At 40.0% G+C, this 72,089-nt stretch overlaps 1 protein-coding gene across 1 annotated transcript; it reads left to right on the top strand.

Moving 5' to 3' along the window:
- Positions 1 to 5,857: 5,857 nt before the first annotated feature.
- On the top strand, positions 5,858 to 37,858 carry LOC122624942 (serine/threonine-protein kinase haspin homolog). Its single transcript, XM_043804727.1, has 4 exons — positions 5,858 to 5,916; positions 36,862 to 37,065; positions 37,122 to 37,417; positions 37,470 to 37,858. The coding sequence occupies exons 2-4, from the start codon at positions 37,012 to 37,014 to the stop codon at positions 37,690 to 37,692; spliced, it is 573 nt and encodes a 190-aa protein (XP_043660662.1). The 5' UTR covers positions 5,858 to 5,916; positions 36,862 to 37,011; the 3' UTR covers positions 37,693 to 37,858.
- Positions 37,859 to 72,089: the final 34,231 nt, after the last annotated feature.

The raw sequence follows: 72,089 nt of genomic DNA on the forward strand, positions 1-72,089 counted from the left end.
AAAACCTTATTTATTTCTCTAGTCCGTCCGATCCTCGAGTATGGATCACCTGTTTGGAGTCCACAATATGAAGTTTACTCGGACCGCATTGAATCGGTTCAAAAGAACTTCTTACTTTTTGCCTTACGGCGCCTTAATTGGGATGCAAACCGTAGATTACCTCCTTATTCGAGTAGATTAATGTTAATTAACTTACCCTCCTTAGCTAACCGTAGAACGATGCTTGGGACAGTCTTTATTTTTAACCTTATTCGTGGTGAAGTGGATAGTCCCGACTTGGTTAGTCGGCTAAACTTCACTGTTCCAAGCAGATTTACTAGAAAACTATGAGTTGCATGATCCCTACAGAGTATTATGTTCTGACTATAATAGATTCTATCCTATTATCTCAAATTCTGACTCTCTGCCGTTTTTAAAGCGATCAATACTAACGCACTTAACGAATTCTTAGATATTACTACTAGCATACATATATTTCCTCGTCCTTTACTGTCTTCTATATCGCGTCTATCTTCCCGCGATTCGAGCCGTACGATACACGGCAGCTCCCCTCGGTCGGTTGGGCGGGAGGTGTGGCCGTGGGACTCGCACGTTAAATTAAACAATATGCATTCAGGATGCCGTGAACCAGGACCAAACCAAGCCAGGTTCGTAGTTTAGGAATTACCTATATTTTTTAAAACTACATATGTTCATTGGATAGTCAAGAATTAAAGACTACCGACATTTAATATTAACAAAAATAATTACTGACAATTTACACCAAATATGACATGTCAACTAATTGCCGAAAATATGCATAGTCAAAATTTGTTAAGTTGAACACTGAATTTACGGCCCATTTTCAATATAGAACGTTAACTACCAACGTACAACTAAAATACGTTAGGAGTAGTATTAATTTATTCTTGATGTGATGCATTAAATATATGTTTTTCGTTGGCCACGTAATCGTTAATGATTGTTGTAACGTATATACATGATGCTTTCAAATACTTCCCAACTTGTACTGATTTACTTTTCATTACATGTACTCTCTACCAGCCCGTAAACTAGTGGATGCAATTGCCTCTATGCACGTTGGTGCAGGCGTACAATCTTCATTCAGGTTGCCGTGAACCAGGACTAAATCAAGCCAGGTTCGTAGTTTAAGGAACTAAATATACTTTTTTAAAACTACATATGTTCATTGAATAATCAAGAATTAAACTCCAACGACATTTAATATTAAAAGAAGAGAGAACGGTATAGTCAAGTTCCCCGACTATCTGTTACCCGTTACTCAGCTATTGGAAATGCGAAGAAGAGATTTTAACACTGACAGTTTTTGGCGGTTGGTGGGCGTTAGAGTGGGCGTGGCAATAAGCATGCGCTGCGTCTATGGCTCTAGAGTCTGTATGCTGAATCTCAACTTTCTAGCTTTTATAGTTTCTGAGATCTCGACGTTCATACGGACAGACAGACGGACGGACAGACGGACATGACCAAATCGACCCGGCTATTGATCCTGATCAAGAATATATATACTATATATGGTCGGAAGCGCTTCCTTCCGCCTGTTACATGCTTTTCAACAAATCTAGTATAACCTCTCACTCTACGAGTGATGGGTATAAAAATCAATTTGAACAAGAGAGAACGCTATAGTCGAGTTCCCCGACTATCTGATACCCGTTACTCAGCTATTCGAAGTGCAAAGGAGAGTCTTCAGCGTATACAGTTTTTGGCGGTTTTGTGGGCGTTAGAGTGGGCGTGGCAAAAAGTTTTTTGGCAAATCGATAGAAATTTACAAGACTAATACAAAAATGAAAAAATATCAAAACATTTTTAAAAAGTGTGGGCGTGGCAGCTTTGGGCGGTTTGTGGGCGTTAGAGTGGGCGTGGCAAAAAGTTTTTTGGCAAATCGATAGAAATTTACAAGACTAATACAAAAATGAAAAAATATCAAAACATTTTTCAAAAGTGTGGGCGTGGCAGCTTTGGGCGGTTTGTGGGCGTTAGAGGGGGCGTGGCAAAAAGTTTTTTGGCAAATCGTTAGAAATTTACAAGACTAATGCAAAAATTAAAAATTTCGAAACATTTTTCAAAAGTGTGGACGTGGCAGTTTTAGGCGGTTTGTGGGCGTTAGAGTGGGCGTGGCAACATGAATCGACAAACTTGCGCTGCGTCTATGTCCCTGGAGTCTGTATGCTTAATCTCAACTTTCTAGCTTTTGTAGTTCCTGAGATCTCGACGTTCATACGGACAGACGGACGGACAGACGGACGGACAGACGGACAGACAGACGGACGGACAGACGGACATGGCCAGATCGACTCGGCTACTGATCCTGATCAAGAATATATATACTTTATATGGTCGGAAACACTTCCTTCTGCCTGTTACATACTTTTCAACGAATCTAGTATACCCTTTTACTCTACGAGTAACGGGTATAAAAATCGTATGGCTTCGACTTAATAACCCCGAAAGTGTGCAGTTATACACATCTGCTTGCTCTTCAACGCAGTTACTTACATTTGATACTTCCCTAAAAATTTTAAGAAATCGGTCATAGGAATGATTCTTAGGGGAAGGAGAAAACACAGTCATCATATAGGCAAAAAGCATATTTATATGTCTTTCCTATCGCACCAATTTGGCTATCGGGCAGACATAAAGCTATTAAGAGGGAACTACCTTAAGACAATTAAAAAAAATTAAATTTTTTATTGTTTAAATCAATTGGTATATTGCCTCAGAATATCGTGTCAAAGTTTCAAAAGCTAATTCTCGAATTTGTAAAGGAAGTTACAGGCGCCGAGCAAGTCTTTCCATTATCGCAAACTTTACACGTCATCATGTTTTTCACAATTGTGTGAGTGAAAACAAAAAAGTACTAAGCCTATTTTTATCATCTGGGGTTCATTATAAAGAGCATACAAATTTTGTATGTATGTATATAGACAAAAGATTTTAGAAACAAAACATTATTAAACCCTTTTTGACAGGATTAATATCTGAATTTCCAAAAGAAATTAGTTCATCGACGACAAAAAACCCTCCTGAGTAAGAATATGTTTGGTTTGTTGAGTTCATACTAAATATGTGCATAGCATCTCTTACCCAATCTACGATGTCAGCGGCGAAATGTCTATACAATATCCTTAAATAAATGTGTAAAAAGACCAAATTTTTAAATTCGAAAAAAGGCTCTAGTAGTTCTCTCTCCTTAAGCAGCTGCCCGAATTGAGCGCAACTGAAATTCTCACTGATTTTGAACATTTTTTCTTAGACGTTGCTCAAGCAACTATCGAATGAGTATGACTGTGTGGACTTCTGTTTACAGAACGCTATATACGACGGATATCCTAACAGACTGCCAGCTAACAATATCCACATTCACTGACGAAACGCCAATACTGAAACGATCCAGATGCCCAGGAAAAGCTATATGCAACTAATCCTTTATTTCACATGAGTAGAGCTATGGCTTGCCAATTGATAAATGAAACAGGTTACGCTCTTCCTGAGCTTCCAGCTCTGGGTTGAGACCAGAGACAAAAAGCAAGGGATCTGCTCCGGCTTAAAAACGTTCGCTCCTAAGCCTGGATAACTCCGTTCCTAAAACCCATATGGACCTATGTGGCAATGCATCGAGTAGCAACATCGGCAAAGTAGAGCGAGCACAGCTGGGATTCTGACAAATTATTTGTAGGGCTCCATTGTATCTTCGAAACACATAGATTTCTGCAAATAAAACTTGTCCAGAAAATATCATAATATATATTAATAAAATCTAACTGAACTTTATATGAAAACGTGATATTGGGTTTGAGAATAAATAGATAATTTTCTAAGAATGTCCAATAGAGCTATAGCTGAGTATGGTCATTTGCGCTGCTTGGTTAGGATACGATAGCACAAATAATGATGCACAAATAAGAAGCAGGGAGCACAAAATTAAATGCCGTAAGATTAAATAAGTAAAATCTAGTATTATGCTTAAAATTTAGTAATGCTCGCTTAAAGAGCGGCAGATAATGGTCTAAAGTTTATTATAGTATCAACAAAATATTATGTGATCCCTATAAGCAACTCATAGTTAGAAATTAAGTAATTGAAAAATAACCAAACGCAATTTTAGCTAATCTATTTGTAACAAAAAAGTTAAGACAACTAACCAAGTAGGGGACTATTAATAAGATACGAATAAGACTACCAACAAAGATGGATCCAAGCAAGCAGTAAAAACTTTTTTGTAGCGAATATGGAAATTAATAAGGTTTTAGAGCACCTATGAGACGCGTGTATTGTGTTAACACGACAAAAAGTCAGTACTAAAAGAATACCTAAATGACCCTTTGCGTCCTGCCAAAACTATTGAGGTTAGAATTTCATTTACATTAATTATCAAATACTTTTTCTGACAGTTCCTATGGCAGCTATATAATAAAATATATTATTTTCGATTTTCAATAAAATAAAACAGAAATTAGATTGTGTCTAGAGTATAAAGTAGTGTAGTGTATATACATAACTAAAAACAAGGAATCTATGGTTTATTTTCTATTATTATAACCGCTACTTGAAGAGTAACTAGAATCGTAGAAAAGTATGTAACAGGTAGAAGGAAGCGATTAGAAAATTTTAGTTTCAATGTTTAACATAATTACATTTTTCAATTCGGTATACCGATTTAAGAACCAGTTGGCTCAGGACGCAAAGCAGTTTTATAATTTAGTTGTGCCTTTTAGAAAAAGAAATCGTTAATCTTTTTATTTCCTTTATTGTTATTTTTCTTCGGGACTAGCAAATTATTATCGCCATTTCATAAAGGACTTCGCCTCTATAGCTAGACCCTTAAATTATATTCTCAAAGGGGAAAAAAGAAATGTCACTAGACCAGTCACTAGACAAAATTTTTAATTTGATGATAAACAACGTTCTGTTTTTGAAAAACTTAAGAATCTTCTCGTGTCCGCAAAAGTAATGTTTCTCTATCCTAATTACAACAAGAGAGAACGGTATAGTCGAGTTCCCCGACTATCTGATACCCGTTACTCAGCTGTCAACACTGACAGTTGTTGCCGGCTTGTGGGCGTTAGAGTGGGCGTGGCAAAATTTATTTTTGACAAATCAATAAAAATTTTGAAGATTAATTCAAAAAGTTTTTTGGGAAATCGATACAAATTTACAAGACTAATACAAAAATGAAAAAATATCAAAACATTTTTAAAAAATGTGGGCGTGGCAGTTTTGGGCGGTTTGTGGGCGTCGCAACATGAATCGACAAACTTACGCTGCTTCTATGTCTCTGGAGTCTGTATGCTTAATCTGCCCTCTTTAGCTTTTGAAGTTCCTGAGATCTCGACGTTCATACGGACGGACAGACGGACGGACGGACAGACGGACATGGTCAGATCGTCTCGGCTATTGATCCTGATCAAGAATATATATACTTTTCATGGTCGGAAACGCTTCCTTCTGCCTGTTACATACTTTTCAACGAATCTAGTATACCCTTTTCTGAAAAATGTTGTGAAATTTTTTCACATTTTTGTTCGTCTTGTAAATTTAACTCTATATACCAAAAATCTTTTTGCCACGCCCACTCTAACGCCCACAAACCGCCAGTGTTGTAATTTCTCTTCGCACTTTCACCAGCTGAGTAACGGGTATCAGATAGTCGGGGAACCCGTCTATAGCGTTCTATCTTGTTTAAATTGTTTTCTTTAGTTATCAGGTTCCAAGTCAATGGCATAAATAATGTAGATGGAAAAAAAACCCGAAAAACTGTGGGTCAACCCTATAATCTAAGAATAACGTTATCGATCACAGGTGTTATCGAAGCATCATATATCTATCGTAATGCTTCCAAAATTTAAAATCTGTAGTAAATCAGCAAAACAAAAATGGAATATTCTTCAGAGAAAGGTAAATGGAGTGATCCGTTTGATGAACTTTTGGACTCCAGAACGTAAGAGTAAGCCCATGTAATGCATTACAATTGAAATAATAGGTTGCCTTCTAGGAAACTACGTAAAATGAATATTGTAACACAATCTGTTAGATTATCATATAACATTGACTCCAGTGTTGAAAATAGCAGCTACATAGAAATAAAAGAACCCGATCACGAAGTCAAACCTTTGACTTGTGAAGATTGCTTCATTAAAGTGCATTGCCCCAGTGATTCTATGTCAACTCCTTGCGACAAACGATTAGGCGCAGTATTATTTAATTGCGGCCTCTCTCCAATTACTCGCTTGAAACTTGAAGGTTTGGAAGACAGTAGCGACACTGATACTAAAGACGCCAATTTAAATGTAAATGTTAAAAGTCCATTTCTAAACATAAATGGCAGCCCAAATAAATGTTCTAATTTCGGGAAAAGACAGTTGAGTAACTCATTTAAGATGGTTACTTTTGTGCACCCTTCTTCGATTGTATTAAAACCGGGAAAGTGGCGAAAATCGCTAAACAATTTTATCCGAACTAAATTAACTGAAATAAATTTCAACAAAAATGTAGAACGAAGCTCAATATGTCAGGATCGAAAGTCATTAATTTTAAATGGCGAACACAAATTTAAAAACAAATGTGAAGAAAAAGTACTGAAATATTGCGATCAGTCTATACCTCTTCCGTTTAATGCTGCATATGAACAACATAAATTGTTGAATACTATTAAAATAGGTGAAGGGGCTTATGGAGAAGTATTTCGTTGTTCAAGAAATCAAAACGGATTGAAAAAACACATCTCTAATATAGTATTAAAGATTATACCTTTGGAGGGTTCTACTGAAATTAATGGAGAAAAGCAAAAAACATTCAGTCAAATTTTACCAGAAATAATTATTACTACAAAAATGAGCAGCCTTCAAACAAACAAAACTAATTCTACGGATGGATTTGTAAGCATTCACAAGGTAATTTTTTAGTGTTTTATGCTTACTTTCGTAAAAATATGTTTAACTAGAAAAATCACTTTGTTTTTATAAAAACTATATTTATTTGTACACTGCAATGGCTTTGGGTTGCATTCTAACATTGTTACCGATGTATTTCGGTATTCATATATTGAATATAGATTTTATAGGTATTCAACACCTATATCTCTTTAAATTATTATATTTTTATAATTATGGGATTTTTGAGCAACTATAGGAAATTTGTGATCGCAGGTTATAAAAGATTATGCATTCGTTTGCATTGTGTTTAATAGATGTATCTGTGTTATTGCAAATTTGGCATTGGTTCGATGGTGCTTGACGGAATTTGTTTGGTAGGGTCAATCTTATGAGATTTGTTTGTTAGATTTGCAAGAGAGAACGCTATATTCGAGTTTCTTTACTATCAGATACCCGTTACTCACCTAGTGAGAGAGCGAGCGAGAGCGCTCAACAATCTTTTTGGCATACTCATAATAAGAAGAAGTTCTAGGGGCACTTGCATAAATCATGGTTCGGTCCTTTTGTAATACCAGGTGCGTGTCTAAACTCCTGATTTTTTAAAACGAAGGCTGTCCACAGACTTCTTCTTGGGATTATAGTCAGTTAAGATCCGAGTTCCTAATGTTTTCCAAATGGCAAAGCCCTTACATACCATCAATTTGGCGTTTTTTGTTTTTACCGCTGAAAACAGCCAAAATATAGTGTTAGTTGACTCGTTTGTTCGGTTGTCCCAGAGAGCTTTCCCGTGCGTTAATGCCTTGTTAAGTAAATTACTAAGTAAAAAACTAGCTCAAGGATTTTAACCCCAAAGGAACTGCTTTCAAATGTATTACGGATATGGGTTGCAGTGTCCACTCAACTGGAGAACCCAGGTACTGACACTGCCAGAATTCCTGATCTCTTGGAATTTGCCGTAAGCAAGCGCAGGAAGCATGTGCAGTGCACCAATTACCAAGAATATGGCCACACCAAAGCGTACTGCGCCCGGCGTTTTGAGGCACAGCCTAAAATTTTACGGAGTTTTTAGCCGATAGAAACCTTGATAGATTGACACTCGCAGAGACTCCTTACTGATAAGTATAATTTCCATATACCAGGATATACATAGCTTTTTTATATTTTTTATATAATCTACGAGCCGTATAGGCTTACAAGCAATAGGACCAACTGGGACAGTTCGAATTATATATGTTTATTCCCATACTGATTTTTTTGGTCCCTTGAAAAACGAGCAAGACATTGATCGGTTTGCTGGAGTTCTAGAATCAACTCTAGCTGCAGCTGCAGCACTTACGTTTGAAAGAATAAAAGGACAGGCCAAGATAGTCCCCTGCTTGCGCATAAAAAACGACGCTATTGATCCTGATCAAGAATATATATATTTTATATGGTCGGAAACGCTTCATTCTGCCTGTTACATACTTTTCAACGAATCTAGTATACCCTTTTACTCTACGAGAAACGGGTATAAAAATAGCTAAAGTGTGGGCGTGGCAGTTTTGGCCGGTTTGTGGGCGTTAGAGTGGGCGTGGCAAAATGTTTTTTGGCAAATCGATAGAAATTTACAAAATACAAAAATTAAAAAATATCAAAACATTTTTCAAAAGTGTGGGCGTGGCAGTTTTATGCGGTTTGTGGGCGTTAGAGTGGGCGTGGCAACATGAATCAATAAACTGCAGCGCAAGTTTATGTCTCTGGAGTCTGTATGTTTAATCAGCTTTTTCTAGCTTTTGTAGTTCCTGAGATCTCGACGTTCATACGGACAGACGGACAGACGGACATGGCCAGATCGACTCGGCTACTGATCCTGATCAAGAATATATATATTTTATATGGTCGGAAACGCTTCATTCTGCCTGTTACATACTTTTCAACGAATCTAGTATACCCTTTTACTCTACGAGAAACGGGTATAACTATAAGTGAAATAATTAGGAATTACTTCTATATAGATGACCTGATTCGGTAGAAGATTGATTTTACTGAATCAAAACATACAAATAAGCGCGTTGTTATCAACGCTATCAAAAATGTATGAACCGTTAGGATGGTTAGCACCAGTTACTATTTTAGGAAAACTTTATTCAAAACGTTTGGATAAATATGTATAAGTAAATGGGATCATGACTTATCCATAGAAGATACAAATTATAGGGAAAAATATAACGAAAACGTATTATTGTTACAGAAATTCGGATCCCAAGATGGATTAATTTAAACAGTTCTTCAGTAATACACATTCACGGCTTTGCTGACGCCTCCAGAGTAGAATCAATCCTATACAACAATTCTCAAACTGGGGCTGTGTGCAGATCATTTGCTTAGTAAATTAAGCATCTAGGGCAGTGTATTTTAAACAGTACTGATCTTTAGTAAAAAAGTCCGAAACGGCAAGCTGACCCAAAAGAACGTTGGCCTCGGCAGCAGTCTTTAGTAGAACCTGTCTTAATAAATTAGTTACCTAATGACAAAACAAAGGATCCGATTTACAAATTAATAAAAATGTATACGAATAGTAGAATACATAAATACATTCGTGCAGATAAAAACAAAAAATTGAAGCGTATCCATCTATTCTTCCTGTATAAAAAAAAAAAAATCTGAAAGAGTTCTTATTAAAAAACAACAACAATATCAATTCAGGCAAAGGATAAAGTGCCGAAAAAATCAGCAAAGCAATTAAGACAAATAATAAAATATTGTCATTGAATCGATTTTTGGACCAGTAGGGGATTCTGAGAGTAGGCGGAGAACTGCAGTACTTAAATGCAGAATTTGAAGTTAAGCAACCGATTATTTTTGAAAAATGTTACCTAACAAACCTATCAATTAAAAAACACTCATAGTAAAACATTCCATGGAGCGATAAACTTAATGCAAACATACATCCAAAGAAAATATTGGATTTCGGTTTAAAAAATTCAATGAAAAAATATTTGTGTATGTGTGACGTGTGCCAGGTACAGGCAAAATACTGCTCAGCAAAAAATTGGAAATTACTAAAATATAGGGCTAACTATTTGATTACGCAGGTCCTTATGTTCTTTAGTGTTAAATAAATCGCGAACAAAAAACATTTAAAGGATACGTTGCCGTATTTGTTTGTATGGCCACCAAAGCTATACATTTAAAAATGGAAAGCGATCTAACTTTTGTTACATTTTTAGCTGCCCTCAGAAGATTCATTGCTAGACTTGAAAAATGTGGCAATATATATTCAGATAACGGAAAAAAGTTTGTAGGAGCTATCAGAAAATTAGATCAAGAATTACGTTATGCCATTTAAGAAAATTTTGCGAGTGCAGCGTCGCTGGTGGAGGATTGGATTGATTGGCATATGAAGAAATGTCAACTCTTTTATGTCAAATAGAAGCATGTTTAAACTCAAGACCATTATACCCTGTAGTAAATGAGATGGACCAACAAGAATTGTTAATACCAGGTCATTTTTATAGCCGTTACTCGTAGAGTAAAAGGGTATACTAGATTCGTTGAAAAGTATGTAACAGGCAGAAGGAAGCGTTTCCGACCATATAAAGTATATATATTCTTGATAAGGATCAATAGCCGAGACGATCTGGCCATGTCCGTCTGTCCATCCGTTTGAACGTCGAGATCTCAGGAACTACAAAAGCTAGAAAGTTGAGATTCAGCATAAAGACTCCAGAGACATAGAAGCAGCGCAAGTTTACTCAGCTAGTGGAAGTGCGAAGGAGAGTCTTCAACACTGACAGTTATTGGCGGTTTGTGGGCGGTAGAGTGGGCGTGGCAAAAAGTTTTTTTGACAAATCGATAGAAATTTACAAGACTAATACAAAAATTAAAAAATATTAAAACATTTTTCAAAAGTGTGGGCGTGGCAGTTTTATGCGGTTTGTGGGCGTTAGAGTGGGCGTGGCAACACGAATCAATAAACTGCAGCGCAAGTTTATGTCTCTGGAGTCTGTATGTTTAATCAGCTTTTTCTAGCTTTTGTAGTTCCTGAGATCTCGACGTTCATACGGACAGACGGACAGACGGACATGGCCAGATCGACTCGGCTACTGATCCTGATCAAGAATATATATACTTTATATGGTCGGAAACGCTTCCTTCTGCCTGTTCAATACTTTTCAACGAATCTAGTATACCCTTTTACTCTACGAGTAACGGGTATAAGTTGTTGAAGTTGAAGTTGTTCTCCTTTAGTGCATCAATAATTTTAAATGGGGACTCTGATGATTCTGTCGGGGTGTTTTGGTTACTGTTTCACTACGCAAAAGTGCAGACCGCTGTCTGTATAAAGCATAGGATTGATGTTGTTGTTGCTATAGGTGCAGTTGCACTAGATATTGTATTAACTATACTGGAAGCTACCGCCAAGCTTACCGCTCGAAACCTTTCGTTCGAAAGCGGATCTAAAATGGTTTGATGTCTCTCTTCATTTTTTAATAGTTGCCTGAGTGCTATCAAATATCAATTTGTCATATGATGCCGAGGAATTCATGTTTAATGTTAGATGATCTCTAATGTTTGGCAAATGTTAGTTGGATTTTGCCAAGTTTTACCACCACTGTTCCCTCGATTTCACTACTTTTTTTTTTTTTTTTAACGCGCGAGTCCCACGGCCACACCTCCCGCCCAACCGACCGAGGGGCGCTGCCGTGTATCGTACGGCTCGAATCGCGGAAAGATAGACGCGATATAGAAGACAGTAAAGGACGAGGAAATATATGTATGCTAGTAGTAATATCTAAGAATTCGTTAAGTACGTTAGTATTGATCGCTTTAAAAACGGCAGAGAGTCAGAATTAGAGATAATAGGATTGAATCTATTATATTCAGAACATAATACTCTGTAGGGATCATGCAACTCATAGTTAGATCTACAATGATTAAAAATTAGAGGTACGTAATTTCTAGTAAATCTGCTTGGAACAGTGAAGTTTAGCCGACTAACCAAGTCGGGACTATCCACTTCACCACGAATAAGGTTAAAAATAAAGACTGTTCCAAGCATCGTTCTACGGTTAGCTAAGGAGGGTAAGTTAATTAACATTAATCTACTCGAATAAGGAGGTAATCTACGGTTTGCATCCCAATTAAGGCGCCGTAAGGCAAAAAGTAAGAAGTTCTTTTGAACCGATTCAATGCGGTCCGAGTAAACTTCATATTGTGGACTCCAAACAGGTGATCCATACTCGAGGATCGGACGGACTAGAGAAATAAATAAGGTTTTGGTCATGTAAGGATCATCAAATTCCTTTGACCACCGTTTTATAAAACCAAGCACACCCCTGGCCTTATTGACAATAGACGAAATATGGTCTGAAAATTTAAGTTTAGGGTCCAGTAGAACACCAAGATCATCAACATGTGTTATTCTGTCCAAAGAGCACCCACTTAAAGTGTAAGTTGCGTGCATTGAGTTGGCACGACAAAAGGTCAAACCTTTACTCTTAGAGCCATTTAAGTTTAATACGTTATCACGGCATCATGTTTGAAAGCAATCTAGATCGGATTGTAAGTCCAAATGGCGAGAAATGTCCTTATATTGCAAGCATAATTTTACATCATCAGCGTACATTAGTACACGCGAATGATTTATTATTAAGGGAAGGTCGTTAATAAATAAGGTAAAAAGGAGCGGACCTAGGTGGCTCCCTTGTGGGACGCCGGATGTGACTCGGAGAATACAAGAAAGAGAATTTTTAAAGAGGACCCGTTGCGTCCTGCCATTCAGATAACTTAGAATCCAATTTAGGAGATCAACAGGGAAACCTAATAAATCAAGTTTTTTTATCAAAAGTGAATGATTAACAGAGTCGAATGCTTTACTAAAATCCGTATAAATGACATCTGTTTGAAGATTATTTTTGAAACCCGGTACTACGTAGGAGGTTAGCTCCAGAAGGTTAGTAGTTGTTGATCTGCATTTCATGAAACCATGCTGACATGGTGAAATAATTGACCTACAAAGGTGCTGCAAATGAGGAGTGATAACGTGTTCAAAAAGCTTAGGGATAGCAGACAATTTGGAGATTCCTCTGTAATTGCTTGCATCCGATTTGCTACCTTTTTTATGGAGAGGGATCACAAAGGACTCCTTCCATATTTGGGGGAACTGTGTAGATTCTAGAGATAAGTTAAACAGTTTTAGTAGAGGTTTGCACAAGGCTTCCGCACAGAATCTAAGCACACAGCCAGGAATTCCGTCGGGACCTGGCGAATAGATAGGCTTAACTCGCTGAAGATCATAAAGCAGTGAGCTTTCGTTTAAAGTGGGACAGAATATTAAATTTGACTTTGATACCGCGTAAGAGTAAGGTCGTTCGGAATGAGGTAACGTAGAATATGTGGTTTGAAAAAACTTGGCAAATAGATCGGCTATTGCCTGATCCGATGTTACCGAAGTATTTTCAAAAAATAGCGAGGAAGGGTAACTAGTTGTTTTGCGCTTAGTGTTAACGAAATTATAAAACTGTTAGGGATCCTGTGCGAACTGGAACTTACAACGGTTTAAATAATTCTTATAACACTGAGCATTAAGCACGGTAAAATTTAACCGAGCACTTACATATTTAGAAAATATAGATTGAGAACCGGTATTTTTAAATTTTATATAAAGTCTGGACTTAACATTTCTTAGATGTGTCAACTCTTTATTAAACCAAGGAGGTTTGTTAGAAGTAGACGGATAGTTCATCGGAACACAAGAGTTGAAAAATGATTTAATTGCAGTATAAAAAATATCTATGGCATCGGCCATTATGTTGCAAGAATATAGATCGGACCAATTAAAGCCAGATATAAAAAGATTTAACCTCTGAAAGTTTGCCTTACGAAAATAATGAATTCGTTTGGTTGACTTTTCTGGCCTCTCTTTTATTACGGTACCTGTGTCGATTGTCACCTCGAAAGTTGGATGGTTGACTAAGAGGTGCTACTCTAGTCAGAAACACACTTTCAGGACTTGTAAGAAAGCATAGATCCAATAAACGACCAAGAGAATTTCGAATATAATTAACTTGCGACAACGATATGTCAAGCAAGCCGTCAATAAAGTCATGCTGTGCTATAGGCAGGAGAATATTTGACTGTTCCTCTGTGGACCACTTAGTGCCTGGTATATTAAAGTCACCTAGGACAACTAGTTGGTCCTTATCGGACAGTCTGTTTGTAACGGATTGGATAGAGGACAAATGGTTAATATATTCAGGAAATTCAGAAGACGGCGGAATGTACGAGCACGTAATATAAACATAGCTATCAGAAAATGACAGCTTTACGCATAAGAATTCTATGTTACGGAACTCGTCAAAAAGTACCTCCTCTGACGTGAGGGTAGACCTAACAGCAATTAGGACTCCACCTCCCCGCCTGGAGGGACGATCATGCCTGTATACTGTGTACATACCTGGGAGAACTTCGGAGTTAAGTATCTCCGGTTTTAACCAAGTCTCTGTAAACACAATAATATGGGATGCAAAGGAAAGGCTATTAGAATACAAATTAGTTAGCTTACTACACAAGCCTCTTACATTTTGATAACAGATAGTGAGATTAGATTTTAGTTTTTTGAAGATAAAGAAGTAGAAGTAGTAGAGGAGGATGGGGCAGTGATCTGGCCACTTGTGGGAAGTTTAATTCCCACGGGCCTTTTTATCCTATTTTTAATCTTAGCTTCAAACTCTTTCACAATCATACTTTCCGGCCAAAAATCACCAGAACATATGGTTGAGAATAGCTCATTTGGGACAGTTATCTTGAAAGATTGCAGATGTCCCTAGCATAAGAAAAGTTAAATTTTTCCACTTTTATGTTGTCGGCTTTTGTTTTGTCTTTTATATAAGACAGTACATCAGATGATGTTTGATCAGGGGAAAGCCGAGAAACAAAAATTTGTTTCTTTAGTGGAACCACCGAGAGGGGTTTTGGCACTGCAGGTTGTATTTCTGAAGTGCCAACTTGTGCCGGTAGTCCGGACTCAATATTCCTTTGTGGTGGTAAACAATTCGGGACGGGTGGAATCACCGGTTGAGAAACCAGTGCGGACAAAACGGAATCTGTAGCAATCCCAGGCTGGACTCCCTCCACAACCGATTGATCGGATTGCACCGAATCTTTTTTAGCTGCCGATCTAAGCAACATTTGAGGGTTTGCTGCGATCGTCAACTGATCATCTGTGGAGTTCTGTTGATCACTTGCCGAAGGTTGCGGGGCATTCCCCTCAGGCAGCCTACCACCAGCGGCTTTCTTGCGCTTTGGAGATTCTTCTAATAGTTTGAGGCTATTAAATTGTGAATCAAGCGCAGAAAGAAGATCATCAGCTCGACGAAAACTATCTCTAGCCACGACAAAACTGCTGATCAGTCCTTTCAAGCCACCTTTAGTTAGGCGCATAAAGAGTTGCATTTCATTCGCAACTCCTAGGCAAGTATCACAACAGTATTTTAGATTAGGGCCTTTAGCTAGGGTATCACTTGTTCGGCCGTTAAAACCAGCGCACTTAGTGTGCACCATTCTATCACATAGCCAACAGGTCATTTTTGACTGATCAGGCTTTATTACCTGACGGCATTTGTTATGGAAGCAGACAACATTGGTTTCCATGTTTAATTGGGTTTTGACCACTGTACCAAAAGACAAAATCAAAAAATGTACCGCAAGAGCGCAGTGTGCACTTTAAGATTTTGTGTGGGAGAGCGAGAGAGCGGGTGCACCGTGCAGTTAAGTACAAAAACAACACCAAACAGCACTACGGACAACGCACGAAAAAGAGAGTAAACAAAACGCAAAGACAGAAGGAGAACAGATTGAATTAATTAAATCACAAAAGATTCACTCGCGAAGCGAACGGTACTTTAACTAGTACGGATTAAATAATTTGTTAAATTCCACCGCTGGATTTAGCAAAACAAAAATAAATTCGGAGCGCAGAAAAAAAAACACGACCGTTCGCTTTGAAGCTAGAAGCTAGTTGACAAACACTGACAAACAATTTTTCAGCGTGTTCATCACCCGTTCCAACTCTCCATTTATACGGCTCGCTCCCGTAGCAATCAAGCTAATTTGTAACTTTTGTGACATACAGAACTCTGAAAACTTGCAGCTTGTGAAGCACCTGCCCTAATCGGAAGATTCAATAGCATTTTTACATCATTCAGCACCTACAAAGTTTTCATAATTTGGGAAAAACTTGGGGCCTCGTAGTGTAGTGGATAGCAAACACGAGGTCGTGTGTTCAAACCCCACCCATGACGAGAGCATGGCCACACAAACTTTCCTCTTAAAAATACTTTTCTAGTTTTTAGAAAGTATTATTCCATCCAAAATGCCTAATGCAACAATCTTCGGCAACTTCTTATTGCCCCACCGCCTCACCTCCTCTCCACGCTATATGGAGTAAAACGGGGTCCCCCACATAGTTACCAAGTGCACCCTGTGCACGCGCCTGTGTAACGCGCCTGACGCGTTACCAGATTGTTAGCTTTTCTACGACTAGCAGCATCACCGTAGACGCCACTCCCCTATGACGTTAGGTGGCAGCCCCACTACTGGGATAAACCGCATCTGGCCAATCACCAGATCGGTCGAAAAACTTAATCGATTACCGAAACAAATACGAGAGAATTGAACATAAACGGCCCCCCAAATTCGATGACGACCATAGGCATATCAAAACGGACACGAACTGGAGAATGGAACGTTAGAACTCTGAGAGAACCATCTAGATTAGCACAGTTCGAGGCGGAGATGGAGAGACTCCATATTGCAATAGCTGTAATCAGCGAGATGAGGTGGTCTGGCAATGGGGAAACAACAACATCATCGGCGGCACAATATTCCCACACAAAGATGTCCACAAATACTCCTGGACATCTTCGAGTGGTAACACGCGCAACCAGATCAACCACATTTGCATTAGCAGGAAATGGAGACACTCACTTTTGGACGTACGGAACAAAAGGGGAGCATCTATAGACAGTGATCATTGGAGAACTTGAAGTAAAGTTGAACCGCAACTACTCAAGGAATACTGATAACAGCCAACACCAACGAGCGCCCCCCTGAACCTGCACCTCCTTAGCGACTCCACTCTGAAGACAAGAATCACGTCCACATTGCGGGAACAGCTGATCCCCCTAGAAGACCACCCATGGGAGCACACCTGCAGACAGCTAAGGACCACAGCTGATCAAATAATTGGGCTGGAACAACGCGGAAGAGCAGACTGGATATCTGAAGGGACCTGGAAACTGATGAAGCCTCTGGCAGACCAGCTCACACAGAACCGTGATGAATATCGCGAACTGTGCAGAGCTGTCAAAAGAGAGGCCAGAAAGGACAAACAAGCGCTACTGGATAGACTTGCGACAGACGCAGAACGAGCAGCCGGCGAGAACAACATGCGCTCGTTATACCAGCAAATTGCACGGATTGCCGGAACCCACCACAGACGGAACCAGCAATTCAGCGACCTAGAAGGCAACCTCTTATCCAATGATGATGCACAGATCCGGAGGTGGCGCCATCACTTCATGGGAATTAGCCACACCACATCACCAAACGTGGCTACGGAGTACAGAAGCATTGCGCCACCAAGTGGGAATACCAGGATACCCTCTGCACTCCCAAATATAAGAGAGATTGTGAATGCAATAAAGAAGCTGAAGCACAACAGGGAAGCCGGCGAGGACAACATACCAGCCGATCTGCTTCAAGTTGGCCCTCAGCTGATGGCTGATACGCTGCACATACATTTGGCACGCATATGGGAAGGCGAGACTGTGCCTGACTCCTGGAAAAGCGGAATCATCGTGAAGCTCCCCAAGAAAGGCGACCTTAGCGACTGCAACAACTGGAGAGGGATAACACTGCTCAACACTAGCTATATAATCCTAGCTACACTACTGAATGAACGCCTCCAGGAAAAAATAGAGCCAACAATCCGAGAAGAACAGGCCGGCTTCTTCAGACCACACAGGAGTTGCGTAGACCAGGCAAACACACTACGCATAATTACCGAGCAAGCTGTAGAATGGAGAGCCCCGCTTTACCTCCTGTTCATCGACTTCAAGAAGGCGTTCGACTCAGTTGAATGGGCAGCAATATGGCGATCACTTGCAAGGAAAGGAGTACCTGCTAATCTTACAACGGAAATACAAGTGCACCTTTCCAGACGAACACCGATATTCGGCAAGGATGCCCGCTATCACCTCTACTCTTCAACATCGTGGTCGACGAGTTAATGAGCGAAGTATGCTCGTCCAAGCTCGGAATTACGTGGAGCCTCACCAGACACCTTAAGGACTTGGACTATGCAGACGACCTCTGTCTTATCTCTCACAGGCTCGGCGACATACAGAGGAAAAGTGACAACCTCGTCAGGATAGCCAGCAGCGTAGGACTCGAGATAAACGTAGCCAAAACAAATGCTATGCGTTTCAACCACTCCAACCAAGGAAACATCAACATACATGAGAACCCAATCGAGTTCGTCACCATCTTCCCATACCTTGGCACCATCATATACAACAAAGGAGGAGTGGATGATGATGTCTCGAGTCGTCTTGGCAAAGCCCGCTCAGCATTTGGGAGACTATACCGCACATGGAGAGACAGACAAATTAGCCGACGAACAAAGCTCCGGATCTACAATGCGTGTGTGAAATCCATACTGCTATACGGAAGTAAGAAATGGCTCGCAACGAAGAAAATAATGCAGAAGCTGCAGGCTTTTCAGCAACAAATGCCTGAGAATCATATGTGGGGTATTCTGGCCAACCAGAATAGCCAACGCAGAGCTGTGGCGCGTTACGGGCGAGCCCCCGATAAACACCCAAATAAGGAAGAAGAAATGGATGTGGATAGGATACGCTCTCAGGAGAAACCCTAGTTGCCAAGAGCAACATGGAGAAGAACCGCTCAACAAGAACTTGCCCAAATAACCTCACATGGGAAATGCTAAACAGACAGCACAAAACAGAGTTAGATTGAAGGCTCTCGTTGAAACCCTTAAGTTCCCGAGAGGAATAGCAAAGAATTAACAAAAAAAAAAAAAAAAAAAAAAAAAAGCTTATCAATTTTCTAAGGCCAGTGACAGTTTGGAAGGAGGCAAGCTATATTTCGCGCATTTGGACTATACTAAACCATTGTTTTAGGATTGCGCACTTTTAAGGCCAAAGGGCATTGTCAGAAATTCGATTTGACCATCGATTGCGGTATACCGCCTGCCATATCGACACATGTAAAATAATTTGCTCCGTTAACTCTAGCTTTTTGGTCCTGGATATTATTTATTTCGCCTGTATTTACTCGAATATGAGGTATACCATTGGTAAATTAAACTGAATGCTTTTCAATTGATTAATTGAGCTTTCTAATTATTGACCAATGCGATATCAGCGTATAAACAAATTGTTAACAATAATTAATATAACAATTTATTAACAATAACTAATATCATAATTAAAATTTCCCGTAACGTGCCCCAAGTCGTTTGCTCTACCGGTGAATGCTTTGGAAACTAAACAATATTATATTTCGCCGCAACCATATTAATTATTTACTTTCAACACGGACTTCCAAATTTCGCACAAATTGGTAACAGCTGAAGTCGCATAAAGGCAACGGTCCTATTCGCTTCATTCTTTCGCAATCTTTTCGCTCGTGTGTCTGTGGTCTTGCGTGTTATTAATAGTCGTTCTACTTCCGCTGCTGACGCCGACGTCAATTGGGCAGTAAGCTTTGCTTTATAAAACCAAGCACACTCCGTGGCCTTATTAACAATAGACGAAATATGGTCTGAAAATTTAAGTTTAGGGTCCAAAAGAACACCAATATCATCAACATGTGTTATTCTGTCCAAAGAGCACCCACGTAAAGTGTAAGTGGCGTGCATTGAGTTGGCACGACAATAGGTCATAACTTTACACTTAAAGCCATTTAAGTTTAACACGTTATCACGGCACCAGGTTTGAAAGCAATCTAGATCGGATTGTAAGTCCAAATGGCGAGAAATGTCCTTATATTGCAAGCATCATTTTACATCACCAGCGTACATTAGTACACGCGAATGATTTATTATTAAGGGAAGGTCGTTAATAAATAAGGTAAAAAGGAGCGGACCTAGGTGGCTCCCTTGTGGGACGCCGGATGTGAATTGGAGAATACAAGAAAGAGAATTTTTAAAGAGGACCCGTTGCGTCCTGCTATTCAGATAACTTAGAATCCAATTTAGGAGATCAACAGGGAAACCTAATAAATCAAGTTTTTTTAATAAAAGTGAATGATTAACAGAGTCGAATGCTTTACTAAAATCCGTATAGATGACATCTGTTTGAAGATTATTTTTGAAGCCCTGTACTACGACCCCTTATTACTTCATTCTTGGATCTTATGAACCGTGAAAACATACTAGTAAATATGTTTAAACGTGGAGGACATAAGAGCCTATTCAGTTTGTTGAGAAAATTATCTACTGGCATGGGATATACTAATATTTATAATATATCTTGGTAAGTTAAGCCGGTACTTATATTCGTGGATGCAGACAGCCGGCTCATCTAATACCCACCACTTACGGAGCTTAATTGACAACGCATATGTCCTTTTCAGTTCGTTATCATCTCGCTGGCGATGCTCATGTACTTTATATTAAGAAAGTGTGATCAAAAAAACAAAAGCAAGTGAAATGAGTCACTGGACTACGCTACCCTTCCATCCTGGAACGTGAAGATGCTTGAACATCATTGCCAATTTTCTTTGTCGAGTGATCCTGTTCAAACGCAAAGATCAGAGCAATTGCGATCGAATCGTAACTTTAACAGAGCACATCATTCCTCGTCCGCACTTACCAACAATACTTTGCTCACCGACGTCACCCAAGCTTTAGAACGTTTTTATTTGGTAAAATCGCATCGACTCTGTTTAAATGGCCTGTGCGGCGGCCATCACCTGGCAAGCTGCCCATCGAGGAATCGTTGTCGCACATGCAACAGGCCACATCCTACAGCTACACACACACATTCAAGTCTTGGGGATAAATCACAGGTCCTACTGGCAACCGCAATGGTTCTCGTATAGGATGCATCAGGAACCTACATGATCGAAAGGGCGCCATGTAAACAGCGCAAAGGCTTCGCTTGCCGCAACATCCAAATCCGAAGCATTGGTCAGTCACAAACAGATGTCAGATGCATCAGTTATATCTAGCATGTCATCCTTTGAATTGTCTGCTATTCTCTGCGTTACGTCGCACTTCGTCTACCGGCCTGTCATTAATATCAACACCACCGCTTAGAATATTCCAGATAAAACTCCGCTAGCGGACGATACATTTTACCAATCGTGCTATATTGACATGCTATTGGGAACCGAAGCATTTTTGATTCACAGTTGATCTGACAACCAAAACTGGGTTCCCTTGGCCCAATGCTACAGTAAACAGTTGTGACTGGCAGATCTCAGCCCAGCTGCACCACCATGTTATCATACTGCTTGGCTCCTAGCACCATCGCAATTGATCGCAGTCTTCAACGACTCTGGGAACACGAGGCTGTTAAGGCGCAATCAAAAAATAGGAGGCCAGATCATATTCTGTGCGAGGAGCAGTATAAGAAAACTAAATACTTATATAGCACGACCCGAATAGTCGTGAAACTGGCGTTCAAGGATATCCCTCGTCGCCGGTTCTTGAGTATCGAACGTCGTTTATCGCAATCTGCACTGCTTCGGACACAATATTGCGAAGAGTATTAGAAACTGGGGCACATGTCTCTAGTGACTTGTCCTAAGTTGCACGAAACACAATACTACATCCCCCATTATTGTGTCACTAAACCTAGCAGCTAGTCGACCAAGCTCAGGGTGGTTTTCGACACGTCTTGTCGCACGACAAATCAAACTTCGCTCAATGATTCAGGAAGATGTATATTTACTGGTTCTGAAATTTAGGCTTTATCGCTTTAGGACCTCACCGCAGACATGACCAAAATGTACTGGCAAGTAAATATTGTCATCAATGATCGCAAATACCAGTACATTCTTTGGAGAGCATTTCCAGACCACATTCTCCGCACGTACTGAACACGGTGAATTACGGTACCGCTTCGGCCCCGTTCTGGGCAATACGCAGCCTGCACCATCTCGCTGATCCTGCCCCACTCGGATCTTCAGTCATTAAGTCGTCATTTTACGTGGATGGCTTGCTCACCGGCGCAGACGATCTCTTTCCAAACTAGAATTATGTGGACCGTAATACGCAGCATGTTTCTAGACGGATTCGCAAATCGTACTTCACTGGCTAAAGCAACACTGTGACACTTTCAGCATTCGTTGGAAACCGAATCTCTGAAATTCAGGACCTAACAAGGGATATCAATTTGATATTTGTGCCTAGCGCAGCGAATCCGGCTGATATTGTAGCACAAGACGCAAGTACATCAGAACTTGAAGCGTCTATGTGGTTCTTAGTGGAATCATGTGCAATTTGGAACAACGAAAAAACACGTTCAGTGCAACAGTGGTCAAAAACCATGTTCTTAAACAATTGACCAAAATCAGCTCGTACATTCGTTGCTTACGAACAATCGCATACGTCTTTCGTTTCGCGCAACTTACGAAGGAAGCCAAAGAACTAGTTACCCTGATCCGCCTGGAATACTGGATCGTAAATGATAGAGATTTAGCTCGTTGAATCGTACGTTCCTGCATTTCTTGCGTTTACTACAAGCCCAAACTGTAGGGAACCACTGACTTTGCAACATTTCATTTTATTTCTCCTAGAGCTGCACACTTTAAAGAGCTCTGGGAAGCGGGCGTGAAGAGCGCAAAGGGCCAGCTGAATTAGAAGCCATTCTTAATTTATGCCCTTTGTCTCCGCAGTCTCCAGATCCCAGTAATCTCGGAGCACTTACCACACACCGTGTCCTGGTAGGAAAATCTCTTCGTGCTCTTCCAGAACGCGCCATCCAAACGTCAATTATTACAAATCTGGAACAGTTTGACGCCGTGACTGCTGCTAAGCAACAGTTTTGGCGAATATGGTCAGCCGACTACATAAACGAGCTTCAAGGACAAACAAAGTGGACGCCATCATTATCGAACTTGACGATAATTTTCCACCCCTACAATGGAAAATCGGACGCATCAAAGGGGTCGTACCTGGCAAGATGAATTCATTCACTTCAACTTGCGCTGCGTCTATGTCTCTGGAGTCTGTATGCTTAGTCTCAACTTTCTAACTTAGTAGTTCCTGAGATCTCAGCGTTCATACCGACGGACATGGCCAGATCGACTCGGCTATTGATTCTGATCAAGAATATATATACTTTATATGGTCGGAAACGCTTCCTTCTGCCTGTTACATACTTTTTAACGAATCTAGTATACCCTTTTACTCTACGAGTAACGGGTATAAAAATAGCTAAAGTGTGGGCGTGGCAGTTTTGGCCGGTTTGTGGGCGTTAGAGTGGGCGTGGCAAAATGTTTTTTGGCAAATCGATAGAAATTTACAAAATACAAAAATTAAAAAATATCAAAACATTTTTCAAAAGTGTGGGCGTGGCAGTTTTATGCGGTTTGTGGGCGTTAGAGTGGGCGTGGCAACATGAATCAACAAACTTGCGCTGCATCTATGTCTCTGGAGTCTGTATGCTTAATCTAGCTTTTGTAGTTCCTGAGATCTCGACGTTCATTCGGACAGACCGACATGGCCAGATCGACTCGGCTATTGATCCTGATCAAGAATATATATATTTTATATGGTCGGAAACGCTTCATTCTGCCTGTTACATACTTTTCAACGAATCTAGTATACCCTTTTACTCTACGAGTAACGGGTATAACTATAAGTGAAATAATTAGGAATTACTTCTATATAGATGACCTGATTCGGTAGAAGATTGATTTTACTGAATCAAAACATACAAATAAGCGCGTTGTGTTATCAACGCTATCAAAAATGTATGAACCGTTAGGATGGTTAGCACCAGTTACTATTTTAGGAAAACTTTATTCAAAACGTTTGGATAAATATGTATAAGTAAATGGGATCATGAATTATCCATAGAAGATACAAATTATAGGGAAAAATATAACGAAAACGTATTATTGTTACAGAAATTCGGATCCCAAGATGGATTAATTTAAACAGTTCTTCAGTAATACACATTCACGGCTTTGCTGACGCCTCCAGAGTAGAATCAATCCTATACAACAATTCTCAAACTGGGGCTGTGTGCAGATCATTTGCTTAGTAAATTAAGCATCTAGGGCAGTGTATTTTAAACAGTACTGATCTTTAGTAAAAAAGTCCGAAACGGCAAGCTGACCCAAAAGAACGTTGGCCTCGGCAGCAGTCTTTAGTAGAACCTGTCTTAATAAATTAGTTACCTAATGACAAAACAAAGGATCCGATTTACAAATTAATAAAAATGTATACGAATAGTAGAATACATAAATACATTCGTGCAGATAAAAACAAAAAATTGAAGCGTATCCATCTATTCTTCCTGTATAAAAAAAAAAAATCTGAAAGAGTTGTTATTAAAAAACAACAACAATATCAATTCAGGCAAAGGATAAAGTGCCGAAAAAATCAGCAAAGCAATTAAGACAAATAATAAAATATTGTCATTGAATCGATTTTTGGACCAGTAGGGGATTCTGAGAGTAGGCGGAGAACTGCAGTACTTAAATGCAGAATTTGAAGTTAAGCAACCGATTATTTTTGAAAAATGTTACCTAACAAACCTATCAATTAAAAAACACTCATAGTAAAACATTCCATGGAGCGATAAACTTAATGCAAACATACATCCAAAGAAAATATTGGATTTCGGTTTAAAAAATTCAATGAAAAAATATTTAAGAGTATGTGTGACGTGTGCCAGGTACAGGCAAAATACTGCTCAGCAAAAAATTGGAAATTACTAAAATATAGGGCTAACTATTTGATTACGCAGGTCCTTATGTTCTTTAGTGTTAAATAAATCGCGAACAAAAAACATTTAAAGGATACGTTGCCGTATTTGTTTGTATGGCCACCAAACCTATACATTTAAAAATGGAAAGCGATCTAACTTTTGTTACATTTTTAGCTGCCCTCAGAAGATTCATTGCTAGACTTGAAAAATGTGGCAATATATATAATATATATATACAATATATATAAGATAACGGAAAAAAGTTTGTAGGAGCTATCAGAAAATTAGATCAAGAATTACGTTATGCCATTTAAGAAAATTTTGCGAGTGCAGCGTCGCTGGTGGAGGATTGGATTGATTGGCATATGAAGAAATGTCAACTCTTTTATGTCAAATAGAAGCATGTTTAAACTCAAGACCATTATACCCTGTAGTAAATGAGATGGACCAACAAGAATTGTTAATACCAGGTCATTTTTATAGCCGTTACTCGTAGAGTAAAAGGGTATACTAGATTCGTTGAAAAGTATGTAACAGGCGAAAAGGAAGCGTTTCCGACCATATAAAGTATATATATTCTTGATAAGGATCAATAGCCGAGACGATCTGGCCATGTCCGTCTGTCCATCCGTTTGAACGTCGAGATCTCAGGAACTACAAAAGCTAGAAAGTTGAGATTCAGCATAAAGACTCCAGAGACATAGAAGCAGCGCAAGTTTGTCGATTCATGTTGCCACGCCCACAAACCGCCCAAAACTGCACCGCCCACATTTTTTAAAAAGGTTTTGATATTTTTTCTTTTTTGTATTAGTTTTGTAAATTTCTATCGACTTGCCAAAAAACTTCTTGCGACACACACTCTAACGCCCACAAACCGCCCAAAGTTGCCACGCCCACACTTTTAATAAATGTTTTGATATTTTTTCATTTTTGTATTAGTCTTGTAAATTTCTATCGATTTGCCAAAAAACTTTTTGCCACGCCCACTCTAACGCCCACAAACCGCCCAAAGCTGCCACGCCCACACTTTTGAAAAATGTTTTGATATTTTTTCATTTTTGAATTAGTCTTGAAAATTTCTATTGATTTGTCAAAAAACTTTTTGCCACGCCCAGTCTAACGCCCACAAACTTGCGCTGCGTCTATGTCTCTGGAGTCTGTATGTTTAATCTAATTTTTCTAGTTTTTATAGTTCCTGAGATCTCGACGTTCATACAGACGGACAGACAGACGGACAGACAGACGGACGGACAGACGGACATGGCCAGATCGACTCGGCTATTGATCCTGATCAAGAATATATATACTTTATATGGTCGGAAACGCTTCCTTCTGCCTGTTACATAGTTTTCAACGAATCTAATATACCCTTTTACTCTACGAGTAACGGGTATAATTAGAATATGCATTTAGCCTTGCAGCCGCTAGTAAGGAGCAAGGTCGCTACGTTCGGGACGAGGAAAGTCTCCGAACTGAGACACAAGTAGCTGTGGTCCTTTAAGACAAGGAACGTTGGCCCGGCGAATCCGAAAGCATTTAAACAGGCGGGTCCAATCCTAGCAAGGAGTACGACGTGGGATTGTGGTGAAGACCCGGTCGACTGTGTCGGAGATTCCGTACGTAAGACAGGCGATTGCCTGGAGCGTCAGTAAGAACCAAGCAAGCGTGGTACCGGCGCCACCAGTCAGAGCAGACGTGGGGTTGACGTGTTGTTGTTTCACCCGGCGACCTCTAGGCACGCAACCGTTAGATGCGACTATCAAGGTGTTCGCTTTGAGAGCCCATTTCACTCTGGAAACAGTGACGCTTCCCCAGCCCACCTCCTCGCCACCAAACCCGCGGGCCCGCGCTAGTACCGGGCTCGCTAATATTTCCACGTCTGATGAGAACCCCAACAACGGGATATCGAATTAAAGTGTCTAAGCGAGTCAAATTAAGATCAAAGAAAACGAGAACTGGGCAAATAGACCGGCTATTGCTTTGTCCGATATTATCGTAGTATTTTCAAAAAAAGCGAGAAGGGTAAGAAATTGTTTTGCGCTTAGTGTTTCCGAAATTATAAAACTGTTTCGGATCCTGCGCGAACTCCAACTTATAACGGTTTAAATAGTTAATCCAACACTTAGCATTAAGCACGGTGCAGTTTAACAGAGAATTTAAATATTTAGAAAGGATAGACTGAGAACCGTTGTTTTATGGGGGACCACATAGTGGCAGGTATATATTTGAATCACCTAGAACTACCAATTGGTCCCTATCATATAGTCTTTTCGATACGGATTGCATAGCGAACAAATGATTTAAATATTCTGGGAATTCAGAAGACGGCGGAATGTAAGAAGACGTAATGTAATGAATGTAAGAACATCAGAAAATGGCAGCTTTACGCACATGAATTCTACGTTACGGGAGTCATCAAAAAGTACGGAACCGCAATTAGGACTCCACCTCCCAGTCTGGAGGGACGATCATGATTGTATAACTTCAGAGTTATGTATCTCCGGCTTTAACCCATTCTCTTTAAACACAATGATGCAAAAGAAAGGATATCAGAGTACAATTTAGTTGTCAAGAGATAGTACGACTATCAATTTTTTTAAAGAAAAAGTAATGGAAGAGGTGGGTGTTGCACTGGTCTGGCAATTTTTCTTATTTTTATACCCGTTACTTGTGGGGCCTCGTGGTGCAGTGGATAGTGTAACTACCTGCTAACCACGGGGTCGTGGGTTCAAACCCCACCCATGACGAGAGCATGGCCATACAAAAACTTCCTCTCTGAAATGCTTTTCTAATTTGTAGAAAGTATTCTTCCACATAACTGCTTATTACAACAATCTTCGGCAACTTCCACTTGCCACACCATCCCACCCCCCTCCTCATTACATGGGAGAAAAACGGGGGCACCCACATAGTACCAAGCGCACCCTGTGTTTTTCTGCGAACAGCAACAACACCCAGCAGGGCGATCGCGTTACCAGACTGCTCGCTTTTCTACGAATAACAACACAACCATTCCCCGATGGCGACAGGTGGCAGCCCCACCACTGGGATAAGCCGCATCTGGCCAATCACCAGATCGGTCGAAAAACTTACAACGATTACTGAAACTAATACGAGAAATTTAAACATAAACGGAACCCCAAATTCGATGACGACCATAGGCATTTCAAAACGGACACGAATTGGACAATGGAACGTTAGAACTCTAAGAGAACCATCTAGGTTAGCACAGTTCGAGGCGGAGATGGAGAAACTCCACATTGCAATAGCTGGAATCAGCGAGATGAGGTGGACTGGCAGTGGGGAAACAACAACATCAGATAGCAATCTAGTCCTACACAGTGGCAACAGTGACGGCAGCAGATATGGAGTGGGAATTTTTGTGTCCAAGCGCATAAAGAAGGCACTGGTTTCCTGGGAACCCATTTCTGATAGAATCATGACCGCCAGGTTCAGATGTAGAGCTAGATATATAAACATCACTCAATGCTATGCCCCGACGGAAGACGCAAACGACGACACCAAGGACGACTTCTATACTGCCCTTACAGCAACCCTCAACAAGTTACGGCAAGGTGACATTAACATCCTCATGGGTGACTTCAATGCAAAAATGGCCCCAACAACACCGGACTAAGATCTGTCATGGGCCAGCATGGAACTGGGACTCGCAACGATAACGGAGAGAGATTAGTGGAACTCTGCCAGCTATTCCAACTGGTCATCGGTGGCACATTATTCCCACACAAAGATGTCCACAAATACTCCTGGACATCTCCAAGTGGTAATACGCGCAACCAGATCGACCACATATGCATTAGCAGGAAATGGAGACACTCGCTACTGGACGTACGGAACAAAAGGGGAGCAGCCATAGACAGTGATCATGAGTTGGTCATTGGAGAACTTTCAATAAAGCTCAACCGCAACCACTCAAGAAACACTGGCAACAGTCAACACCGGCGTGCGCCCCCCCTGAACCTGCACCTCCTTAGCGACTCTACTCTGAAGACGAGAATGACGTCCACGCTGCGAGAACAGCTGATCCCCCTAGAAGACCACCCATGGGAGTACACCTGCAGGCAACTAAGGACCACGGCGGAGGAAATACTTGGCCTGCAACAACGCGGAAGAACGGACTGGATACCTGAAGGGACCTGGGACCTAATCAGAAGGAGGAACCACCTGAAGCCTCTGGCGGACCAGCTCACGCAGTACCGTGAGGAGTATCGCGGACTATGCAGAGCGGTGAAAAAGTCGGCCAGAAAGGACAAAAGAGCACAGCTGGATAGACTTGCGGCAGACGCAGAACGAGCAGCCGGCGAGAAAAACATGCGCTCGCTATACCAGCAGATCTCACGGATCACAGGAACCCATCACAGACAGAACAAACCAGTCAGAGATCTAGAAGGTAACCTCTTATCCAATGATGACGCACAAATCCGAAGATGGCGCCAACACTTCATGGGAATTAGCCACACCACATCACCAAACGTGGCCATAGACTACAGGAGTGTTGTGCCGCCAAGTGGGAGTAGCAGGATACCCTCTGCACCCCCGAATGTAAGAGAAATCGTGAATGCAATAAAGAAGCTGAAGCACAACAGGGCAGCTGGCGAAGACAACATTCCAGCCGAATTGCTTCAAGTTGACACCCAACTAATGGCTGAAACATTGCATCCACACTTCTCACGCATATGGGAAGGCGAGACGGTGCCAGACTCCTGGAAAAACGGAATCATTGTGAAGCTTCCCAAAAAAGGCGACCTTAGTGACTGCAACAACTGGAGAGGGATAACACTGCTCAACACCAGCTACAAGATCTTAGCTACACTTCTGAACGAACGCCTCCAGGAAAAAATTGAGCCAACAATTCGAGACGAACAGGCAGGCTTCAGACCACACAGGAGTTGCGTAGACCAGGCAAATACACTACGCATAATAACCGAGCAAGCTGTGGAATGGAGAGCCCCGCTTTACCTCCTGTTTATCGACTTCAAGAAGGCATTCGACTCAGTTGAAAGAGCAGCAATATGGCGAGCACTTGCAAGAAAAGGAGTACCTGCAAACCTCATCGCCATCATCAAATCGATGTATGACGATGCCAACCTGGCGGTACTGCACAATGGAAAAACTAGTGCACCTTTCCAGACGAACACCGGAATTCGGCAAGGATGCCCGCTGTCACCACTCCTCTTCAACATCGTAGTCGACGAGTTAATGAGCGAAGTATGCTCTTCCAAGCGCGGAATTCCGTGGAACCTCACCAGACACCTTGAGGACTTGGACTACGCAGACGACATTTGTCTCATATCGCACAGACTCGGCGACATACAGAGGAAAAGTGACGACCTCGTCAGGATAGCCAGCAGCGTAGGGCTCGAGATAAACATAGCGAAAACAAAAGCTATGCGCTTCAACCACTCCAACCAAGGAAACATCAACATAAATGGGAACCCAATCGAGTTCATTACGAGTTTCCCATACCTTGGCACCATCATATCCAACAATGGTGGAGTGGATGATGATGTCTCCAGTCGTCTTGGCAAAGCCCGCTCAGCATTTGGGAGACTATACCGCATATGGAGAGACCGAAAAATCAGCCGACGAACAAAGCTCAGGATCTACAATGCGTGTGTGAAATCCATACTGCTATACGGAAGTGAGACATGGCTCGCCACGAAGAAAATGACGCAGAAGCTACAGGCTTTCAGCAACAAATGCCTGAGAGTCATATGTGGGGTATTCTGGCCAAACAGAATAACCAACAAAGAACTGTGGCGCGTTACAGACGAGTCCCCGATTCATATACAAATAAGGAAGAAAAAATGGATGTGGATTGGGCACGCTCTCAGAAGAAATCCGAGTAGCATTGTGAGGATGGCACTAGATTGGAACCCCCAAGGAAGCAGGCGAGTAGGAAGGCCAAGAGCAACCTGGAGAAGAACCGCTCACCAAGAACTAGCCCAAATAAACACTACATGGGAAAGTGCAAAACAGACAGCTCAAAATAGAGTTAGATGGAAAGCTCTCGTAGAAGCCCTAAGTTCCCGAGTGGAATAGAAGGAATTAAAAAAAAAAAAACTCGTAGAGTAAAAGGGTATACTAGATTCGTTGAAAAGTATGTAACAGACAGAAGGAAACGTTTCCGACCATATAAAGTATATATATTCTTGATCAGGATCAATAGCCGAGTCGATCTGGCCATGACCGTCTGTCCGTATGAACGTCGAGATCTCAAAAACTTCAAAAGCTAGAAACTTCAGATTACCACTGTAACGCCCACAAAACGCCCAAAGCTGCCACGCCCACATTTTTAAAAAATGTTTTGATATTTTTTCATTTTTGTATTAGTCTTCTAAGTTTCTTCACTTTGCCAAAAAAGTTTATGCCACGTGTTGCAATTATCACTCTGTTATTTTAATAAACACACAAGAGAAGGTTTTAGTTTTATGTTTTATATTTTAGTTATTATTTTCCGCAACACCAGCACCACACACTTAGCAAGCACAAGAAGGAAGAGAACAACAGTAGTGTGACCGAAGGCCACGTATTCATAAAATACCATGAAGTGGTTAATACTTTAAAATGGTATTTCTGTAATAGGGATGGGACATTCCAACACGCCCCCTCAGAAATAGCATCTTTTAAATTATAAACTTAACATTATACATTCATTTGTAATTATTATTAATTTAGTGTGGGTGATGTGCATTCTGGGAACTTATGTGATCCAGCATTTGCTGAAAGGATACGGGGAAAACCCCGAAAAACCCGATCAGATCACTTATATGAGTATACATACTATGTTTACAAAGAATTAATTTTTAAATTTACAAAAAACGAACAAGTCTTTCAATGAGATTAATTAAATAAAAATAAAAACCAGCATCAGCAGCAGTGGATTAATCATCTTGCAGTAATCCCAATTCACGACGTATTTCCAAAAACTTCGCTGGCGGCAATGGCTTTGTAAAGATGTCAGCAAGTTGGTTCTCTGTCGAAATATACTCAAGACAAATAGTGTTATTTTCAATTTGCTCTCTGGCAAAATGATATTTTATATCAATATGTTTGGCTCGTTTATGACATGAGGGGTTATTTGCTATATTACTACAGCCTTGGTTATCTTCATAAATTTTAATTGGATTTTCAAGGTTGATATTAACACTACTCAGAAGAGATTTAAGCCACAATGCATCTCTCACAGCTTCGAATAAAGCCATGTACTCAGCTTCAGTTGATGATGCTGCTACTGAGTTCTGCCTCTTTGTGTTTCAACAAATTAGATTTAAATTAAACATTTTAAATAAATACCCTGTGGTACTTTTTCTATCAATTTCGTTTCCTCCCCAATCAGAATCTACAAAACCAATTAGTGTATTTTTAAATTCTGCATTTCTCTTAAAAATAAGTTTCATTTCAATAGTTCCCTTTAAATACCTAAGAACTCTTTTTAAGCACTGCTATAACTCGGAATTATTCTTGCTACTATATCTACTTAAGATATTTACTGCAGTGGTTAAGTCTGGACGTGTACACAGCATTATGTACATTAAACATCCTATGAGATTACGACATGGAGCATTGCAGTTTTCATCTGAGTTAAGTAATTTACTTTGCTTGGTAAGGGAGTACTAACTGCTTTGCAATGACTCATGTTAAATTTATCTAAGATTCTTTTAACATATGCTCAAGTAAATTTTATCCTCATACATTTATATTCTAATACCAATAAAGTGTTTTATTTCTTTAAGATCTATCATCCTAAACTTTTCCATTAAATAGCTTTTGAATTTATTCATTGTTATCATATTCCCTGTAGCTATGACCACATCATCAACATATAACAGCACATAAATATTTTCCTTAATATCACCTTTATCAAGGAGATATATGCAGCGATCTACCGAAGAGTTTACAAACTCACAGTCTTTCAATGCTTGCTCAAACACTTCAAACCAGCATCTAGCCGCTTGTTTGAGTTCGTAGATTGCTTTATTTAATGTACACACCTTTGCAATGTATCCCTTGAGGAAGTCTCATATATATTTCCTCTTTTAATGTGCCATTTAAGAATGCAGTTTTTACCTCCATTTGATGGACGTTAAAGTTATATTGTACTGCCAACGATAATATAAATCGAAAACTGGATATTCTAGCTACAGGAGCAAAAGTCTCCTCATAGTCGACTTGGTATTGCTGCGTAAATCCTCGTGCAACCAATCTAGCTTTATATCTAGTAGGACTTCCCAGTTCGTTATATTTAATAGAAAATACCCATTTACTATATACTATATTTTTATCCTTAGGACTTTCCGTGATTGTCCAGGTATTATTCAATTCATGAGCACTTAACTCTGCTTTTATGGCTTCCTCCCAAAGCAATATGTCATTTCTATACTGAATTTCATCGTATGTATTTGGAACATCGTTAAAGACAGTGTGAGCATTTAAAACAAATTTATTTAAATTATTATCATCCTCATTATATGATATCTGGGGCTTTGTTTTTAATCTCTCACTTCTTCTATTCGTTATTTCAATACCATCAGTTCCAATTGAATTCTTATCAGATATAGTTTGATCTAAATATTCAGCTGTTTCATTTTCCCTACTCTCATTCGGGTTGTTTAATCCCTTACATTCATTCAGGAGATCATCTCGCTTTCTTTTCTTACTCTCATTCAGAAAATATTCACTCGTTTCCTTACTATCATTCAGGATGTGTGTGTTGTCGCATTCCTTACTTTCATTCGGGAATTTTATTTCCTTAATTTCCTTACTATCATTCGGGAATTTTGTTTCCTCAATTTCCTTACTATCATTCGGGAATTTTGTTTCCTCAATTTCCTTACTATCGTTCGGGAAATTGTTATTTGAACTCTCCTTACTATCTTTCAGGAATGCTGTTTCAAATTTAACAGCTCTAGAATTAACCATATTGGTTTCATCGACAACCACATCTCTTGCAACGAGAAATTTTTTTATTTACAGCATCCCAGAGTTTAAAACCATTTGCTTCGTAGCCGACTAAAATAGCTTTATATGATTTGTCCTCAAACTTTCCCTTTTTTATTTTTTTTGTGCACATATACAGTTGCACCAAACACTCTCAAATGTTTTAAATCAGGCTTTTTATTATGCCACATCTCATAAGGGGTCATGCTATTAATAATTGCTCTACTTGGAATTCTGTTAATTAAGTAAGTTGCACAATAGTGGGTAAACTGATCAACAAAGATCACGAAGTAATTTTTGTCATTTAAAGTAACTGGAGAAATTGGTCCACAAACATCTGAGTGCACAACAAATAGGGGTCTTTTAATATGGGTCTTGTCTTTAAATTGTTTAAAAGGTAACCTGGCTTGTTTTCCATTTCTATATCTATATCTATGCTATATCTATATTATATGCTTGAAATTCAACAATGGGAATGTTGTTAAACATACCTGAATTCTTGAACACGGTCAACCCATTCTTAGAAATGGTTATACCGTTCTTGTCAAATTTAATCGACATTCCAGCCTCTTGTAGGCGTTTCACTGACATAAAGTTTCCAGCAGCCTGCTTGGAATACAGCACATCCTCCAGCGTTATGTCATGGTTATTGCGCAAACGCACAATGCCACGCTTAGATGCGAATATATATTCGCCTTGCTTGGCCACAGCGATCTTCAGCGGCGGCACCAATTCCACAGAATCAACGTAAAGCGAATCATCATTTATGAGATGATCACTTGCACCGGAATCGAGAATAAATCCACATTTATCTACCGCGCGGTTCTCTTTTACTTTAACCATGAATGCAATGCCTTGTGATGTTGCGGTTTTAGCTTGTTTATTGTAGTTTGTATTATTGTTATTTCTTTCATTTAGTATACGTTTATAGTGGTAACAATCCTTTTTAATGTGTCCCTCTTTGTCACAATGGTGACATCTAACCCTATTCTTAGAATTTCCCTTAAATGTTTTCTTTTGTTTATTAACGCGATTTTTAAATGAATTGTTTTTATTGCTGTAGTTTTTATTTTGCACAATCGTATTTAAAACTTTCCTGCTGGTGTCATTATGATCATTTTTAATTTTTATTTCCTGATCTAGTAATCTATTCTTTACAAATCCCAATGTTAAATTACCCTCTGACAACGTCTCTATTGCTGTGATGACACCATCGTAAGCCGAAGGCAATGTAATTAACAAATGAGACACTTTTCCAATTCTTCTATTTTTGCATCTGCGGCCAACAACTCATTTATCAAATCATCGAAAATAGTAAAATGAGACAATAGGGACATTTCGCCTGATAGTTTTAGAGAAAGCAAGCGTTTGCGAATGGCCAACTGCGATGCCAAACTTTTTCTTTCATATATCGAGTCCAAGTTTCCAAGAATTTGACGCGCCGTTATTTCGCTTGTCGCAAAGTTCAGAAATGAATCGCTTAGGTACTCGATTATTGTGCTTTTTGCACAACGCTCAGCTTTCATCCACTGTTCATCTAATTCATCAGGTTTGTCTTGATCGATGACCCTAAGCACATACAGTTCGGTCAACAAAGCCCTAATTCAGAATTTCCAAATCGCGTACTTCTCGCCATCGAATAGCTTTATATTTCGTTTTGTCTTGTCCATGTTAGCGTGCACACATACTGAGTTGTATAAGTATAGGTAGACACATGCGGAACTGAACTCAATGCAATTTCACAAGAGCTCGCAATTTCTAAGGAATTCTAAATTTCCAAGAATCGAAAACACGAACTTTGTTATAATTAGTTGCTTTACAAATCAATTGTTTTAGGCATGGACTGGGCCCATAACCTGTTGTAATTATCACTCTGTTATTTTAATAAACACACAAGAGAAGGTTTTAGTTTTATGTTTTATATTTTAGTTATTATTTTCCGAAGGAAGAGAACAACAGTAGTGTGACCGAAGGCCACGTATTCATAAAATACCATGAAGTGGTTAATACTTTAAAATGGTATTTCTGTAATAGGGATGGGACATTCCAACACCACGCCCACTCTAACGCCCACAAACCGCCAAAAACTTTCAGTGTTGAAGAGTCTCCTTCGCACTTCTACTAGCTGAGTAACGGGTATCAGACAGTCGGGGAACTCGACTATAGCGTTCTCTCTTGTTAGTCTTAGCTTTGAACTCTTTTACTACCATTCTATCCGGCCAAAAATCCACAGAACATATGGTCGAAAATAGCTCAGGAGGTACAGTTATCTTAAAAGATGAAATGTCCCTAGGGTAAGAAAAGTTAAGTTTTTGTTTTGTCTTGTCTTGTCAAACATCAGATGATGTTTGATCAGAGGAAATTCGAGAAACGAAAATTAGTTTCTATAGTGGAACAACGGTGAGGGGTTTTAGAACTGTAGATTGTATTTCTGAAGGGCCAACTTGTTTCGGTAGTCCACACTCAATATTTCTTTGTGGTGGTAAACTAATCGGGAGAGGTGGAATCTCTGGATGAGAAACCAGTGCGGACAATTCGGAGTCTCTAGCAATCCCAAGGTGGACTCTCTCCACAACGGATTGATTGGATTGTTCCGATTCTATTTTAGCTGCCGATCTTGGCAACATTTGAGGATTTGCTGCGATTGACAGCTGTTGTGGAGTCCTGTTGATCATTTGCCAGTGGCTGCGGGGGTTCCCCTTAGGCATCCTACCTTCAGAGGTTTTCTTGCTCTTTGTAGATTCTTTTAATATCAGGTCGATGAAAACTATCTCTAGCTACGCTAAAACTGCTAATCAGTCCTTTCAAGCCACCATTATTTTGGGGAAAAAGCCTTTCATCATTATCATTATCATTACCTAATAACTTATTACTAATGTCGTCTTTAGGGACTTAGGGTACCTAAGTCCATTTGAAAAATCAATCATTTCGATTTGATTCTACAAAATGAATTGGCGCTTATAAACAATTAAATGCTTAATAATGATTAAAAAATTATTGAAACGATATCCTGACAGGCGTGAATTACAACTGAACATACTAAACTTTCTTTCAAGGTATCACTAGTCAAAGGAAACTACCCACAACATTTAATAAAATTGTGGGAACAGTATGATAACGAAAAGGGATCTGAGAACGACCACCCGCGAATTTTTGAAGACAATCAACTTTTTGTCGTCCTAGAACTGAAGTTTGCAGGAAGTGACATGGCGAATTTTCAATTTTTAAATTCAGAACAATCATATTACGCTTTACTACAGGTAACTCCGATATTTTTTTTGAGATATAATATTTAATTTAATAACTTTATTTATAGATTATTTTAGCGCTTGCTGTTGGTGAAGAAGAGTATCAATTTGAGCACAGGGATCTTCATTTGGGAAACATATTGATTGAATACACCAATAAGAAGCACATAATTTTTACATTTAAAAACACTAATTTAACTGTGCTTTCAAAAGGAGTAAACATGACTATTATTGACTATACCCTTTCAAGAATAACTATTAATAGCTGCTGCTATTTTAATGACCTCTCAAGTGATGAGGAACTTTTTCAGGCAACAGGAGATTATCAATACGATGTCTATCGAATGATGCGGAATGAATTAAAGTAAGTAAACCCATCAAAACCCACAGTTTTTCTTCAGAAATTCTTATTTAAGAATAAAAATACGATCTCGGGAGGGGACAGGAGAGAACAGTCTCGGGAGAAGGCAGTCTCGAGAAAAGAGGGTTGTGGAAAGACAGCCTAGAGAGATGGAGACTACCGATCTCGTGGGCAAAGTAGGAGATAAAGATTTCGTGTCCAAAGAGGGTCGACCGATCGATCTCGTGTCCAAAGTGGGAGACAGAGATTTCGTGTTCAAGACAAATAGAAGATTTTGAGTCCAAAGCTTTCGACAACGTAGTCAATGTAATTAAGTTCATAGTGCTAGTGTTTCCCACGATGCTGAAACTAGAAAAGACTTACAAGCTATCAGTGAACCGGCGTCGTGACCATCGCGTTGGAAAAAATCGTATCCAGCATTCCACATTTACAATAAATCTATGACGTGAAAATCTGGCATTTTTAATTGCCAGACAAACCAAATAAAGGCATTACAATATCACCCTAAACAAGTGTAGTCCTCAAGTAATTGGATAATATATTTATATGTGTAATTCTAACTTCATGTCTAGTAACACCCAGGATCCAACACGTTTCATCGACCTGAATTAGAGTGTGTCGAAACAAAGTTCACCGATTTTCTTTATATCTTTTATATATATTCTCGTGCCAATTTAATTTCTTTTTATAATCTTTTTATAATCAACATGTTTTTGGAATAATGTTAACACAAGTGTATTAGGCATTTAAGGCATTTTATTGTTAGCCTTTTCCAGGAACTACATTCCATTGAGAAAAATTAAATGTTTTATAATAAATATTTTTATAAAATAAACTCTTCAGCGACGAGTATTAGCCTTGTTATTGTATGCACAAAGACAAGAGGCTTTAGAGCGACATTTGTAGTCGTGAATAGCTAGCAGCTTTGCTGACGTGTGCAACTGGCCCGGTGGTGAATTCCATACTTTCCGCTAAACAAATTATTCGCAACTTCCCACAAGCTTAAAATAATATCCCTTTTTATGTACAATGGCATGTAGTAAGTAAAAAAAAAATTAAGTTGGCATGCGGATATATGTATGTATGTTAAATATCTGTCAAATGACTTTATGAATGAAAATTACTCATTTCAAAACGTGTTATAATGTTTTTGCCTCTTTTTAACGAACTCTTATGTTTGTCTATTTTGAGAACAACATATTTCCGATGGTTATTCGGGACAAAGCATCTGCAACATGATTATCCTCTTGAAGTATTCTACTGTAAATTCAAACTTTTTAGTATTCTTGTTAATTTCGAACTTGGGTTTCTCTTTGGCCTATGGTCACTTTGTACTAAAAAATGCACATATTATACGTATGGTCTAAAGTGATTTATTGTCCAATGAATAGCTGCTAAATCTTGTGCTGTAGTGGACTTATTACTTGAAGCGTTTGCCACTGGTATAATAATAATTGCAAAATGCGACGAATCTCCTAGCTTCGTCTGCACTTACTGGTTGGCTGCGAAATAATTTTTTCTATAATTTCTCCAAGAATCGGTAAAAGTGGCTTTTTAAATTACAATAATCTGAACAAGAAATAAATAAGCTACAACATGAGGTACATTTCATTGATGCAATCTGCTGCAATCACTTTAAATCTCTATTCAAAGTTAGGTCATTATCAAAAAAAATGGTTTTGTAGGGCAACTTACATTTTTATTAAATTACGGGTACAGCATTAGTTTTTTTTTCTATTGAAGGTGGCAAAGTCTTAATAGAAAGCCCACTGATTAAAATACTTTTTACAGAATGGAAATTAACGCCTTGGTTCCAAAGATATTATAACTTTTGTAACGGAAGAAAAACTTAACGTAGCAGATTGTTGTTATTTGTACGCGCAACACCTGTTTTTAACAGCTGATTTCTTTGTTGTGGCGCCATCTATTAAAATTTCTAGTATGCAGCACTAAAGATTGGTCGATTATGAATGCGTACACTAAATATTATTTTAATATTCCGGCTTTCAAAAAATGTGTTTTGGCTAGAAAAAGGGCATAGTGCGATCTTTGGGGTATATGGAGTAACGTAAATGTATTTCAGCCTAAGAGCCAGCAGCAGTTTAAACCGAGCTTTTAATGCATGTGCATAAAATTCGTGAGCTGCAATTTTTGTATCAAATTTTTGCCAGAACAGAATTCTTTAAAAAAGTGCTCATTCCACGCGGACGAGTTACTAAGTGGTGTTCGGAAAAGGTTTAGCCAGTGCGTAACCCTCTTGTTGCCCCGGTCACGGAAACAATTATCAACGAAGGTAGCAAGGTGACCGTCTGGCGTCATCCAGTATGCATAAGTGAGAGGTTAGACCTGGGAGATCTCCGACATTTTTAATTGGAACCAATTATTCAGCGGGTAAATATTATTTTCTGAAAGAGAGTGTCGTTTATTGTTTGCTTACTGTGAAAAAATTTAAAATCCACAGATTTAACCTAGGAATCAGTAAATCGGCCACCAGTGCGGCTGCGCAACCTTCTTCAGTGACCGGCTATGGAGATGCGGAAAATTTTCGTAGGAGTTTGACAGTAATGAGCGGCTTAAATTATTTGACCCCCCGTCATGACCTTCGAGCCCTTTTGGATTTAACCTATATTCGGTAGTGATCTTAACTAGTCCCGATTCGTGGCCATAGGCAACGACTGTCAGTCGTCCGACAGCTGTGAATGCTCGAATAAAATTGCGAATTAAATGCGCGAATTAAATCAAATTTCGATCCTTACAAGCTGATGTGTCTCAATTTTGTTTCTCCGAACGGCATTAACCTTTGTGATGGCGTTACGTAACTCTTACGCAAGCCATCTATGATTTTTATACCCGTTACTCGTAGAGTAAAAGGGTATACTAGATTCGTTGAAAAGTATGTAACAGGCAGAAGGAAGCGTTTCCGACCATATAAAGTATATATATTCTTGATCAGGATCAGTAGCCGAGTCGATCTGGCCATGTCCGTCTGTCCGTCCGTCTGTCTGTCTGTCTGTCTGTCTGTCTGTCTGTCCGTCTGTCTGTCCGTCCGTATGAACGTCGAGATCTCAGGAACTACAAAAGCTAGAATGTTGAGATTAAGCATACAGACTCCAGGGACATAGACGCAGCGCAAGTTTGTCGATTCATGTTGCCACGCCCACTCTAACGCCCACAAACCGCCTAAAACTGCCACGCCCACACTTTTGAAAAAGGTTTTGATATTTTTTCATTTTTTTATTAGTCTTGTAAATTTCTATCGATTTACCAAAAAACTTTTTTCCACGCCCACTATAACGCCCACAAACCGCCAAAAACTGCCACGCCCACACTTTTGAAAAATGTTTTGATATTTTTTCATTTTTGTATTAGTCTTGTAAATTTTTATCGATTTCCCAAAAAACTTTTTGCCACGCCCACTCTAACGCCCACAAACCGCCAAAAACTGTCCTTGAAATCCTTATTATACTTTCTAACTATTTAAGTAATTCCAAATTAAGTTTAAGGCAATTTTAAAGTTTCTCTTGCTCAATGTGAAGAATAGGGTAAAAGAAAATTTCTCGCTGTCGATTTTGTTTAGCCCAAACCGCCATCGAGGGAGATCGATCTTCCGTAGACGGACATAATGTGTGAGTGTTGATAATAAAACCATCGTTTTTTTTTTGTTTTTGGAATAAACAAACGAAAGCCTAAAGAAATTAAATTAATTCTACCCTATACTAAAAGTTAAACCTGAATAGAATATCGCAAGAAATTAAATTAATGAATTATCGCTACCCAAAATTAAACGTAATTTAACGGAATTTATGAATTAGAACATGAAGTCAAGAAGCAGAACCAAGCTAGAATAAATTAAACTTAAAAAAGCGATAAAAGATTAAAGCAAACTAAAGTAAACCTCTACAATTAAACATATTAATTTCTAATTCTATAATTATTATTAAAATGATATACATATAATCTATTTCCCTATCTATCTCAAGACCAATGAATTTAAACGTAATGTGCCTTAATCAGTACATTTATATAATTAACTTTAATGTCTAATGAAATCATGAAATCTTAAATCCCTGTGTTTTTACCGTCTCGAATGATGACTCCATGGTCGTAAGGATCAAAAGGGATCACCGGAGCCATGCTCTTGCGGCGGGTGATCGTAGGTAGCGTGGGCATTATACGAGCACAGCAACAGCTGTGCCTCCGCAAAAAAATAGTTTTCTCTCCGACCATCTGTCCTTTCTACAAACCTCGGCTTTTCCTTCTAACTTTTCTCCTTCAGTGAATTTTGTTTATCATATCTTCCGGTTTAGTTATAGCTTCTAATTTTGTCGGAGCTCGCTTAATTTCGTGACTTGTTTATAATAATGTGCAGTCCGTGTCCGAGGTCTGGGTAAGCACCCTCAACGTCGACGAACTAGAGCCGAAAACATACAGCGTGCCCAGCAGCTCAGATCCTTCCAAACAAGGCGTACTTATGCGTTGCACACTACAAACATTTAATCAAAGGATTCCTTGGTTTAAGGCTAATTTGTAGTTGTTGTGTTGATAACAGATGATAAAGATATTTCAAATCAAGCGCGCTATACGGAGTTCGTGCATAAAATAAACCAGTATGTAAAAATAAGAATTATTTTGTATGTATGTATGCTTACAGTTTATTTATAATTATATGAGTATTTATGTAATAATAGCAATGGATGGCTTAAGTTCTCATAACTATTTTTAAAATCATTCGCTGGGTTATAAGAAGTAAGAGACGACTAAAAGGCAACGGCACGATTGGTTTACTGGATAACGGCTTCTGCTAAGGCTTTAGATTACCGCTTTATAACTGCCTCTGCTACGGCTGTCTACTGCTCTTGACTACGGCTTTTCTACTTTAATTCTGCTCAACTGTTTTACGGCAACTTCTTCGCACGTTCTTATTCTTCGCTGACTCTTGACTGACTCTCTCGTAAGACGGACCTCGTGTTTCGAGTCGTCTGTCGCAGACGACAACAAGTCTTAATTTGATGCCACATATCTTCATAACTTAATGTTATCTATGCTTGTGATTGTATAATTTGAACCTTCAAACTCGAATACCTTCTTGACGTCATAGCGGCTACATTGTTTCACTTTGACCACTTCGTATGGGCCAAGAACAGTAGCTTGTTTCCTACCGGCGATAAAGTTTGTGTGCCTAAAGCTACATCCAGAAAAATGCACTTTCTTTATGAAGAGGTTACTTATTTAGGTCACAAATGTACTGATAAAGGTATATTACCAGATGACCTTCAACCAGTAAATGCAGACGAAGCTAGGAGATTTGTCGCATTTGGACATTATTACAGAAGATTTATTAAGAATTTCTCTCAGAAATCACGCCACTTAACGAGGCTTTGTAAACAGAATGTTCCATTTTAATGCAATGAAGCAGTCGAATATTTTAAAAGGAAATTAATGAAACTAACACTTCTTCAGTACCCGTATTTCGGCCATTAACTCATATGTTCATTCGACTACACAAAAACCCCATTGAAGCTGATGTTTGGTGTCAAGATGCTGACCATAATTACAGACAACTACAGTCCAGGAACAAGAATTCATGGAAGACTTTGAGATAGTGAGACCAAAAATGCGCCGTGATGCTAGAATGTAAATACAAAAATCCCTGGATGTCTACAAAAACAATTTTGATAAAAAAAAAGAATGAGGATTCTGTAACCTCTTCATAAAGAAAGTGCATTTTTCTGGATGTAGCTTTTAATTATGTTGTCTACATAATTTAAAAACGTCAGTTAAGTTCTTAAGCATATGCATTTCAGACCAACCTATGACTACTAAATCATCCATATACAGAAACACTTGCGAAGGCTGTAAGCCTGAAAATGCAAGAGTCATCATTCCTTGGAAAGAATTAGAGGTTATTTTTAAACCAAATGATAATCGCGTGTAGCGATATGCTCCTGTTGATGTTGAAAATTATGTTATATTTCTTGACCTTTCGTCTAATTCGATTTAATGAAATCCTGACATCAGGTCTAGGCACGAGAAATATTTTGCTCTACCTAATTAATCCAGAATTAATGTGAATGTATTATAGGAAAGTTATGTTTCTGAAATTTTCGGGCCTCAAAGTGCACTAATCTGCGTGGAATTCTAAAATAAAATTGTATTTCTTTATAAAATCTAAACCAATTATACCATCCCACAGTGGTTGCGCCCATAGGCCAAAAATGAAAAAAAAAATGTTTCCAAATATTTACGAAAAGTAACCAGATTGTTTCTAAAATGACCAAATATGTGTATGCCAACACCGTTTTGTCTTAACTCTAACGGGACATTCTAAAAATAGAGTGTAAAGGGAGAACAAGTGTTCATTTTTGCAGCACAGCGGAGTTTTGATTGCCCCCTTAATAAGTGATATTACTGTATTTGTCAATGTTTTAAGAAAATAAAAATCGTAAGTCTAGCTGCAAATATTTGCAAACATACGTGTAAACAATAATAAACTCAAGCTGTCTTGCAGTCTTCAAGGTCAAGTTTTCGCCTTATTTTGCTGCTTGTCCTATGTTTTTTTGATGTTTCTTTTGTAATCATCATTTGTGTTTGTCAATTATGTTTGTGTCAAAAATTTTGCTTATTATATTTTTCCCCATTCTGTTCTTACCGTTTTCTACAGACGCTTCTTGTAACTTCACTTTTTGCTGTGTCTTTTTAAGCATTAAATGTTAAGTGAACTCATTTTTCACTTAGAGTTTCAAAAGTGAAGGGCACCTGATAGCACGATGAAATTAATTTTAAAATATTGGTCAATGTTTATAGAAATTGTTTTAAAAAATTTCAGCTGCAGAACTTTGCAGATTGCTTAGTTATCTTACCCAAAAGAATGCTGCCGCCCTGTTTTTGTCTTAATATTCTTCATAATAGTCTTTCATATTAACAAAATTAAAGCATACTTTTAGGTGTATTTATTGGTTTTTGCTATTTGGTGGGCGTAAATACTAACAACCACGCCCATATTTTAGATTTTTCCAATTCTGATTTTTCAAAGAATTTACAGTACAAATTTCACAACGATATAACTGCTAGAAGTATTTTTGGCCGCTATCCCCATATAAGCCAGACCACAGTGCATCCCCTGGTATAGGAATTGTCAGGTAAGATATGGAATTCATATGGTATTGCTGTATTTGCAATACACATTTCTAAATCTATAGTAACTAGAGACTGAATTATCCCTTGCCCGATGCCTGATATACTTGTTGTATTCAGTAAGTTTAAATCATTTAGATTATTATTTCTGCATTTAGCAGGGAAATTTCTGCACCTGTATCTATTAAAAGAGTTACCAGAGAATTGGTACTAATATTCTTTAGTTGTGTAAAAATGCTTAAATTGAGATTAATTTTATACAGATTTACTGTTGCTCAAGGGGGCTTGTTGGTTTTCCGTTTGAAATTTCCTGCTTCTAGTATGGTCTTGCGCTTATCATGCTCACAATTCTTTGTCATTGTAGAGATAGCTTCCTTAGTAGCAAATTTGTCTGCATTATTAGAATCTAGACCGTCGTCTATGTAGGCTGCCTTAAGCGACCTACGTAGGTTTTCAATTTTAGTTGTATATTGCGCTGCAGTTTTTCCACGCTGTTGTGTATTAAGCAGTTTAGCCTTAACGACATCAGGTCGATCGCCTTTAGCTGATGCCTTCAATACACTTTTTACCTTGTTGCCGTCAAACTTAGGTATTGTGGACGAAATTTGTCGCACATATTCCCTTGACGTTGCAGCAGAGTCTGTCATTTTGTGTGTTCTTTCTGGTATACTTGAATTATTTGAATCTGAGTTTTCTTTTACTACTATTACCGCTGGAATTGAAAGATCGTGAAGATCCCCTTTTTTTATTTCCAGTTTAGGTTCTCCTAAACTTTCAATGTCCTCACCTATTTCAGCGACTATAGGTGTGCTTAATATCGTAGGAATAGTTAAATTTAAGTTGTGTCTGGATTTGACATTTAAGAAGTTCTCACGAAACCTGTTTAGAAATTTTACTGATTGTGTTAAATGACTTTTTTTAAGTCACTCTCTTTCTTTGTGTATCAATTGGCGTGCTTCATTAAAGCATCTTACCAATATCTGTGCATGTTTATTGAGAGTGCCTTGTTGCACTTCTCTATTTTGTGTCATGCACTTGTACGACTTGTAGAAACTCGTTTAAATTTCTTTAAATACATTTCTTTTGTCTCGCCAGTCCATTTATATATAATATTAATATAAATTTATCTGTCGAAGGTAGTCTCTCTCTCATAGTCTCTCCTAAATAGATATTATCTTTCTTTCCTTGTGTTATTTTCACCTAAGGTAAATTTGAAAAAAGCTTTGCCTTCTCTATTTTCGAGGAATGAAATATTGGACTTGCGTATAAGTCAAATGTTTCTCTATATTCTCTATCATATACGCAAATAAACGCATGAAATTTACTTAAGATCTGTATAAATCTTAAAATGAAGAAGGGTTCTCTTTAATTAATTTTTCACTCTCTTTTGTTTTTTTTTTAATAATTTTAGGTTTATTGTCTCTGTTTAAATTCTTTTTTTTTTTGTGTAAAAAAATATATATATTTTTATCTGTGTTTCTTTATTTATTCTCATTATATAATATATGTATATTTTTTCTTGCTTAAACTTTTACAAAATAATTTTTTTTTTATGTTCTCAAATGTTATCCAAATTATTCGCTCTGCTTACATAACGTTTCGTTATTATTTTATTATGTTTTACGTATATCTTTAATATAAACTGAGCGACTGTTACAATTGTTAATATTAAAAAAAGCAACCACAGTGACTGTCTTCTGTATGGTCCATTATCTTAACATTATTGACCACATTGTCCGTATCATCTTTTGTCTGACTGTCGTCAGATCCAAACCAACCCATTTTTGTTTATTTTTAATGACAATAATTGATTTTTAGGTTTGGTTTCTTTTTTGTTTATAATTTTATTTTTATTAATTTATATTATATAATTTTTTTGTATTTGTGTGTAGGTTTTTCGAACTTCCTATTTTTGCCTTCCCAGTTAGATATTTACGATTGACATTTTCCTACCTAGTAGTTTGTGAACTAAACAGGTTTACAAGCTTATAGGGCAGTAAAGGTCACGCACTATTGTTGTCTATTGTTTTCAGTTGGTTTCGGCTTACAAGTTCCCTCGCAGAATGGACTTCCCTCGCAGTCAGCTGGACACGTCTTTGTTTTCTTGGGCATTTGTTTTCTGGCGGTGGAAGTGTATTAGTATTCTGGTTTACTAATGATTTTATATGTGAGTGAGTTGTAGTGTGGGGCTTATCTTTATTCTACTTTATTGAATTTTGCAGATGGTCTAATTCGGTCTGCAATTTTTGTGCAGTCGACCAGGCGGGTGGTGGTGTTTTTGTGAATAGTAGCCACTTTATATGGGCTATTCTATTACTCACTTTCTTTACCCATATCACACTTTAACTCTACTCACTCAGTTCCCTTTTGCCATCTTTTGTTACATCTTCTTCTTTTTTGGTGTTGTAGTGTTATTCTTTATTCTTTGTGTTGTCGTCGTACGGTTTGCAGTGGTATATTGTCAATAATATTCATATCATCCAAGAAATATATATCAAATCAATGACATAATTCCGTTAAAAATTGTGATAAGTTAAACGCTCCTAATTTTTAATTTTTAATATTCAATATATGCATTTTTTTCTTTTGGTGTTCCAGATCGGACGCCATGTAAAGAAAGGCGCGCAAAGTTATTAGAACGCGAGGTCGTTGTGTTTTTAGGGGACCACTGTCCCCGTTGATATCTTTACTGCGAATCATTCTTTTCTTAAGTCTCTAAGGGCTTAGAATCTACGCGGGGTAGCCGTCAGAGCACATATAGCTCTCCAGAGTACATATCGCTCTCCTTATGTATTACTTGTATATATCTAAAAAGGAGACGAGTGTCATATACATACATAAGCGAGCACTGGGTCGCGCATGCCGAAAGTGCTGACACTTCTTTACTTGCGGCGCCGGCCTTTGCACGGCGGTTCGGCATTCTTGCCTGATCATATTTTGGTTCTCATAAACATTGCAACAAAGTGTTACAATGTGCATGGACTGCATGCATGTTATAGATGTGTAAGTTAACACCAGAGGAATTTAAAACAACAAATAACCAAAGCTTGCACGCGCATCCGGTCGTGCAGCTGCAATAACAGAAAATTGCAAGATCAGCGTCTGGAGCGCTGACGGCAACCAAAAGCACCGACGCGGGCAGAGGCAGCGACGGAGTTGACACCGACGCAGGCAGAGGCTGCGACGGAGTTGGCGGCATAAATATCATCAAAAATTGTAAACCAAGTTCAGTTCTAATTTTTATTCAAATAAAACCGGACCTCGAGTCCGAATTACCTTCTTCTGAAACAATTAATTAATGTTTTACTTAACTGGCGCCCAACGTTAAAAGGTCCTGCCGCGAAAGAAATCCTTCGTAGTATCAAAAAACCTGTAAGAGCACCCCATAGGCTGCCCTGGTTACGGTACGCGAAATCGCAAAATTAAAAAAACCTGAAAGAGCACCCCATAGGCTGCCCTGGTTCGCGAACTTGGAAATAAAAGACAATAAATCTGTAAGAGCACCCATTTGGCTGCCAAGATTAACGCGGAAAGGATCCTGCAAAGAAGAACTCACTTACATCGGCCTGGACGCTATCGCCGCAGACGACTGGACGGGAGTGTTAAGAAGGTACCCCAGTAGCAATCAGGAGCAAAAAGGAAGAATACCAACTAACCGGTTCAGGAAGAAATCAAAAGATAGAAACATACAAAAATAAATACACGCGAAATACAGCAAAAATATAAAACGCAAAATCACTGAGAAAAAATTATTTGATAAACAAAACGATAAATATTGTGAAAATATAAAAAATTTTATATGAGAAATAATTTGAAAATATAAAACACAAAATCAGTGAGAAAAAAAAAAATATATTTGAAAAACATAACGAGAAATATCGTGAAAATATAATTTTTTTTTATTAGAGAAATAATTTGAAAATACAAAACATAGAATCACTGAGAAAAAAAAAATATTTGAAAAACGTAACGAGAAATATTGTGAAGAAATACAAAAAATTTTTTTATAAGAGAAATAAGTTGAAAATACAGGACATAGAATTTTAACAAGAATTACAAAAAATATATTTGAGAATCATACAAAAATAATAAATACAAAAATATCAAATAGCAAAAAATACTGCGAAATATAAAAATCTTTTATGCAAACATCTATGCGAGAAATAAAATAAATTGTTCTTTAATGAAAATTACAAAAAAATATTTGCAAAACATACAAAAAATATAGAAAAAATACTTTAAGAAAAAAACAAGAGAGAACGCTATAGTCGAGTTCCCCGACTATCTGATACCCGTTACTCAGCTATTCGAAGTGCGAAGGAGAGTCTTCAGCACATACAGTTTTTGGCGGTTTTGTGGGCGTTAGAGTGGGCGTGGCAAAAAGTATTTTGGCAAATCGATAGAAATTTACAAGACTAATACAAAAATGAAAAAATATCACAACATTTTTCATAAGTGTGGGCGTGGCAGCTTTGGGCGGTTTGTGGGCGTTAGAGAGGGCATGGCAAAAAGTTTTTTTTGCACATCGTTAGAAATTTATAAGACTAATATAAAAATGAAAAAATATTGAAACATTTTCTAAAAGTGTGGACGTGGCAGTTTTGGGCGGTTTGTGGGCGTTAGAGTGGGCGTGGCAACATGAATCGACAAACTTGCGCTGCGTCTATGCCCCTGGAGTCTGTATGCTTAATCTCAACTTTCTAGCTTCTATAGTTCCTGAGATCTCGACGTTCATACGGACGGACAGACAGACGGACATGGCCAAATCGACTCGGCTACTGATCCTGATCAAGAATATATATACTTTATATGGTCGGAAACGCTTCCTTCTTCCTGTTACATACTTTTCAACGAATCTAGTATACCCTTTTACTCTACGAGTAACGGGTATAATTAAAGTTTTTATACATAAAATCTATATGAGAAATACTTTCAAAATCTAAGATATAAGATCATTTTGAACAAAAAATTACAGGAAAAAAATATATTGCATAAAAACATACAAAACTTATACCAACAAATTTTGGGGAAATCAAATTTTTGCCCTCAACAGAAAATACCAAGGAAAATAGTTTATAACCAATCATGTCAAACCCAAACAACCTAGTTAGGCCTGCCCTACTTAATCCGAATACAGGCCCGCAGTAAATCAAGCCCTTAATGTAACCAATATGCAGGGACAAATTCAGGAAATAGTAGAAAGAATTTTGAGCAACAAATTAAACGCAGACACTGCACCTCTACTAGATCAGACGGTAAATATCAGACCATATCCCAGATATAGTAAAGTGTCTAAGGGAATTCTCTGGACAAGCAGGAGAAATTAGCTCATGGCGGAAAAGCGTAGAGAGAATATTACAAATCTATTCATCAACAGTAGGATCACCCAGATATTATGGGATTCTTAATGTTACCAGGAACAAAATTGTAGGCAACGCAGACTCAGTCTTGGAGTCTTATAACACCCCACTTAACTGGACTGACATTTCAAAATGCTTGACAGCACATTACGCGGATAAACGCGATGTGACAACTTTAGAATACCAAATGACCTCGCTGGTACAGGGTAATCAAACCACAACAGATTTCTATCAGCAAGTTTATACCCACCTATCACTCATCTTGAACAAAATCACTTGCATGGAAATGGGAAAAGGATCAATAGATCTTTTTGCCAAATCCTATAGGGACAAAGCAATGGACACCTTCATTAGAGGCCTGAATGGTGACTTGCCCAGACTGTTGGGAACTAAAAAAACCGGAAAACTCCCGACAGCACTTCAGCTATTCGAGAAGTTGAAAAACCAAAGGTTTAGGACCAACTACGCTAATAATAGCCAAACCTATTCAAAAAGATTCGAAGGCCCTAGTAAATGACCACCCCTACCGAGAAAACCCGCACAACAATTTTCAAACGTAGGTCGACAACCATTTATTCCGCACTTGGCTTATGTCCCACAGACCAATAGAGCAACTCATTACGTATCACAACAACAATATGGGGGGCATTACCAACAATATTCTGGCAACCTGCCAACGCAGCCACCAAGACCATCGGCTCCAAAGCCACTTCCTAAACCCGAGCCTATGGACATAGATAGGAGCATGCAGACAAGACAAGTAAATTACATGAACAGACCCAAATTCGGACAGCTGGAAAAAAGACCACCACCACAAGGACCAAACGGACTGCCAGACAAAAGACAGAGAAACTTTCACCTAGACACCGCTAGCGAACAACAACAAGGTACAGGGTACTATATCCAACCAACCCTTTGTCGTTAACTCTGTGAGCGGACAAGTTCTTATAACGCACCACACAATCGCCAATCCCTTCGACCTAAAAGATACTTTTATAAAATTTTATATGTTACCATCCTTAAAGACCTTCGATGACATTATCGGAAACGATACACTGCGCGAAGTAAAAGCACAAATTAATATGCAAAAAGGGGTATATTTCAATACAGAATAAAAAAAGAATTAAAATAAAGCAGAAAATCTTACGCGAAGTCAACCAACTAGATGTCCAAATAGAACACGTCCAAAAGAAACATTTAAGAACTATTTGCTCTAAATTTAAAAATCTTTTTGGATTTCAAGACACTACCCGTACCCGGAGGCTCTCAGACCAGAAGTAGAAAAACAAATACAAGACCTTCTGGATAATGGAGTAATTAGACCTTCACGGTCTCCATACAATTCTCCATGGACGCTTCAGGAGAAAAAAAGCACAGAATGTTAAATGATTTCAGAAAATTAAACGCAGTTACCGTAGCGGACAGATACCCCATACCAGACATCAATAACGTACTTGCACAGCTAGGACACAACAAACTTTTTTCCGTAATAGACCTAAAAAGCGGGTTTCACCAAATTACACTTAGAGAATCTGATATCGAAAAAACGGCATTCTCAGTAAATCAGGGAAAATACGAATACACCAGACTACCATTTTGACTTAAAAATGCTCCTGCTATTTTTCAAAGAGCACTAGATTACATCCTTAGAGAGCATATAGGAATTAGGTGTTTCGTATACATTGACGACATTATAATTTTCAGTAAAAATGAAGAAAACCACCTGAGAGACATTGAGTTAATATTTATTGTTCTTGAAGAGGCAAACATGCGAATTCAGCTAGATAAGTGTGAATTTTTCAAAACAGAAGTTGAATTCTTAGGATTTTTAGTAGCCGACACTGGAATAAAAAAGAATCCCGAAAAAGTTAGAGCCATCGTCGAATTTCCCGAGCCGCAAACTCTTAAAGATCTTCGTTCCTTTTTAGGACTGTCAGGGTTTTACCGTCGCTTCATTAAAGATTATGCGAAACTTGCAAAGCCGCTAACAGCCCTTTTAGGAGGGAAAGAGGGCCGAGGCCGTATTTCAAAAAACGCCTCCAGCAGAACGCTAATCCAACTCGACGAAAACGCTAGGGAAGCATTCAATAAATTAAAACAAACTCTTGCCTCCGAAGAAGTCATGCTGGCTTATCCAGACTATAGTAAGGAATTTCAATTGACCACCGATGCTTCGAATTATGCCATAGGAGCCGTATTAGCCCAAGAAGACAAACCAATAATGTTCATTTCTAGAACCTTGAGAAAGGCGGAAGAAAGTTATGCACCAAATAAAAAAGAAATGCTGGCCATAATATGGTCAATTCAAACTCTGCAAAATTTTTTGTATGGCCCAACCAAAATAAAAATATTCACAGACCACGAATCTCTTACACATCCAACTAACCCTAAAAGCCGTAACGACCAAATGAAAAGATGGAAAACAATTTTAGACGAATACAATCACGAACTTTTGCACAAACCTGGCAAGGCAAACGTGGTTGCCGATGCATTGAGTAGACCTCCCTTGCAAACGCATGGAGAACTTAATGCAATGACAGAAGCCGTGCACAGTAGTTTCAGCTCTCCCGAAAAATTAATACCTATGGCAGAACCAATAAATGTGTTCAAAAATCAAATACTGCTATCCTTGGGAGAAAAATCCTACAAATTCGAAATTGTTTTCCCTACATACCACAGACACACTATTAAAGAACCAACATTCAATTCTGAAAATTTGCTAAAAATTCAAAAAAGAAAGACTAAACCCTTCCGTTATAAATGGAATCTATACCGACGAAGAAACCTTAAGCAAACTTCAAGAAGTGTACCCAGTTTTTAATAATTTCAAGATCAGATACTCTAATATAATAGTTACAGACCTGACAGATGAAAATGACCAAGAAAATGCAATTTTATTAGAACATAAGAGAGCACACCGCAATAGCAACGAGAACAAACAGCAATTGTTAGAAAAAGTATACTTTCCACAAATGTTAGCCCTCATTTGTGTTCATTAAATAAATCATTAAAATAACAAAAGAATGTCAGACGTGCAAGGAACAGAAATACGAAGGCACCCGAATAAGCCCGAGCTACAAAACACCAATTCTACAATACCCAGGGCAAATTATCGACGTCGACTAGTACTCACAGCAATAGATAAGTTTTCCAAATTCGCACAGGCGAAAATAGTCAATTCACGTGCAACTCAAGACATTAAGCAACCCCTGAAAAAAACTTTAATAGATTTCGGTATCCCAGAAATAGTGATAATAGACAATGAAAAGTCCCTTGGATCAGGTCCCATAATGCGAATGCTGCAAGACCAGTTCAATATAAAGGTCTATAAAGCACCACCCTACCACAGTTCAGCCAACGGTCAGATCGAACGCTTTCATTCAACTCTTTCAGAAATTATCAAATGCCAAAAAGCTGAAAAATTACAAAATTCATTAAACGACCTCATAGAAAGATCTGTTGTCAAATATAACTATTCAATACATTCGACTACAAATAGGAGACCGGTTGATTTAATTCAGATGCTAAAAGAGGAAATTCTTAATCTTAATCAGGCCATACAGTGGGCAAAAGCAGACATTAGCAATCCCCTAATACTAGGAGATCAAGAGATCAATGAAGTCAAAAGAATTTTAGAACAGAACCAATTACCCTACACAAATTTTGAGGAAACCATGCACATAGCAGAAGTAAACATAGCAAGTAACGGACCAATGTTAATCTATATTGTAAAAATCCCTGTAACCGATACCAAGTTATGTGAAAAAATTTTAATTAAACCAATGATTCGGAATCGAACGTCGGCGAGTGCAGACGTGTTTCTTTCAAGCTACGAATAGCAAGTTCTAAAAACTACAACAGTATAGTGAAAGTTAAACACAAAGTGTAAAGTGCAGTTGCACAACTAACAATTATTGACTATAGTAATTATTTACTAAAATAAATAATTATTCCATATTGTTCTGGTAATTGTTATATGTGGACTTAGAACAATGAATCAAAACGACATACGTTCTCAGCGACAATGTGAACAAGACGAGCGCCGGCTCTCTTTACAACGCAACAATGCATACTTTTCTTTCGTCTCACCGCAAATCGGTGATCGAGCACCCTCACCTTCAACTAACTCGAAACTTTTGCCCTCAGAGAACGACAGACCGCGTTCTTGCTCTCCCTCTCTGCCTGCTTCGGCTCACAAGTCGTGGAGCGAAGAGACCGCCTCTCCTACCCCGCTCCTCTCGCAGCGCCAAACGACCGTCCCGGGTAACTGTAACACTGCAATAACGAGTGCAGTGACCTCACTGGCAACTGTCACTGCTACCACAACAACAACTTCGTCAGCGGCCCAACTAAGTATCGCTGTGCCAGCTGTAAATAATTCAGCAGCACTGACCGTTTGCAACAACAATAATGCACGCAAAGAAGAATCAAAACAAAAGCAGAAGTCGATTTCGACTGTGCAGACTGGCATGGATCGCTACATCCAAATCAAGAGAAAGCTCAGCCCTCAAAACAATAAGGCAGGTAATCAACCCAAAATCAATCGAACCAACAACGGCAATGAAAACTCTGCAGTAAATAATTCAAACCGATATGCTATCTTGGCTGATTCTGCGACCGAACAACCCAACGAAAAAACGGTAGGGGAACCAAAAAAGACCAGGCCTCCCAATTTTCATACGAGAACAAAGTACAAATGCACTTGTAAATAAACTCGTTGCTTTGATTGGTGACAGCAAATTCCACATTATCCCACTTAAAAAAGGAAATATTCATGAAATAAAACTACAGATCCAAACAGAAGCAGACCACCGTATAGTGATTAAATACCTAAATGATGCTGGTAAAAACTACTACACATACCAATTAAAAAGTTGCAAAGGGCTACAGGTAGTACTTAAGGGCATTGAAGCAACAGTGACACCAGCTGAGATAATTGAGGCTCTGAAGGCCAAAAACTTTTCTGCAAAGACAGCTATTAATATTTTAAACAAAGACAAAGTTCCGCAGCCACTATTCAAAATAGAACTCGAACCAGAGCTCCAGGCACTAAAGAAAAACGAAGTGCACCCAATATACAATTTACAGTACTTGCTACATCGGAGGATCTCCGTGGAGGAGCCGCACAAACGTATCAATCCAGTTCAATGTACTAATTGCCAAGAATACGGCCACACCAAGGCATACTGCACCCTTAAGTCCGTATGTGTTGTCTGTAGCGAACCTCATACTACCGCAAACTGCCCCAAAAACAAGGACGATAAGTCTGTGAAGAAATGCAGTAACTGCGGGGAAAAACATACTGCAAACTACAGAGGCTGTGTGGTGTACAAAGAATTGAAGAGCCGCCTAAACAAACGTATTGCCACAGCACATACATACAACAAAGTCAATTTCTACTCTCCGCAACCGATTTTTCAACCACCCCTAACTGTCCCAAGCACTACTCCCACAAATTTCTTTCGCTAGCGCCCTAAAATCCGGACTAGAAGTGCCCGCCCCACCGACAAGAACTGCTCATTCCGAACATACACCGACAAACATCCAACAAACACAACAAAGTGGCATCGAAGCTATGATGCTATCCCTACAGCAAAGCATGAAAGACTTTATGACGTTCATGCAAAATACTTTGCAAGAGCTCATGAAAAACCAAAATATCCTGATTCAACTTCTTGTATCTTCAAAATCCCCATAATGGCTTCCCTACGGATATCTCTGTGGAACGCAAATGGCGTTTCACGGCATACACAAGAGCTCACACAGTTCATTTACGAAAAAAACATCGACGTAATGCTACTATCAGAAACGCACCTCACAAATAAAAACAATTTTCATATACCAGGATACTTGTTCTATGGTACAAATCATCCAGATGGTAAAGCTCATGGAGGCACTGGAATACTCATCAGAAATCGCATAAAACACCACCACTTAAACAATTTTGACAAAAACTACTTACAATCTACGTCCATAGCCTTACAACTCAACAATGGTTCAACGACTCTAGCCGCAGTCTACTGCCCACCGCGCTTTCCAATCTCTGAGGATCAATTCATGGAATTCTTTAACACACTAGGTGACAGGTTCATCGCAGCGGGTGACTATAACGCCAAGCACACCCACTGGGGATCTCGACTTGTGACGCCAAAGGGTAAGCAATTGTACAATGCGCTTACGAAGCCAGAAAACAAGCTAGACTATGTATCCCCGGGTAAGCCTACATACTGGCCAGCAGACCCAAGAAAAATCCCAGACCTGATCGATTTTGCAATTACTAAACATGTCCCCCGCAACATGGTCACCGCCGAAGCACTAGCAGATTTATCATCAGATCACTCACCTGTTTTTCTAAATATGCTAACTCGCCCCCACATCGTCGACCCACCGTATAGACTCACAAATTTTAGAACAAACTGGCCAAGGTATCAAAAGTATGTCTGTTCACACATAGAACTAACGACGGCATTATCTACAAAGGAGGATATAGACAAGTCAACGGAAGCTCTTGAAAACATTTTAGTTTCGGCTGCAAAGGCTTCAACCCCGCCAGTGACGTATGCAAAACCAAACTACATCAAAACTAATCGCGAAATCGAGCGGCTGGTATTAGATAAACGACGCCTACGAAGGGATTGGCAGTCTAATAGATCACCAATTACAAAGCACATGCTTAAGATAGCCACACGCAGGCTTACCAATGCTCTCAAACAAGAGGAAAAAAATAGCCAACGTTCATATATCGAGCAACTCTCTCCCACCAGCACTAAGTACCCTCTTTGGAGAGCTCACAGAAACCTAAAGACTCCAATAGCGCCAACTATGCCACTACGAAGTCCCTCTGGCACCTGGTTTCGAAGTGATGAAGAAAGAGCCAGTGCTTTCGCTGACCATTTACAAAATGTATTCCGACCAAATCCCTCTACCAACACATTTATTCTCCCTCCTTTAACAGCAGCCAATCTAGATCCTCAAGAACCCTTTGAATTCCGACCATGTGAACTAGCAAAGGTTATCAAAGAGCAACTGAACCCAAGAAAATCGCCTGGCTACGACCTAATAACTCCAAGAATGCTCATTGAACTCCCAAAGTGTGCTATTCTTCACATCTGCCTGTTGTTCAACGCAATCGCCAAGCTTGGATACTTCCCTCAAAAATGGAAAAAGTCGACCATAGTAATGATTCCAAAGCCAGGAAAAGATAAAACGCAGCCATCATCATATAGACCGATAAGCTTACTAACATGTCTTTCAAAGCTGTTTGAAAAAATGCTACTCCTTCGGATTAGCCCTCATCTTAGAATAAACAACACACTTCCAACACATCAATTTGGCTTTAGAGAAAAACATGGAACCATCGAACAGGTCAACCGAATCACGTCAGAAATTCGTACTGCTTTTGAACATCGAGAATACTGCACAGCCATTTTTCTAGACGTCGCGCAGGCATTTGACAGAGTGTGGCTCGATGGACTTTTGTTTAAAATAATCAAGCTGTTGCCCCAAAACACACATAAGCTACTGAAGTCATACCTATATAACAGAGTGTTTGCAATAAGATGCGATACAAGCACTTCACGCGATTGCGCAATCGAAGCTGGAGTGCCGCAAGGCAGTGTACTGGGTCCAATCTTATACACCCTGTATACGGCGGATTTCCCCATAGACTACAATCTAACAACCTCCACGTTCGCTGATGATACCGCGATACTCAGTCGCTCCAAATGCCCAATAAAAGCCACGGCACTCCTATCCCGACACTTAACATCTGTAGAACGATGGCTTGCCGACTGGAGAATTTCAATAAATGTTCAAAAATGCAAGCAGGTTACCTTTACCTTAAACAAACAAACATGCCCACCACTGGTCTTGAATAACATATGCATTCCACAAGCCGACGAGGTAACATATCTGGGTGTTCATCTGGACAGGCGGCTCACTTGGCGCAAACATATAGAAGCCAAATCGACACATCTTAAACTTAAAGCAAGGAACCTCCACTGGCTCATAAATGCTCGCTCTCCACTTAGTCTGGAGTTCAAAGCTCTTCTATACAACTCCGTCTTAAAACCTATCTGGACTTATGGCTCCGAGCTGTGGGGCAACGCATCCAGAAGTAACATAGACATTATTCAGCGAGCACAGTCAAGAATTCTGAGAATTATCACTGGAGCGCCGTGGTACCTTCGGAACGAAAACATACACAGAGACCTAAAAATCAAATTAGTAATCGAAGTAATAGCTGAGAAAAAAACGAAGTATAACGAAAAGCTGACCACCCATACAAATCCCCTCGCAAGAAAACTAATCCGAGTATGCAGTCAAAGCCGGCTGCACCGCAACGACCTCCCAGCCCAGCAATAAACTTATTAGGGCATTAATGAAAAAACTATCACTAAGTGAAAGTTAATTAAGTTAGATTAAGATTTGAACACTTATTGTTAGTCTCTTAACACAAAGGAAAGATTCAATAAATAATAAAAATAAGCAAAAAAAAAAAAAAAAAAAAAAAAAAAAAAAAAAAAAATTGGTCAATTTGTCAACAAAATAGAAACCGAAAATGTAATTAGGTGTAAGGAAATATTATTCGCAAAAATTGCAAAATGTAATAACTACAATGAAATAACGATTTGTAAACATAAAAATATGATAGACATTAGTAACTCTTCATGCCTTCCAAACCTCCTAAAAAGTCGCTTGCAAAAAGCTTGCACGCGCATCCGGCCGTGCAGCTGCAATAACAGAAAATTGCAAGATCAGCGTCTGGAGCGCTGACGGCAACCAAAAGCACCGACGCGGGCAGAGGCAGCGACGGAGTTGACACCGACGCAGGCAGAGGCAGCGACGGAGTTGGCGGCATTAATATCACCAAAAATTGTAAACCAAGTTCAGTTCTAATTTTTATTCAAATAAAACCGGACCTCGAGTCCGAATTACCTTCTTGTGAAACAATTAATTAATGTTTTACTTAACTTGTATATTATATGTGTTTATATGTGCATACTACAGTAGTTTTTTGTAGCATCTGTGCCTAGGCTTTTCAATAACTCATCTAGTTGATGCTGTTTTCTATTTGCTAGTTCTTTATAGAGGTGATTTGCAAGTCTCTGGTAAATTCTGAATTCTCTGGATTCTGGCATCTCCTGGTCTCGCATATTCTTTTCTGACCTTCAGTTTTAGTCGAAATAAAGCGTGTTTTGCATTAAAATCACCACGTACTATAAAATTGTTGCCCAGCAGTTGGGACTCAATCACAGATTTCAACAATCGCTCATTCGGTGGGAGGTGCAAATAAAAAATATCGGTTTTTATCAGGCATTCATTGAGATGGCAAGTTGGGGGCAGTAGCACAAGGAATAACGCACATTGATTGTGGCACCTCCTCTACTATTGCCACTGGGATTGTGGTTAGAGGTGTAACCTGGTAAGTAGATGCGCTGTCCTTCACGCATGTGTGACTCGGTGACAAACATGATATCTGTACTATGCACGTTTAGAAAGACTCGTATCTCATCAGAGATTCTCGCTAGCCCCCGTGCGTTCCACAATCCGATTGGTATGATTAACTCAGCCATTTTGGAATCCGTGTTAAAATAAGCTAGACGCCCCCGTGCGTTCCACAATCCGATTGGTATGATTAACTCAGCCATTTTGGAATCCGTGTTAAAATAAGCTAGACCATTTCTAGAAATTCTTATTTAGACTCAACTCCTCAATTAATTAAAACATTTTGCCTATTCTAAAAGCCAAGGGTTGTATTGGTTTTGATTGTCTCTGAGATTGCTTAGCCATATTTGAGCCAAGTTCTGCTCCATTTGATCGAGCTTTGTCGGAGTATGAAATATTGAATCTTACTGCCACATCGGGAGTGAATCCGCCTGAGTACTAATTTGAATTTTTAAGCATAGCACTGTTGCCATTTGAGTTTGAATTAAAGGGCAGACTTTGTCAGTTCAGGCATGGTCACCACCACAATTGATGGACATTAATTTGTAACTGGTGCACAATAAAGAACAGGAGTGTAGGATGCAGCACACTTGGATTACCACAAATTCGATTCTGAAGATAATAGTTTTTAAAGCGCCCAAAAATTCGGCATCTCAGACATTGTAACTCCTCTTCACTGCGGCGCGCACGCTTTACAGTGAATCGATGTCTGCCCAGCTGAGTTACAGTACTTTGTCGACAATCGGTCCTTGCTTTAGGCTTACGAAAAACAGGTATTGCCTGGTCTTGTAATAGTCTTTTTCAGATCTCTGTTCGTTTTTCCAATCCGCTTTTGACGGGCTATATATATTAAGGACTTCAAATCCAAGGCTAGCAAAAAGAAGTTACAATTTGATTGCGTGCATTCCCCGAAGCACAATTCGGTTTGGCTTGTCCTTCTTAAGATGATGCCAAATCTGACAATATACCAACGATAAATGCCTTACAACAGCACGGAAACCATCAGATTTGGATGTGTATATGCGTGATACACCGAATCTAGACGGGTTATTCTCACAAGCGCACGAATTTCGCGACTGTTCGACGGCGTGTGAATGTTAATATCTGGGACACATATAGATGGTGGCTTGGAAGGCATATTTGAGGACGTTTTTCCACTGATGTTAGAGTCATCTTCTCTAGGATCAGCATAGCATATAGCATAGCATAGGATAGCAACTCCTTAACGTTTCATTCTGTTTGAAACAAACATTTCATTAATACTGCATATGGCGTTGTTATGTTCAACGAGGTTTCCAAAGACATGTTGGCGGAGGTATTGGATCCTGCAATAGCCGCAACGGTGTACGTTATTGTAGCTTAAGTCATGATTATTGACCATGCATCGCTTCCTGACAATCATAAATTGGGGAGGGAAGCGCTAACAACAATAATACAATCATTTAGAACAATGAAGAATGTAAGCTCAGCGTCTGTATAATTTCCCGCACGCGCCGAGCTGTAAAGACGTATTCTAAGAATCTGTTTGGCAAAAACTTCCGCTCCACCCATCGCATGTGATTCTAGGAAGACTGCACTAATTTTATAGTGGTTTTTACTTCAACCAGTAAAATTTGTTATATTTTTATACCCGTTATTCTTAGAGTAAAGGGGTATACTAGATTCGTTAAAAAGTATGTAACAGGCAGACGGAAGCGTTTTCGACCATATAAAGTATATATATTCTTGATCAGGATCAGTAGCCGAGGTGATCTGGCCATGTCCGTTTGTCCGTCCGTACGTCGAGATCTCAGTAACTACAAAAGCTAGAAAGTTCAGGTTAAGCATACAGACTCCAGAGACATAGAAGCAGCGCAAGTTTTCCGATTCCTGTTGCCACGCCCACTTAAACGCCCACAAACCGCCCAAAACTGCCACGCCCACACTTTTGAAAAACGTTTTGATATTTTTTCAATTTTGTATTTTGTTGCGTACACCCTTTTCGGGAGATCGTAAGATCTTAAAGCCGAATTCTAAAAGCAGGGGAAGGGGTACCATCACCCCGTTGACTCAGTTGGATTGCGACAAAGAAAATGCAAGTCGACAGTAAACGAGTCTCCGATGACCCGGTCAGCGGCCGCAATAGATTGCAGCAAGTAAAGAAAATCAACACCAGTTCCGTGCACACTTCACCGAAGGGGGTATTGACTCCCCAAAATAGGGGAAAGTGAGAAATATGATTCCTAGGTGGGAACACTTGGCATAGAAGACCAATAGATCAGAAAAAAGCTCTATGCCGGTATATAAAGACCATGGCTCACCGATGAAAGGGCAGGCAGATAGAGAGTCAGTACCCGGGTAAACACCCGTCGTCCGTCGGTACCCGGGAAAACATCCGCACGTCAGATACCCGGGCAATTATCCTTTCGTCCATCGAGGGGAAGACTCAGTTATAACTCCAGTCTCGAAGAAAAACGTCAAGGAGCAAGGACACTAGCATCCTTTAAAGGAAATAACAGGACTAACAAGGAACACACTTTGAAGGAAGACCATAGTTCCACGAAACTCTCAGGATGGGCGGCAATGAGTCTAAGGCCTCCGACAACACAGCAAATGTGATAAACACCGTGGAGGTTGTCGAAGGCCCGCGACAATCCATCAGGCATGCGGATGCATGAAGGAGAGGGAACGTGGCCGAAACATTGCCCGATCGTTTTACGATCAAGCTACAGCTTGTGGGGCAGTGAGGACTGTTGACTGACGAACGGTACGAACTTTTTCAGGCACTACTAATATTTATTCTCGTTATGTTGGGGAGGTGAGGGGCTTACCAAGATCCCACGACCCAAAATCGACGAGCTTACGCCGGCATCCTGGTGCCTGAACATCGGATGCCCCTCCCTCGGCCTGAGTCCTTTTCCCAGGACACAGGCACGAATACACCGACGTAACACTACGTGGACCTATAAGAATACATTTTGAAACGTGTTGTGCACGTTTTGTCCTGGTAAGTCTTTGGTTTGAACTTCAGATGTCGCAGTGATCAGAGCTAGAAAAAAAGGATCCGGAATGTACAATTAGTCAGAGCTAAATCGCACCTGACAAACATAAAAATCCTTGACCGTTATGATCAAAAACAAGGTTTAGTTAGATTTTATCGGCCGTCGGATGAGACCGTCGGCACTTAAACCTTAGAGGTCCATTTTGATACCGTGTATGTTTTTCCCCTTTGCCCGTCGAGGTTCGTGTGAAGCTAGCGGTTTCCACAGCCAGAGGCGCTGGTGAATTTTTGTATCCGATGTGGATCGGTGTCGGACAGATCGGACGTGTCTGTCAGGAATCTGCTTCCTAGTTGAGCAAGTCTTTTCGGTTGCAGTGATGGGCAGTAGATGCTCTACCGTTTCTTCCTCTTGTTCGTCCCTACAGATACGGCAGAATTCGTTATACGGGGCATTTAGCCTTTTGGCATGGGTGCCTATTAACCAATGCCTTGTAATGACTCTCATAGCAGTGCTGAGGTTTGCTCTGGTCAAACTTAGAAGTTCCCTCCCTGCCCTCCCCCTTCCATGTCGCATAGTATCGAGTTGACTCCTATGTTCCATAGAAGTGAGGAGAGGACGCCTCCTTGGGCTCCGGTAGTCGCCGTTGGGATGACGTTGTTAAATCCAGGAATGCTACCAGTGCGTATTCCTTTTGGGACATTGACTTTTCTATCTTAGAGATGAGAGAGTGTAGTGCTGTCTCTGTCGATTTCCCTTTCTCGTAGGCGTGCCTGTGATGAGACTTGGATTGAGAGTTTATCTCAGATGTAGGCCGATGATTCTTCAAAGGGTCTTGAGTAGGAAGGATGACACACTCATTAGTCTGAAATTCTTGGGGGTCGTGTGTGATGGTTTCCCTGCTTTGGGGATGAACACAATTCGGGACTCTAGCCACGATTACGGTAGGTGTTCAAGAAGTAGGGACCTTTTAAAAATGTCTAGAAGCCAGTTTATGGCTGTGTTTCCCGCATGTTGAATTTGTGCGGGTATGATTTTGTCTGTATGGTTTAAAATTGTGTATGGCCCATTGGATACTTGCCAGTGTGGCGTTTGTTTGTTGGGAGGTGAGAGCGTTTTGGCTGTTTCCTGGAAAGTGAGTGTCTAGAAGTATCTCTAGAGATTCCTCACTCGTGCTGGTCCAGGAGCCGTCTGCTCTTTTAAGGTAGCCTAAGGTTGTGGCCGATTGAGCCGAGCACGAGGGAGGTTTTCTTTTTCTTTTGGGCTTGCTTTTGGGGCAGGCCTTTTTTAGTGCATGGTTGCAGGTTTTTGTGGTTTAGATACGAGAGTTAGGTCTATTACCTCTTTTCGGTTGTTTATTGCATATGAAGAGATTTGAACTAAAGATAAAGTTGTAAAGCTGCCTTACTGTGGTGGAGGTTTATTTGCAGAAGCCTCACGGACGTCTGCTATGGGCATCTCCACCACGGTAGAATCGGCTCACTCCTCGTCCGATGTGTCTTGGTCCGTCATTGAACCCATGTTTGCTAGGTTGCGGAGAATTCAGGCATCGGTCGAGTAGCCGTCCTCGGCTTCCGATGCCTCGATCTCAGAGGAAATCTCCGTGATCTCTCCGCTACCGCCTTCCTGATCCTCCTTGGCCGAGTCCGATTTGTAAACCTTTACGGTCACCGAACTGAAACCGAAGTTTAGCTCCCCATGAGCGGCCTCTATGGGTGCGAGGGACTCCTTGTTTAGAATGCGGTTGGCCTGATTTGTTGGCCCTTCCATCTCGTCGACCTTCACTACTCGCCAGTCGGAGGTGGGAAGGTGTGGATTGCATCGCTGCAGCATGGTGAGGATCTGGTCCGGCGCCTTGATGGATGCCGGGATCCAGATCCTTGCACGGGGTCGACAAGGTACGTCGGACCAGCTCAGCGCAACAAGTCCGGCGCCCTCATACACCTCCCCAAGCTCCTTTACTGCGGCTTTGTATAGCTCCGCAGAGCGTTCGTCGTCACAGGCGATCACCTTGACGCTGCCTTGGAATCATCACACGTCTTTGCAGTCAGGAGGGGGGCCAGGTTCTTTGTCTAAAATCTCAAAGCATATTGTGGCTAAGGCTGCCTCCACCCACTTCCACTTATTTCGTGGAATCCTGCCACTCGGGTCGTTTTTATCGACCACGCCCAGGAGAATGCGGTTTTTCGCGATCTCCGCAAAAGATCGCCCTGGCTGTACGCCGCTTTGCCGAGGGGTCGGAGGGAACGTCCTGGGAGCGCTCCCTCTTCCCATTCCACCTTCTTCATCCATTCTGCAGAAGGAGCCGCTGTCTTCGCTTTCTCCTGGCTTCGTAGGATTTGCCCAGCAGATTGTTTTCCTGCATGTGTATATTTATTGCCGTTACCGGTTGCCACTGAGTGCTTGCCGTCCTTGGGTGCGCCTGAGAGGGCGATCATGGCACTGGAGCCAGGAGATGTTCCCATGGCGATGGCTTTGGGCGGCTTGCACTCAGTCGCCTCAGATTTCAGGCGGGGTTCTCTCAAACCCGATCCTTTGGTGAAGGCCAATCAGGTGGGCTCACTCGCCAACTTCGCTGCCTTGAAAGTTGTTCGGCCAGACTAAGGCGTCACTGCGGTTTGGGTAGGTTTTTTGAGAGATCCTGACTCCTTTTTGTTTTTATTTAAAGACTCCATGTGATTCCCACAAGTTGCGGAGAAAGGAGGGTCCACCCGGGCGGAGATCCGCGACGCCAGGTACCCTGAGCTCTCCGTTTGAGACTGAGCTATTTTGTGACCCGGGCCCACAACCAGAAGTTACGTTTTTAGAATACGACCAAAAACTATTTGGGGTAGCGGTAGCTCACAACTAACAATGCCAGTTAGGTGAAATTAACGATGTCCTATATCCTACTAAAACCACCGAGATCATCCCTACCGACTGACCATAACACTTCGTCCTATCCACAGTGCATCACCCACGAAGCACAGCAAACCACAGCGCAAATAACTTACAAAGCGCCAAGTCATTAACGACATCAATAGCGAACGATTCGGCAAGCCGAATCAACAATTTTCTGTCTCGAACCCTGACCACGTCGAGATACTTTGCCTAATGAAACAGGTTTGTTACAACTGATGAAAATATTGATGTGAGAGATGCACGTCTACACCTACTTTGAGCAGAAAAGATTAGCTTACGGGAGTAGTTTTTGGCGCATCATATCTAGCTACAACATTCGTTCCAGGAAGACTAAATGTACTTCCTCCAAATTAGTATCAGTACCAAGGCTACAGCTCAAAAAAACAGTTTTGGAACTTGCATAAGAAACCTAATAGCTGAAAGTCATGATCGGTACTGTAGACAGATTCTAAAACAGTACTCGCATGGATTTGCTCTGATTACAGACAGTGTAAAAAGTTTGTGGCACAAAGGATATCAGAAACTTTAAACCAACACTGTGTGACGCGGTCACGCACAATAATATATAATACATAATACATAAATAATCGTACAACCATCATAAACAAGTTCAAATTCAAACAAGTCGCGCACGCGCGCCCAAATAACCAGAGGGGCACACTAACCCCGAAACCCGGCCACACTAAGTCGGGCAAATCGGCGGGTGGCTGGCCTCAGAATGATCAGTCGGTGGTCGGAGTCGACCGAGGTGGAAGTCACCAGCGAGCGGGAAAGCAGCAAGATCAGGACCGGGATCAACGAGTGGTAACTGTTGGAGAGTAAGCTCAACCCCTACGTATAATTCTCTACGCTGACTTCAGGGTCCCGTATAATTCTCTACGCTGACTTCAGGGTCCCGTATAATTCTCTACGCTGACTTCAGGGTCCCGTATAATTCTCTACGCTGACTTCAGGGTCCCGTATAATTCTCTACGCTGACTTCAGGGTCCCACATACTTCTCTACGCTGACTTAAGGGTCCCATATAATTCTCTACGCTGACTTCAGGGTCCCACAAAATTCTCTACGCGTACGGAAGACCGCGTCCCCGGACGCCCCGCTGTGGAAGCCGGAAACTAGGCCGAGGGAGCCCCGTACAGTTTTATGTAATTATTGTAACCAAGAAAAGGAATGAATAAACTCTGCGTCTATATTTAAGCCTAGTTAAGGTTAACTCAGCGCATTATCACTGGGACTCGGGTCGGGGATTCCTCTCTAGCACCACTGTCCTGAAACAAAGAAATTTCCTTTCAGCAGCCACATTGCATTTATCTGAAGAATATCCACAAAAGAAGATTCAGTGCTTCAAAAAGAACTAGAAAATAAAAGCAATAAGCCACATCGCTAAATGAATCACGAGTAAAGATCTTACCCGCAAAACCCAGCGATGCAGGTGTTTGTAATCGAGGAATTGGTTTCTTTGTCAACATATTCAGCACTAACATAATAGTTTATACTTCTATTATACTATTTTAGTTTTATTATATTATTATTATATTATTTTTTTTTATTTTGTTTTAATATTCTATTTTTATTAGGAGTATACATTTTTTTGGTTTCTTTGTATTTTAATAAATTAAAGTGTTATTTATTTTGGATATTATATATTAAATTGTTACCATTGAGGATGGATCAAAACGTTTTAGTCAATCTTTTTGTACTGTTATCTGTTATTTATTATACCCGTTACTGGTAGAGTAAAAGGGTGTACAAGATTCGTCGAAAAGTATGTAACAGGCAAAAGGAAGCGTTTCCGTCCTTATAAAGTATATATATTCTAATCAGGATCAATAGCCGAGTCGATCTGGCCATGACCGTCTGTCCGCCCGTCTGTCTGTCCGTATGAACGTCAAGATCTTAGAAACTATAAAAGCTTAAAGGTTGAGACTAAGCATGCAGACTCCAGAGACATAGACGCAGCGCTAGTTTGTTGACCCATGTTGCCACGCCCACTCTAACGCCCACAAACCGCCCAAAGCTGCCAAGCCCACACTTTTGAAAAATGACTTGTTCCTTTTTCCTTTTTTTTATTAGTCTTGTAAATTTCTATGGATTTGCCAAAAAACGTTTTGCCACGGCCACTCTAACGCGCACAAACCGCCAAAACCTGTCCACTTCCACTAGCTGAGTAACGGGTATCAGATAGTCGGGGACTCGACTATAGCGTTCTCTCTTGTTTCATTTTCGTCCTTGTAAGAATTAGTGTCGATACTTATCAGCTCTTCTGCCATAGATTTGCAATAGGTATTATGTAATTTATATGCCTTTACGAATGCGTTTATTATCAGTATAAAAATCGCTAGCAGCAGCAAAACAATCATATTCAAATTAGTAGTTTCTACTTTATTTATACGTCTATGATATAGTTCCGCTTAATTTTACAAATTTGTTTCTTAATCAGTGCTTATAAATATTTTGTATATTTTAACTGGAACTTTTATTTCGTCCTCTCGACCTTCTTAACCCAACTGGGCGTTTACGATCCCTAGTGTTTTGAGTGGTGTACTGATTAAAGTGTTTTGCAGAGTGTGTTGTTTACCTCATACCTGCACCGGTATCGGTACCACGCCTGCTCGGTTCGCAGGGACACACCAGGCAATCGCCTGGTTTACGTACGTAGTCTCCGACACAGTCGACCGGGTCTTCACCACAATTCCTGCCGCCTCTTCGGGTCCTTGTTCGGTTTGGCCCTGCCAGCTGAATGCTTTCGGACTAAGCCTGCTTCGTCGTAATGGACCTCAGCTACCTGGGTCTCAATTCCTCGTCCCGAACGTCTTGACGTAGCAATCTTGTTCCTTGCTGACTATCATTCGTATACTTGTTCTCCTTGACTGTCCTGCTTCCAGCGTTCGGCCTGCTTATATAGGCCTCTTTTAACGGTTTATCCCTCTTGTCTCCAGTCTCCGGATCCAAAGTACACGTTTTTACCGTTGGCCGGGTCCAAAGTCCAGCTTGGTCTGGTCCAAAGTCCAGCTCCTTACCCTGGCACGTCGACGCCTACCGTTGAATTGCCGTCCTGCTCCAGATCGTGTTCTCCAGATCGTCTGTTCTCCAAACTCGCTGTCAACCGGTTCTGTTTCTCCAAGCTCTCTTTCTACCGGTTCAGTTTCTCTAAACTCTCTTTCTACAACTCCTCGGCTTTGCACTGCCGTTACTACGCGTTGACTGGCAACGGAAGGCGCTCCTCATGCCATCTTAATTTGCATTTGTGCGGACTTTTAACTCCTCACATCTTTTACTTCCCTATCGTAAGGCCTCTTTTTCCCTGTCGTCCTAGCGATTACGCTTTTCCCGTCTTTAAGCAGTTTTTCCACTTCGTTCTGTTTACTCCCACATTTAAAAAGTATAGTGTAACGAACTGTTTACCCACATTTGGCTCGTAACGAGTTGTAGCGGCTAGCTCAGAGAATAAGCGTGTTTAAATTAATTTTTTTTGTGTGATTGCCGGACCAAGATTTTCATCCGCTTTATTCACGGATTATCTCCGGCTCTCGAACGAACTCGTTGTCTGCTCTGCGGCGTCGATTCGACGCGTCTTTCCGTAATGGTCATCCTCGACAACCCTGACCGTGCCGGATCGAATGAGGTTTGTCGTCCGTTAGGTCTAACCAAAGCTCTTTCCAGAACCACCGTTGCCTCACCCGGAAGCGCACGTTTGTTATGATCGCTTGTCTCACAGTACCACAACCAATCCACAATCCCTTTCTAATCACGCCAGATCCCTCCCGATCTTCTCCTGAAGCACCCCTACATTGTGAATATCAGCGTTGCAGCCTCAGCCACGGTGTCTTGGTTGTACTTCTTGCTCACTCGCTGTGACTACTTTCGCAATTTTGGTACTCCTTTCGTGGACTTCTAGGCAGATTCTCCTGTACTGTTAGAACTGTACTAGTAGACCTGTCCTTGTATACCTGTACTGATAGTCCTGTTCTGGCAAATCTATACTGGTTGCTTTGCACCGCCCCGTTATAGGCCTGGTGCGATCCCTCTTTTTCCCTCTTTGCGCAACGCCCGCTTTTGATCATGTTTACTTTTCTTGATCTTTTGATCTTGGTTAACTTTTCTTGTCTTTCCGGATTCGTACTTTGTCCACCTAATTGTTCCTATCAAGTACCCATTTAATTTATTCCTCATGAAAAGTAATCTGTTAAAAAAAAATGCATATAATTATATGCATACGAACTAACATTGAAATTTCATTAAAGTATTTCCTAGTTTCTTTGCTCGCACGAAATATACATATGTTGTAAGCAATGAGTAATAATAATAATTTCGTTAAACCTTAAACCTGTGTTGTAAATAATCCTTTCTTCTTTTATGTTTTTTTTTAGGAACAACTGGTCAACGTTTTCACCAAAAACAAATATTCTATGGCTGTCATATGTTATCGCTAAGTTATTAGATAGCGTTAAATATAAAAGTATCAATACAAAGGTTCACAGGATGTACATTGAAAAATTAAAGGAATTGCAAAACATTGTAATGACATTTGAAAGTGCTACTCATTGCGCAAATTATATGTTTAATATAAATTAAAATGTATGTATGTACTGATTAAACTATATTGGATTATTAAAAAATATTTCAAATGATATATAAAAGTTCTTAAACTGAATATGCAAAATAAAACAATCTAAAAGGTCGATTTCCTAGACTTTCGATATCACAATGAACCTCTAATGGTCTAAGTGCGTCGGATAAAACTGACGGACGGCAAAACCTAACCTAACCTAACCTAGACTTTCGATTTGAATTTAATGTTCATCCGTATAGAAGGACTTAGAAACCAACGAGCAGTAAAGCACTACGCGACCCAGTACTAGTTAATTTCCGCAAAACATTGCAGCCCCGAGTAGCCCCTTCAGGTTAGAGGAGTCTGTGCTAGAGCGGATTTCCAGCACATTTCCATTGTGTTGTTTTCTTCCGACGATTTTTTTTTACTGGTCATTTAAAAATTGGCTAATTAGGAGCTGAAAATTGGTATACTAGATTCATAGAAAAGCATGTAACAGGTAGAAGTAAATTACAAACCAGCCAAGATTTCGTCTTAAGGAGTCCATCACCAATACTCGGAGATAGATGAGCATAACGAACAGGACAAGTATTCCAAAAACTAACACCTTTGCACATGGAGCATGCGGGTGGAGCACCCACACCAACATATTACAATGGGAACAAGGTAGCCACTATGGCAACGCATTTGGCACTGTTAACTCATAAAAGTTCAACAATGAATAAACGTGGACCAATCAGAAGGAACTTTGGTATTATTACTCACAGACCTTGGGTTGCTGCTGCTTTGCTGATTGTTCAGAAAGCCGGCATCGAGGGCCCTACAGGGGATGCAAGAGGTCGCCGCTTTTTAGTGCGAGACCACGCCAAGCACTACTGCTGGTACGACATCATCGAGGCACGAATGGCTCACGATCACAAAGAGAAAGATGGATAAACGGGGCGGACTGTGTGAACACAGTAGGGCGAAAAATGGCGGAGGAGGCCTGCGACCGAAGCATGCAAAAGAGGAAAACGTACAGAAGCACCACACCCCTGTTTTCTGGTGGTGTTTGAGAGAGGAAACGTTTCCCGACAGGTTAGGCGCTAGAAACTTCTGCTCCTGGCCAACCCAGACAAGCCTCCGTGGAAACCATTCTCGTACAAACACATCTGCTTGCTGGACACTATGGGTAAGGACTTCGAGAAGATGATCGCTTCGAGACTGAATGAAGAAATAGCGTATGTAGGAAAGGAATGGCGCCGCTGGACTTCTTCTCCATGAACAGGATGGTACGAAGAAGTACATCCTGGTGGTGGAACCGGAACGGGTTCAACTTTGCTGACTGGGCAAGGACGCTGGAGTCCTTGAGGGCTTTGAGGGTCCTGGGTTACTTGCTGCAGGTTGTAAGCAGTTACTTTAGCAAACAACTACTTGTCCATAAACCGACAGCGGGCTTCGGAGAGTTTAAGGTCACGGCCGGAGTCCCACAAGGCTATGTTTTATTCCCGTTGATCTGGAACACTATGTACAATGGAGTTCACAAGCGTGCCCTCTGATATCGAGCAGAATGCTAGTGAAGTCAGCACGTATCCAAGTTGGGGGCACTACAGTGACGTCGCAACTCTCCATAAAGTACCTTGGAGTCCAGCTCCATACGCGCCTCTTGTTTCGAGTACTTTCAAATTAATTATTATTATTAATTGTTACTTAAATATATATAAATAGAGAAATATAAAAACCACAATAAATATACCGGGGACCGTAAGAATCAAAACAAGCGCTGAAACAGGGCAACGCAAGAGTTTTCGACAAGACTTCTTAAGATGCTAAACAGTAGGGAACAAAGCACTTGAATATATTGTTTAGCTATTGAGCTTTTTCAATAGCTGTTGCGAATAATAAATAGCCGAAGAGAGTTTGTTTATTTTCCGATACTGTTTATTTTGCGAATTGTTTACGGCAGCTAGGGCCGACAAAGAGCTATATCGAAACACAAGTTGAGTCTTTGCCGAAAAAGGAAGAAGAGACAATTGGCGGGACAGACAGCCGAAATGCAGCGCCCAAGCTTAACGTAGGTAGATAACAAAGAGAACATGGAATGAGCGCCGTACAGATAAATGTATAGTTTAGGCCCGTTATATCTGGCTCGTCAAACGACGAAGGCGGACCACCATTGAGAAAATGCGCCGGAGTGAGGACGTCCAGATCGGCAGGGGTCTCTGAAATGGGAACTAAAGGTCTGGAGTTAATAACTGCCGAGATGTGGCACACCAGCGTCCTCAGCTCGTCGAAGGTCAGAACCGCCGTACCCACAGCGCGGTA

This window comes from Drosophila teissieri, chromosome 2L (assembly GCF_016746235.2).
Source record: "Drosophila teissieri strain GT53w chromosome 2L, Prin_Dtei_1.1, whole genome shotgun sequence".
Classification (NCBI taxonomy): domain Eukaryota; kingdom Metazoa; phylum Arthropoda; class Insecta; order Diptera; family Drosophilidae; genus Drosophila; species Drosophila teissieri.

Coding starts and splice junctions, on each gene's coding strand:
- LOC122624942 (XM_043804727.1), top strand. CDS start 37,012: ATGGCGAATTTTCAATTTTTAAATTCAGAACAATCATATTACGCTTTA. Junction 37,066..37,121: donor CATATTACGCTTTACTACAG/GTAACTCCGATA, acceptor CTTTATTTATAG/ATTATTTTAGCGCTTGCTGT. Junction 37,418..37,469: donor ATGATGCGGAATGAATTAAA/GTAAGTAAACCC, acceptor TTCTTATTTAAG/AATAAAAATACGATCTCGGG.